Below are 72,089 nucleotides of genomic sequence, written 5' to 3' on the forward strand. Positions count from 1 at the left end.
GTCATTCCCTTCAGTAACTATGTGCATAGAAGTTTTAGGTCTCATGACTGCAGCATCGGACGCAATCCCCTTTGCTCGTTTTCATATGAGACCTCTCCAGATTTGTATGCTGAATCAATGGTGCAGGGATTATACAAGGATATCACAATTAATATCCTTAAATCCCAATGTTCGACTTTCTCTGACTTGGTGGTTAGATCACCATCGTATAATTCTAGGGGCCTCTTTTGTTCGTCCAACCTGGACTGTGATTACAACAGATGCGAGTATTTCAGGTTGGGGATCTCTGACAGCACAAGGGGTTTGGAAATCTCAAGAGGCAAGATTACCAATCAATATTTTGGAACTCTGTGCAATTCTCAGGGCTCTTCAGTTTTGGCCTCTGTTGAAGAGAGAACTGTTCATTTGTTTACAGACAGACAATATAACAACTGTGGCATATGTCAATCATCAGGGTGGGACTCACAGTCCTCAAGCTATGAAAGAAGTATCTCAGATACTTGTTTGGGCGGAATCCAGCTTGTGTCTAATTTCTGCGGTTCATATCCCAGGTATAGACAATTGGGAAGCGGATTATCTCAGTCGTCAAACTTTACCATCAGGATCTCAAATCATTAAATTTGAAGGTATGGATATTGAACGCTTAGTGCTTAGTCATAGAGGTTTCTCTGACTCAGTGATTAATACTATGTTGCAGGCTCATAAATCTGTCTCTAGAAAGATTTATTATCGAGTTTGGAAGACTTACATTTCATGGTGTTCTTCTCATAAATTCTCTTGGCATTCTTTTAGAATTCCTAGAATTTTACAGTTTCTTCAGGATGGTTTGGATAAAGGTTTGTCTGCATTCGGTAAGCTGGAAAGAATCTCATCTTAAATTAATGAATACATTTTATTTATCTCCATCCAGGTTAGCGAAATTTTATCCGCTTAAAAAGGCCGATTGCCTGCGGTGTTCATATGGCAAAGCAGACCTCATGCACATGTTATGGTACTGTCCTAAAATAAAACAACTTTGGCAGAAAGTCCAGTTCTGGTTTAATAGGCAATATAATGGGGCTTACTCGCTCTCTCTGGAAGATATAATATCCTTGATACTTAATCCCATGTCAGATTTAAAAATCCGGATTCTGAATACCATTATATTAATTGTTAGATATAATATTTTCAAATCCTGGATTGCTAAGACGCCTCCCAGCCTGGGGGTAATTCTTAAAGGGATACAATCCCAAATTATATACAAATCTTTTCATCTATCACAGGCTTCAGAGAAAAAAATCAAGACTTTTTTGTTAGAATGGGCACCCATTATTAAGACTTATTCATTACAACTCCAGCGACGGATCCTGTCTCCATTTGTCTCTTCTATCAGCTTTGCTGAGCTAGTCTTGCTACAAGTATTTCCCGACTCCTGGATAAGAAATTATAGAGATATTCCATAAAGTTATGAACTACCGCTCCTAAGGTCGAGCTTTACGGATCCGGAGGGCCCCCACACTTTTTTTTTTTTCTTTTTTTTTTTTTTCTTTTTTTTTCTCTTCTTTTCTCTTTCTCTCTCGCTGGCCCTTTTTTTTTCTTTTTCCCGCCCTCCCTTCTTTGGTTTTCTCCCCTCTTTTTTCTCCTTTTTAGGGTTAGAATGTCTGACTTTGTGATTTAGAAATGGCAATCCAAATTGGTTTGAAAATAATTTAGAGAGTTCTTTTTTCGCAACTAGACCATATGATTAGATAGGAGAGACACCTGCTAGCCGGGAACAAGAATCAATAGGTATCTGTGATGAAACATGGTATCAGAAATTATGTTGATTAAATACCGATGTCCATATATGAAGTAATATATAAGTTGTTGGAGATGCTTTTTTTTTTGGATGTCTTTTCTTTGATGGGTGTTAGTCCATATTATTTGATGATTTCTATAGATGATTTTAAACATATTGACTAACGAAAAGTATAATTTATGTGACATTTCGGCATGATTATGCTTTATTGAAAATTGAGTATGATTTTATATTATTCTGCTAATTATGTTATATTACAGTATGAATATCTTGTACTGATATGAGTCACAATGTTTATGTGGATTGTCATTTATTTTTATGCTGAATAATAAAAAACTATTTAAAAAAAAAAAAAAAAGGTTTGTCTGCAAGTTCCTTGAAAGGACAAATCTCTGCTCTTTCTGTTTTATTCCACAGGAAAATTGCAAAACTTCCTGATATTCATTGTTTTGTACAGGCTTTGGTTCATATCAAGCCTGTCATTAAATCAATCTCTCCTCCTTGGAGTCTTAATTTGGTTTTGAAGGCTTTGCAGGCTCCTCCATTTGAGCCTATGCATTCTTTGGACATTAAACTACTTTCTTGGAAAGTGTTGTTCCTTTTGGTCATCTCTTCTGCTAGAAGAGTTTCTGAATTATCCGCTCTTTCTTGTGAATCTCCTTTTCTGATTTTTCATCAGGATAAAGCAGTTTTGCGGACTTCATTTAAATTCTTACCTAAGGTTGTGAATTCTAACAACATTAATAGAGTAATTGTTGTCCCTTCTTTGTGTCCTAATCCTAAGAATTCTTTGGAGAGATCTTTACATTCTTTGGATGTGGTGAGAGCTCTGAAATATTATGTTGAAGCCACTAAAGATTTCAGGAAGACTTCTAGTCTATTTGTTATCTTTTCTGGTTCCAGGAAAGGTCAGAAGGCTTCTGCCGTTTCTTTGGCATCGTGGTTAAAGCTTTTGATTCATCAAGCTTATTTGGAGTTAGGTAAAGCCCCGCCTTAGAGAATTACAGCTCATTCTATTAGATCAGTTTTCACTTATTGGGCTTTTAAGAATGAAGCTTCAGTTGATCAGATTTGCAAAGCAGCAACTTGGTCTTCTTTGCATACATTTATACATTTTCTACGATTTTGATGTATTTTCTTCTTCGGAAGCAGTTTTTGGTAGAAAACTATAGTTTCACTGCATGAGGATGGGAAGTTACACCTAGGCTGATAGACACATTAAGAGTCACTGTGAAGAGAATAATTATGGTTGTGGCATGGTCGTGCGTATTGACGTCTAATGACTTAAAGGTATAGCTTATAGAATAAACAATTAAAGTGCAGTACAAACAAGACAAACCGCACGTTTAAGTCTCCTAGCCAAGGGGGATATTATGTGGGGGGGGAGGCTACCTAGATATGACAAGCTGAAATGTGCCGTCCCTCCAAAAAAAAGAAAGAAAAATACAGTGCCTTGATTGAGGAGCTGTGACTATATATGTTTAAACACTATTGTATGACATGACCATGCAGAGAGATTACTGACCAACTAAATTGTTAGTAGGTGTACAAAAAGTAGCATTGATTGCATAGTATGCTTATATTATATCTAGCAAAATAGAAGCTTAGTGTCTAGGCACGGAGATCTGAAGTAACGTACATATATCTCCGTAAGACATAGTAGGATAGGGAAGAATGCCTGGTATAAGTCTTGCAGGACCAGCCTGCGCTAAGAAACATTATGGAAACTTTAAAATACTTATGATAGGCTACAGGATTTACTACCGAGCAGAGTCCCTGTTGGGTAGAAGCTGGCAGGTGTTTATCTTATACAATATAGGTGTCGCCCCCGAAGTCTACTTAGTAAAATATTGAGACCTCGGGTGACTACGCATCAGTTTGTCCCAATACTTTGGGAAATAATTGCTATGGTTAAGGAGGGCACAACCAATATTAAAAGGAGTGACTGCTGTGAACTAGGAGCGGTGTATATCTAATAAAGGGAAGAATATCTCAGTACATTGGCAACGCTGGTAAAAGATCACAAGTAGAAATACCCTGCCACGGCCGCAGGCAGTGCACCCCCAATCAAGGAAGACAACAACGCGTCCAATAACCCTAGTATGACCTTATTCCCTCCTAGTATACTGGAGGTTAGCAACAGCTTTCCTATATATAGGTAATCCAAAGCAGTGTGTACATGGGGAACTAGTGGGCAGTGGCTCTAATATATCTCTATTGAAACATTAGTGCGAACATAAATTGGCTGTTATATAAATGTGCGAGATGGGGATTAGTCTAGCGCAAATCTGTAGCCCGGGGCTCAACATATATGTATTCCTACATGTCCAAGGGTTAAAAACTCAGGTGTATCTCATGTAAGAACTCTGCTCCGTGTATTGCTGGGAAATACTTATGTATTTATGTAAACAGTGGCAACCATCAGGTCTTTGTTTCCAGCCATAGTTTTAGGCAATAGAATGTAGCTAGGGAGATATAGATAATTACTTAGTAACTAGGTAAAGCAATGCAAAGCAAGCCAAACATTGAGCCAATAGTCTAAATAAAATAAATATTGTCAAGGACAGTAGGTCCTCAGCACAATGGTGAGCTTAAAACTTCAGCCTGTTAGGTCTTCAACAAGTAGTTCAAACAGTCAGTGTGAGGGCACCCTAGAAGGACTCAGCTTGTGAAAAGTTATGAAATATAAGAGTAACATCCGCTCATAGTAATAAACTAGCATTTTGTACTGTGCAAAACAGAGGTCTATCGATATGTATATTAAACATATTGCAGGCTTTTAATATGTAGTATTTAGGTATGTCTCAGAGCGGTCTTAGCCCGACAAGGTATGCATTGTCATAAGGAGATTGTCAAAAAAATTCCCAATGTCCACAGGCCACGGATGTTATGTCCATATTAACCAATGCCCGTTCGTTGGCCCCATGAAGCACGCTGACCTTGTTGCACTAGTTCCTGCGATAACCGCCACCTACCATCTGTACCCCATACCTGTAAGGTAATTAGCCGCCCATTAGACGGATTTTCACCCATCCTGATAAGTGCAGGTAGGTCAGAGGGTATCTCGTTGCTGCTGGTGGTATTAGGCATTGGCATGGGGACAGAGTCCAGGAGCTGGTGGCGCATGAGACCGGGGGCCTCCGTAAGAATGTATGGTAAGGCAACTAAGGACATGGGGTGATCTGTGGTATTGAGTTTCGGACCGTGTTCCCCACAGCTTCTATGTTGCTCATCCAATATGATGATCTTGGCGGCTCGCACACTGCTCCTCGGTACTGTTTCCAATCCCTCTAATTGCCACGTGGGTGATCCATATCTGGACGGAATGACTGGGGTTTCGTTCTGCAAGCTCACCTCCGGCTTCGCAACAGGATCTTCAATAGCTATATCTTCTGTCCATGTGGTCCCACATGAAGTGCCCAGACAATCACACGTTTTCCTCTCAAATTCCACCATTAGATCCACAACGGCTATATAGAATGCCTGTATATTCATGCTGGAAGACTAGTGGCGGTGCGACCATGCGGTCCAATATGGCGTTTCACGCTTTATGCTCTAGCCGTAGCACTTGTAGATATTCAGTGTCTGATGTCTGGGCTTCTCACGGTGGTACTCTGATTAATCTCTGGATCTCAGGAGTATAGCGGTGTTGTTGGGCTTGGTAGTATTAGTTCCTCAGTATTATCGCACGAGCAATCCAGACCAAGTAAATGCTCAAATAATACCGTGCTGATGTGAGCTCCCAGGTTCGGTCTAGGTGTAAAGTAGATAGCAGGATATCATTTCTTAAGGTTTTAGTTATAAATTATAAGTAGATAAACCCTTATTGTTGAAGTTTGAACCGGGAGCTCTATCAGTGTGTGACCCTTCTTTTTCTTTTTTGAGAATAAACTTATATTTGGGCGAAATGGCTGTTTTTATTTTGTCCCTCCCTCTCTAGTGACTCTTGCGTGGAAGTTCCACATCTTGGGTATTGCTATCACATACGTCACTAGCTCATGGACTCTTGCCAATTACATGAAAGAAAACATAATTTATGTAAGAACTTTCCTGATAAATTAATTTCTTTCATATTGGCAAGAGTCCATGAGGCCCAACCTTTTTATGGTGGTTATGATTTTTTTGTATAAAGCACAATTATTTCCAAATTCCTTTGTTGATGCTTTTTACTCCTTTCTTTATCACCCCACTTCTTGGATATTCGTTAAACTGAATTATGGGTGTGGTGAGGGCTGTATTTATAGGCATTTTGATGTTTGGGAAACTTTGCCCCTCCTGGTAGGATTGTATATCCCATACGTCACTAGCTCATGGACTCTTGCCAATGTGAAAGAAATTAATTTATCATGTAAGTTCTTACATACATTATGTTTTTTTGTGTTACTGCTGGCTTGCACAAATAGCACTAGTTACTACTTTCATGTTATTTGTTTATAGGGACAGTATACACCAATTTTAATATAACTGCATGTACTAGGCTCTACTATAAAAAAGAATATGCACAGATACTGATATAAAACTCCAGCATAAAACCTTTTAAAAACTTACTTAGAAGCTCCCTGTTTGGCACTGTTGATGAGGTTAGGCTGAGACACTCAGGGAAAGGCTCTAGGGAAACAGGAACAGCAGACCCCATCCCCCTTGCATATGAAAATACAGATTATACAAACAGAAGCCACAGCAAATTTGTAGACATCAGTATACAGCCAAAACTTTGTGGCTCGGTTAGGAGTCTGAAAATCAGCACAATGTTATTAAAAAATAAGCAAAACTATACATTTAAAAAAAAAAAACACCCAGATGGGCTGTATAAATGAATCATCCACAAAACATTTATGCAAAGAAAAATCTAGTGTACAATGTCCCTTTAAGCTGCTGTCCAGCACCACCTCTGTGGCCCTGAGGATAACCTCCATAGGATAGATCCAAATTAATGGATTATCCCTTAAAGGGACACTATACCCAAACATTTTCTTTCATGATTAAGGTAGAGAATACAATTTTAAACACCATTCCAATTTACTTTTATTACCTAATTTGCTTCATTCTTTAGATATACTTTAATGAAGAAATAGCAATGCACACGGTGAACCAATCACAGGAGGCATCTATGTGCAGCTACCAATCAGCAGCTACTAAGCATATCTAGATATGCTTTTCAGCAAAGAATATCAAGAGAATGAAGCAAATTAGATAATAGAAGTAAATTAGAAAGTTGTTTATAATTGTATGCTCTTTCTAAATCATGAAAGAAAAAAATTTGGGTTTCATGTCCCTTTAAGGGATATCAAAGCAAACATTTTTTTCCATGTCTATAATTTTAAACTGTCATTTTCTTAAGAAACTTGCAGTATTACTCAGTTCTGGAAATCAGATTTTGAGCTTAAAGTGAATGTAAACTTTGATGAAATAGTTCCCGGTTTTTAAAAAATACTATTAAAAACAGGGGCACTTTCATTCATCAAAGTTTACATTGCAGCGGATTTTACAAATACTTACCTTCTCCTGAAACGCCAGATCACCGACCCCCCCCCCCCCCCGTCTGCTTCTTCCTGCTGTACTTACACAGCAATGACGAAACCGGCTTCCTCCAATCACGGCGTGGCCTCACCAGATGGACGCTCCTGGGGGGGAAGCCGTGATTGGAGGAAGCCGGTTTCGTCATTGCTGACGAAGTACAGAGGACCTGCATGCGGGGGGAATCGGCAATCCGGTGTTTCAGGAGAAGCTATTTGTAAAATCCGCTGCAATGTAAACTTTGATGAATGAAAGTGCCCCTGTTTTTAATAGTATTTTTAAAAACCGGGCACTATTTCATCAAAGTTTACATTCACTTTAATGTTCCTTTAACTTCCTATGCATATAGCGCACATTACAAATGCAGTGAAAGACGTGGGTGTTTTATCCCTTATGTCTAAGTATACGCAGTCACGCTATTGATGCTAATAAGTCACCATTTTTAAATTGTTACACAGCTCATGTCTCAACAAGTAACTCCTGCTGCACATAATGCCACTGATTACTGTTTTTTTGAGCATTTGACTTTGTTTTTGTTCTCCCCGTGGTAATAATTTCCACAAACCCCCATGAGGAGGAGATGTGGTATATGCATAATATATTATGTGTATATTTAGTTATTAATGTGTGAATCACATATGTTGTTACAACATCTTCCTGCATCAGCTTCCCTGGTGCTGGGTAGGAATATGAACTAGGTTAACCCTTTCTAACCTAACACATTGACAGGAAGATTTCAAGGGGACACCCATGACATCCACTACATGTGACTTTAAATAATCAGAACTTGGCTATAAACCCTGTACTGTAATACATTGCATTGCTGGACAATAAAGTACAGATTATTGATTGTTTGAAGAGAAAACGTTTCCTCCTCTATTTCCAAGCAATTTAAATACATTTCTCTTGTAAGGTGTATCCAGTCCACGGATTCATCCATTACTTCTGGGATATTCTCCTTCCCAACAGGAAGCTGCAAGAGGATCACCCACAGCAGAGCTGTCTATATAGCTCCTCCCCTAACTGCCACCTCCCAGTCATTCTCTTGCAGCTCTCGACAAGGGAAGCAGCTAGAGAGATGTGGTGCATTAATGTAGTTTATCTTCAATCAAAAGTTTGCTATTTTCAAATGGTACCGGAGTTGTACTATTTTAGCCTCAGGCAGAAAGTTGAAGAAGAGTCTGCCTGTGGTCTTTGATGATCTTAGCAGGTTGTAACTAAGATCCATTGCTGTTCTCACACATAACTGAAGAGATGGGTAACTTCAGCTGGGGGAATAGCGTGCAGGGTCTCCTGGTCTGAGGTATGTGCAGTTTTATATTTTTCTAGAGAAATGATAAGCTAGAAAATGCTGACAATACCGGATTTATTTAAGGTAAGCCTGATTACAGTGATTTAATAACGACTGGTATCATGCTTGCTGTAAAGGGTAATATTTTTATTATTTACTCACATTACTGAATAAATATAACGTTTGCTTGAGGTGTATAAACGTTTATTTCATATTGGTGATAAAACTTTATTCTGGGGCCCAGTTTTTCCACATGGCTGACTAGATTTTGCCTAGGGATAGTTTTTTAAGGCCATCTCACTGTGAGTACAGGTTGGGAGGGGCCTATTTTCCATTAGTTTTTGCAGCTTGAGACATCCAGCTTCCCTGAAGGAGTCCCCTGAACATATATGACCTCTCTAAGGGGTTTTTGTGCCTTCCAAAGTCGTTGTATGGGCAGGTAGGGCCACAGTAGAGCTGTGGCAGTTTGTTGTGACTGTTTAAAAACGTTTATATCGTTTTTTTGATCCGGTTTTGAAACTAAGGGGTTAATCATCCATTTGCAAGTGGGTGCAATGCTCTTTCAGCCTATTATACACACTGTAAAAATTTCGTAAGATTTACTGCTTTTTTCACTGTTTTAGCAGTTTCTGTGATTGTTTTTTTCTCTTAAAGGCACAGTACCGTTTTTATTTTTTTCTTGTTCACAGTTATTAAAGTGTTTTCCAAGCTTGCTGGTCTCATTACTAGTCTGTTTAAACATGTCTGACATAGAGGAAACTCATTGTTCATTATGTTTAGAAGCCATTATGGAACCCCCTCTTAGAATGTGTACCAAATGCACTGATTTTACTATAGATTACAAAGACCATATTCTGGCTTTAAAAAATTTATCACCAGAAGAAATTGACAAGGAGAAAGTTATGCCGTCTAACTCTCCCCACGTGTCAGATCCTATAAATCCCGCTCAGGGGACGCCAAGTACATCTAGCGCGCCCATTGCGTATACCTTGCAAGACATGGCGGCAGTTATGAATCATACCCTTACAGAGGTATTATCTAAACTGCCAGGATTGCAAGGAAAGCGAGACAGCTCTGGGAATAGAATAAATACAGAGCTCTCTGACGCTTTAGTAGCTATCTCTGATACACCCTCACAATATAATGAAGCTGAAGCAGGGGAGCTTCAATCTGTGGGTGGTTTTTCTGATTCAGGGAAGATACTTCAATCTGATTCTGATATGTCTACATTTAAATTTAAGCTTGAACACCTCCGCGTATTGCTCAGGGAGGTTTTAGCAACTCTGGACGACTGTTAAACTATTGTAGTCCCAGAGAAATTATGTAGATTGGATAAATACTATGCAGTACCTACTTACACTGATGTTTTTCCAATCCCTAAAAGGTTTTCTGAAATTATTACTAAGGAATGGGATAGACCAGGTGTACCATTCTCTCCCCCTCCTGTTTTTAAAAAGATGTTTCCTATAGACGCCGCTACACGGGACTTATGGCAGACGGTTCCTAAGGTGGAGGGAGCAGTTTCTACTCTAGCTAAGCGTACCACTATCCCTGTCGAGGACAGTTGTGCTTTTCTAGATCCAATGGATAAAAAATTAGAGGGTTACCTTAAGAAAATTTTTATTCAACAAGTGTCAAGTATCACCTTCTCAATTCAGTAACAATTGCTTTACACTGTGCCTTTAAGACCTGCATGAATTCTAATCCTCTTCCTATATAAGGCTCCTCCTTATTATAGCACATTGCTTAGTATTGCAGTTACTTACCTGACTGATTCCTGAGCCTATACATCAGAGTGAACGCTGTTCATATCATACTGAAGACTTATCCTTTATTCCTGATTCAATATCCTTTTCAAGCATTCTCTACTGCTATAAAGTATTTTGAGTAACCTGACCTTATTTCCTCATCTGCAAGCTCTCCTACTAAGCGGTCTGGGACTATACTAATTCCTGTGAGCCTTCCGCTCTCCCTACCTTTCTCAACAGCTCACACTATCCGGAACGCAGTGACGTCATCGCCGGCTGCGACTCTGCTCCTCTGGCACCCGCTCCAAACACTTGCTTGTCCCTGAATTCAGCGTTTCCCATCTCACGCTCCTACAGGGTAAGCCTGGTTCCCTGCATCTACTTTGGACCAGTATTATTATACATACCATAATTACCTTGTCTCATTGTCTCAGTATTTTTTATGAGTTCTCATACTGCTTAAAGTTTTGCCTTATCAGTTGCCAACCTCTCAGCTCTCTCTAAGTTGCACCTCCTGTGTTATGTATATTTTACAGATATACTTTGTATATACAATATTTTTTCCTCACATTTCTTTTTATCTCTGGATGGTCAGCAGTTACCCCTGCTGCTATTTTAATCACAGTGTTTTCCCAAACACATGTGGCAGCCATAGGGTGTAACTGCTAACTGCACCTGTATATTAAACATTGCATGAAGTGATTATTGTAACACATTGTTGCGCAGGTAATCCATATGTTCTTTCACTATCACATATGCAAAACAACCAATACTTTTATAAGACATCCTAGCAGTTGTGATCCTTAATCCTTATATATATATTTAGATCTACTTTCCTAAAATCTTACATAATACTAAGCCCAATAAATGGATCCAGCTGGGATGAATACTCATCTGCAGAATCTTACACAGAGGGTTGATCTACTCACTGAAGCTCTAAACTCTCTAAAAATAGAAAATGACACTTTAAAAGCATATATCAGGGATGTAGTGGATAAGAGGGTGCCCATATGTGAACCTCAGGTCAGCACCCCAGAGAAATTTAGTGGTGACAGGTCTCAATATAGAGACTTTAAGAATGCCTGTCTCCTTCTATTCTCTATCAAACCTCACACCTACCCAAATGACAGAGCAAGAGTATTAACAGTTATATCCTATCTAAGGGGTGAGCCTCGTACCTGGGCTAACTCATATTTTGAAAATAATGATGAGATACTAAATTCATTGGAGAATTTCTTTACTGCTATGGGACACCTGTATGAGGACCCATATAAACAAATGACAGCTGAGAATGCAATGAGAAGCCTTAGACAAAAAAAGAGAGTAGTTGAAGACTATATTACCGAGTTTAAAAGATGGGCTAAGGATACACAGTGGAATAATTTATCTCTACGAAACCAGTTTAGATTGGGCCTCTCAGAAGGCATAAAAGATGAGCTCTCAAGATCTGAATTACCCCAGACTCTTGAGGAATTAATGACACTTAGCATTACCATTGATAGGCGTCTCAGGGAGAGACAACAGGAGCGCTCTTATCATGATAATTACCCCAAAAAACATCCTATTCCATCAATCAGCAAGTCTATACCCGAACCAATGGATATAGGTTTCATTAAAGGCCCACTCACACCTGAGGAAAAGAACAGGAGAAGGTCTAACAACTTATGCTTGTACTGCGCTTCTGAGTCTCATACCGTTAGAGATTGTCCTTCCCTCCAAAAACAAAATAAGGGTAAGACTTCTCTTCAACCTTTTTGTTGTACCACTCAACATCAGCGCACTCCTTACTTACACTTATCCTTTCTTTTGCAGTGGGATTCACACCGGGTCATGGCTTCCGCGATCATTGATTCTGGAGCCACAGCATCATATATTGATAGTGTATTTACCCATACAAATAAAATACCTATAGTAAAAAAGAAGTCTCCTGTTTTATTAAGGGGAATAGATGGTAATCCTATCCCAAATGGTCCTGTGGAATATCAGACTATTCCTCTACTTGTTTCCTCAAATGATCACCATAGGGAATATATAACTTTTGATATTATCCCTTCTCCTATCTCACCTATTGTTCTAGGTATAAACTGGCTCCAGTCTCATAATCCCCTAATAGACTGGTCCAGTTTGACTATTACATTCAACTCAAAGTTCTGTCTCTCTACCTGTTTTCCTGCTACTGTTTTACAGACATCTGAACTTCCTCACGTTCTGCATCTCCCCGAGGTATATCAGGACTTTTCTGATGTCTTTAGTAAAGCAGAATCAGAAAATTTACCGCCTCATAGAAAGTATGATTGTCCTATAGAAATCATACCAGGGTCTGAAATCCCTACAGGACATATCTACCCACTTTCCAATCCAGAACTCACACATTTAAAATCTTATTTAGATGAAAACCTCAAAAAAGGTTTCATCCGCCCTTCTACTTCACCTGCGAGTGCAGGGATTTTTTTTGTAAAAAATAAGGATGGCTCACTGAGACCCATTGTCGATTATCGACAATTAAACAAGATCACTATTAAAAACCGCTACCCTTTACCTCTTATACCCGAGTTGATAGAGAGGTTAGAGGGAGCACTCTATTTTACCAAATTGGATTTAAGAGGTGCCTATAACCTCATTTGAATTAGAGCTGGGGATGAGTGGTTGACGGCATTCCGAACACGCTATGGTTTGTTCGAGTATGTCGTCATGCCTTTTGGCCTATGTAATGCGCCTGCAACCTTCCAGCACCTCATTAATGACATCTTTAGAGATATATTAGATGTTTTCGTCGTCATCTATCTAGATGATATTTTAATTTACTCTAAGACATACGAACAACATATATTACATGTCAGACAAGTACTATCTAGACTCAGGGGAAACCACCTATATGCCAAGGCTGAAAAATGTCTCTTTAATACTCAGCGTATATCTTTCTTGGGTTACGATATATCCCCCAATGGTATTTCTATGGAGGACAAAAAGGTTGAAGCAGTCTTGAATTGGCCCGTACCCAAAACTGTACGCCAGGTTCAATCCTTTCTCGGATTTGCGAATTTTTACCGCAAATTTATTAAAAACTTCTCCAAAATAGCTCAACCCCTCACATCTCTCACTAAAGGTAACACGCCTTTTAAGTGGACTCATGATGCCCAATCTGCCTTCGACTTGTTCAAACAAAAATTCACATCTGCTCCAATTCTCCGTTTCCCTGACTCTGATTTGCAGTTTGTTTTGGAAGTAGATGCTTCAAATCATGCTATCGGTGCAGTCCTCTCACAAAGAGAGAATTTAACAAAACCACTTCATCCTGTAGCCTTTTATTCAAGGACTTTAAATTCTGCTGAACAAAATTACCCTATAGGCGACAAAGAACTTTTAGCCATTAAACTATCTTTGGAACATTGGCGACACCTCCTTGAAGGAGCTTCGATACCAACTCTGATATATACAGATCATAGGAATCTCCAGTATTTGAAATCTACTAGAACTTTGTCAGCAAGACAGGTTCGCTGGAATCTTTTTTTTTCTCGCTTTAATTTCTTGATCACTTATCGTTCTGCAGGTAAGAATCAAAAGGCTGACGCGCTCTCAAGAATCAGTAACCAATCCACATCTCCACAAACAGTTCGCTCAGTGATACCAGAAGAGAATTTCATTTCTTTTGCAGCTGACATTTCTCCCATTCTAATAAGGGAACAAACTAAAGACCTAACCAAACCAACAGATCAACTCCAAATCAATCCACGTGGGATATACACTCATTAAAATAAAGTATACGTTCCACCTACTCTCAGACCCTCATTTCTGTGTTCTATTCACGACTCTATTCTAGCTGGCCATGCAGGTCTTCATAAGACTCAAGAACTGGCAAATAGAAACCACTGGTGGCCAACTATTTCATCTGATGTTAAGAATTATGTCAATACCTGTTCTACCTGTTCCATATCTAAAAAAGATAAACAAGCCCCTTATGGTCTCCTACTACCTCTACCGACACCAAAGAAACCTTGGTCTGAGATTGCTCTAGATTTCATTGTAGATCTTCCTTTATCATCTAAAAACAATACTATTTTGGTTGTGGTTGACCTCTTCACAAAGATGTGTCATCTCATCCCCTACAACAAACTCCCTACTGCATTGGAAACTGTACAGCTACTTATCAAAAATGTTATCAAATTACATGGTCTACCTATTTCCATATTGAGTGATAGAGGGACTCAATTCTCTAGTAAACTTTGGTACCAATTTTGCAAAACTTTTTCTGTTGAAAGGAAATTGACGACTGCCTACCATCCCCAATGTAACGGCCAGACCGAGAGATGTAATCAATGGCTAGAGCAATTTCTAAGACTGTACTGCTCCACTGATCAACATTCTTGGTCTACTTACCTTCCCTATGCTGAATTCTGCTACAACAACACCATACATGCCACTACTGGAATTACTCCATTTTTTGCCAATTATGGATTCCATCCAGTTTTTCATCTCTTCGAAACCGCCAATATTTCTTCACCCAGTATTTCTGAGTTATCTAATAACATCTCTTCTAATTTCAGGAGCATTGAATCCGCTATTAAGACCGCAAAGGATGTACAAAAACGCTACTACGACCGGCATAGACGACCTCCTCCCAATTATAATGTTGGGGATCTTGTTTGGCTCTCCACAAAACATTTACGACTCAATACTCCGTCTAAGAAACTGTCTCCTCTTTTTGTTGGTCCATACCCAGTTTCTCGTATCATCAATGCAAACGCCGTCCGTCTGAAACTACCCGACTCTCTCAGAATACACCCTACATTTCACGTTTCACTCCTTAAACCATACCGGCTTCTTAGAGATTCCGCAACATCCATAATTACTACTCCTGTCTCCATTGATCCTGCCTTGGAGTATGAGGTACGTGCTATACTGGATTCACGTTTTCGCAGAGGTAAATTGGAGTATCTAGTTCACTGGAAGGGTTACTCTCACGATGAAGACTCTTGGGAGCCTGCAACCAACATTTCTGCTCCACGTTTACTTTCTATATTCCACCAGCGTCATCCGGATCGTCCAAAGCCCTGAGCCCCGGAGTGGCTCCTTGAAGGGGGGATTCTGTCAAGTATCACCTTCTCAATTCAGTAACAATTGCTTTACACTGTGCCTTTAAGACCTGCATGAATTCTAATCCTCTTCCTATATAAGGCTCCTCCTTATTATAGCACATTGCTTAGTATTGCAGTTACTTACCTGACTGATTCCTGAGCCTATACATCAGAGTGAACGCTGTTCATATCATACTGAAGACTTATCCTTTATTCCTGATTCAATATTCTTTTCAAGCATTCTCTACTGCTATAAAGTATTTTGAGTAACCTGACCTTATTTCCTCATCTGCAAGCTCTCCTACTAAGCGGTCTGGGACTATACTAATTCCTGTGAGCCTTCCGCTCTCCCTACCTTTCTCAACAGCTCACACTATCCGGAACGCGGTGACGTCATCGCCGGCTGCGACTCTGCTCCTCTGGCACCCGCTCCAAACACTTGCTTGTCCCTGAATTCAGCGTTTCCCATCTCACGCTCCTACAGGGTAGCCTGGTTCCCTGCATCTACTTTGGACCAGTATTATTATACATACCATAATTACCTTGTCTCATTGTCTCAGTATTTTTTATGAGTTCTCATACTGCTTAAAGTTTTGCCTTATCAGTTGCCAACCTCTCAGCTCTCTCTAAGTTGCACCTCCTGTGTTATGTATATTTTACAGATATACTTTGTATATACAATATTTTTTCCTCACATTTCTTTTTATCTCTGGATGGTCAGCAGTTACCCCTGCTGCTATTTTAATCACAGTGTTTTCCCAAACACATGTGGCAGCCATAGGGTGTAACTGCTAACTGCACCTGTATATTAAACATTGCATGAAGTGATTATTGTAACACATTGTTGCGCAGGTAATCCATATGTTCTTTCACTATCACATATGCAAAACAACCAATACTTTTATAAGACATCCTAGCAGTTGTGATCCTTAATCCTTATATATATATTTAGATCTACTTTCCTAAAATCTTACAACAAGGTTTTATTCTCCAGCCTCTTGCATGCATTGCCCCAGTCACTGCTGCCGCGGCTTTCTGGTTTGAGCCCCTAGAGGAGGCTCTACAGGTTGAAACCCGTTGGAAGATATTATTGACAAGCTTAGGGTCCTTAAGCTAGCCAATTCATTTGTTTCTGACGCCATTGTTCATTTAACCAAGCTAACGGCTAAAAATTCAGGTTATGCTATTCAGGCGCGTAGTGCGCTTTGGCTTAAATCCTGGTCAGCTGATGTGACTTCAAAGTCTAAACTTCTCAACATTCCCTTCAAAGGACAGATCCTATTCGGGCCTGGACTGAAGGAGATCATTTCTGACATCACTGGAGGAAAAGGTCACACCCTTCCTCAAGACAGGTCCAACAAATTAAGGACCACAGTCTAGTTTTCGGCCCTTTCGAAACTTCAAGAGTGGCGCAGCTTCAACTTCCTCTAACACAAAACAAGAGGGAACTTTTGCCCAGTCTAAGCCGGTCTGGAGACCTAACCAGGCTTGGAACAAGGGGAAACAGGCCAAGAAGCCTGCTGCTGCCTCTAAGACAGCATGAAGGAGCAGCCCCCGATCCGGAAACAGATCTAGTAGGGGGCAGACTCTCTCTCTTCACCCAGGCTTGGGCAAGAGATGTCCAGGATCCCTGGGCATTGGAAATTGTGTCCAAGGGTTATCTTCTGGAATTCAAAACCGCTCCCCCAAAAGGGAGATTTCATCTCTCACTTTTATCTGCAAACCAGATAAAGAGAGAAGCATACTTACATTGTGTTCAAGACCTCCTAGTTATGGGAGTTATCCACCCAGTTCCGCAGGAGGAACAGGGACAGGGCTTTTATTCAAATCTGTTTGTTGTTCCCAAGAAAGAGGGAACATTCAGACCAATCTTAGATCTCAAGATCTTAAACAAATTTCTTCAAGATGGAGACTATTCGAACCATCCTTCCTATGATCCAGGAGGGTCAATACAGGCACTACCAGTTTGTGGCTCTTCCCTTCAGGTTGGCCACGGCACCAAGAATCTTTACAAAGGTTCTAGGGTCCCTTCTAGCGGTCCTAAGGCCGCGGGCTATAGCAGTAGCCCCTTACTCAGACGACATTCTGATACAGGCGTCGACTTTTCAAGTTGCCAGGTCTCACACGGACATTGTTCTGGCATTTCTGAGGTTGCATGGGTGGAAAGTGAATGAAGAAAAAAGTTCTCTATCCCCTCTCACAAGAGTTTCCTTCCTAGGAACTCTGATAGATTCTGTAGAAATGAAGATTTACCTGACAGAGGCCAGGTTGTCAAAACTTCTAAATTCCTGCCGTGTTCTTTATTCTACTTCTCGCCCTTCAGTGGCTCAGTGTATGGAAGTAATCAGCTTAATGGTAGCGGCAATGGACATAGTGCCATTTGCCCGCCTACATCTCAGACCGCTGCAACTCTGCATGCTCAGTGGAATGGGGATTACACAGATTTGTCCCCTCTACTAAATCTGGATCAAGAGACCAGGGATTCTCTTCTCTGGTGGTTATCTCTGGTCCATCTGTCCAAGGGTATGACCTTCCGCAGGCCAGATTGGACAATAATAATGACAGATGCCAGCCTTCTGGGCTGGGGTGCAGTCTGGAACTCCCTGAAGGCTCAGGGCTTATGGACTCAGGAGGAGACACTCCTTCCGATAAACATTCTGGAACTAAGAGCGATATTCAATGCTCTTCAGGCTTGGCCTCAGCTAGCTGCGGTCAGGTTCATCAGATTTCAGTCGGACAACATCACGACTGTAGCTTACATCAACCATCAAGGGGGAACAAAGGAGTTCCCTAGCAATGTTGGAGGTTTCAAAAATAATTCTATGGGCAGAGGTTCACTCTTGCCATCTATCAGCTATCCATATCCCAGGAGTAGAGAACTGGGAGGTGGATTTTCTAAGTCGACAGACTTTTCATCCGGGGGAGTGGGAACTCCATCCGGAGGTGTTTGCACAGTTGATTCAACTTTGGGGCAAACCAGAACTGGATCTCATGGCACCTCGTCAGAACGCCAAGCTTCCTCGTTACGGGTTCAGGTCCAGGGATCCCAAGGCAGCGCTAATAGATGCTCTAGCAGCGCCTTGGTCTTTCAACCTGGCTTATGTGTTTCCACCGTTTCCTCTGCTCCCTCGTCTGATTGCCAAGATCAAGCAGGAGAGAGCTTCAGTGATTTTGATAACTCCTGCGTAGCCACGCAGGACTTGGTACGCAGATCTGGTGGACATGTCATCCTTTCCACCTTGGACTCTGCCGCAGAGGCAGGACCTTCTACTTCAAGGTCCCTTCAAACATCCAAATCTAATTTCTCTGCGTCTGACTGCTTGGAGATTGAACGCTTGATTTTGTCAAAACGTGGTTTTTCCGAGTCGGTCATTGATACCTTAATTCAGGCTCGAAGGCCTGTCACCAGGAAAATCTATCATAAGATATGGTGTAAATATCTTCATTGGTGTGAATCCAAGGGTTACTCATGGAGTAAAGTCAGGATTCCCAGGATATTGTCTTTTCTCCAAGAAGGATTCGAGAAGGGATTGTCAGCTAGTTCCTTAAAGGGACAGATTTCTGCTCTGTCTATTCTTTTGCACAAGCGTCTGGCGGATGTTCCAGACGTTCAGGCGTTTTGTCAGGCTTTAGTTAGAATCAAGCCTGTGTTTAAACCTGTTGCTCCGCCATGGAGTTTAAATTTAGTTCTTAAAGTTCTTCAAGGGGTTCCGTTTGAACCTCTGCATTCCATAGATATCAAGCTTTTATCTTGAAAAGTTCTGTTCTTGGTAGCTATCTCTTCGGCTCGAAGAGTTTCAGAGTTATCTGCCTTGCAGTGTGATAACCCTTATCTGATCTTCCATGCAGATAAGGTAGTTTTGCGTACCAAACCTGGGTTTCTTCCTAAGGTTGTATCCAATAAGAATATCAATCAAGAGATTGTTGTTCCGTCACTGTGTCCTAATCCTTCTTCAAAGAAGGAATGTCTATTACACAATCTTGACGTGGTTTGTGCTTTAAAGTTTTATTTACAAGCTACTAAAGATTTGCATTGTTTGTTGTCTACTCTGGACAGAGGAAAGGCCAAAAGGCTTCAGCAACTTCTCTTTCTTTTTGGTTAAGAAGTATAATCCGCTTAGCTTATAAAACTGCTGGCCAGCAGCCTCCTGTAAGAATTACAGCTCATTCCACTAGAGCGGTGGCTTCCACATGGGCCTTTAAAAATGAGGCTTCTGTTGAACAGATTTGTAAGGCGGCGACTTGGTCTTCGCTTCATACTTTTTCTAAATTCTACAAATTTGATACTTTTGCTTCTTCGGAGGCTATTTTTGGGAGAAAGGTCTTACAGGCAGTGGTGCCTTCCGTTTAAGCGCCTGCCTTGTCCCTCCCTTCATCCGTGTCCTATAGCTTTGGTATTGGTATCCCACAAGTAATGGATGAATCCGTGGACTGGATACACCTTACAAGAGAAAACAAAATTTATGCTTACCTGATAAATTTATTTCTCTTGTGGTGTATCCAGTCCACGGCCCGCCCTGTCATTTTAAGGCAGGTGTTTTTTAATTTTTAAACTACAGTCACCACTGCAACCTATAGTTTCTCCTTTCTCTTGCTTGTCTTCGGTCGAATGACTGGGAGGTGGCAGTTAGGGGAGGAGCTATATAGACAACTCTGCTGTGGGTGATCCTCTTGCAGCTTCCTGTTGGGAAGGAGAATATCCCACAAGTAATGGATGAATCCGTGGACTGGATACACCACAAGAGAAATAAATTTATCAGGTAAGCATAAATTTTGTTTTTTCTATTACAAACATCCTTGGAGGGACATAAAGGCAGAATATGAAATAAGCTGCTGTTCATTTGAACTCTTGCACATGCTCAATAGGATCTGGTGCCTCAGAAAGTGTGCATATAAGAAGATAATAGAAGTAAATGGGAAAGTCTCATAAAACTTCATGCTCTGTCTGTACCATGAATGTTTAGTTATGACTTTAGTGTCCCTGTAGGTGCTGTCCCTGCTTTATTAGGTTGTTGCTATTTTTCGGTGATCACACCTGCATTTTACATGCACAATAGACCCCCTGCTTGAAAAAAAGGAAGTCTGCCCTTTCAAATGAGGTTGCACGCCCCTGTAAGTTGCAGGTGATCGCTGCAGCACTTAGGGCTCGATTTATCAAGCTGTCCGCTGCCCTACAAATGAAGGTTCTCACAAGAGAACCTGCAGTCAGTATTTATCAAGCAGGGGTCATGAGACCGCTGCTTCCCTAACTTTTAGGGCTAGATTTATCAAGCCCCTGCGGCAGCAAGTTCTCACAAGAACTTGCTTGCCGCGATTTATCAAGCAGCGGTCACCAGACCGCTGCTTCCCTAACATCTTCGCCACCTCTATTGTGGCAAAATTCAATCTACTCGGTCGAGTACGACCGAGGAGATTGACAGCTCCTGCCCGCGTGTGATTGGCTGTGCGCGGGCAGGGGGCGGGATTGCACATGAGCGCATAATTTGCGTTTGTGTGCAATGTTAATTAACTGCGGGTAATTTCGCCCTGCCACAGGCGAGCTGAGGCGTACAGGGGCGTGTATACGTGTCCCTGTACGCCTCAGCGTTGATAAATCTAGCCCTTAGTTGGAGAATTTCAATCTCCCTGGCCTTATTCGACCGGGGAGATTGACAGCTCCTATCTGCTCGTGATTGGCTGTGCACTGGCAGGGAGCGTTGTTGCACAAGAGCGCAAAATAGCGCTCTTGTGTAATGCTGAATTCCTGCAACGGATTGCTGCCCGCCACAGGCAAGCTGGGGAGGTCAGGGGCGAATATGTACGCCCTTCTCCATCCTAGCTTGATAAATCAAGCCCTTAAAGTGCACTTCACCATTCCCCCATTAAACACACAATAGGCGTGCCCTAGTAACCCTAGTCACATGACTCAGATGCACAACTAGTGGTGCCAATGATCAGCTGATGTTTCTACTCTGTGTTTAACCCCTTTGTGAGGGTTAAACAAACGGTAATGTAGGGTCTATAGTCTTAAATTTACATGTTCCCTAGAATTAAAACAAATCATTTTTCAACTATTAAAGGGCCATAATAGTTGAAAAATGATTTGTTTTAATTCTAGGGAACATGTAAATTTAAGACTATAGACCCTACATTACCTTTGTGTTTTATTTGTGTGTTTTAGTTCTGAGGACCAGAGGGATTTGTCCCTAACAAAAAAAGGGATTGTCCCTTCAAAAGAATGACAGGTTGCTCACGTCTACATTTTATATTCTTCTTATCTCATTCAAAGGGAACTACGGACCCACTGACAAGGCAACGAACACCGCGTGTGCTTAGGGCTAGGACATCTGAGCCTTTATTTTCCCGTGACTACCGGTAGAGGGCGCAATAAGGTATTCTGATGCAAGCGCTTGCTGATTGTAAATACAAATATATAATGGTGCTTATGACTTAAGTGTCACACATGTCGTTTCTTCTCTGAGGTTTTCTAAAATAACATCGCTATATGTTTTGTTTTGTTTAAAAGCGATTTTTTTGTGACCTGCCTGTATTTCGGACATCGCTTTTGCCCTCAAAAAACATGGCCGCCACGCGTTTTTCCTGGAACCACACGTGATCAAAACAACTTCAAATTAACGGCTCTGATCACTCAATGCTGATTGGCTTGATCTTTAAATGTCCAGATGATGATTGGTTAGATGTCTACCCCCGGCAAATTTAAAAAAATGATTTGCAGGATGCAACCCCAAGTACTGCGATTCATTTCATCCTGCGGGTGGTGGTGATCTAGGCTTGATCCATCAGAGGTAAATAATCATATGTAGGAAAATCATTCTTATAAATTGCTAGTTTCATTATTGCCTGCATGTTTTATAGGAGATTTATATCAATAGGTATCACAGCAGACTAATTACTCCTCAAGCTGTTTCATTTGCTACAATGTTCAATTTATATCAATGGCATTTTCATGATTTTACTTTGGACTAAATTAATTCCTTGTTTTGTCACTAGATTAGATTAAACTAAAACCAAATAAAAGCTAAAAGGGTAAAATGTGTTGTGTGTTTTTACAGTCTAACTTGTTTGGGTGCACTGTTATTTTACTAATAAGTGGGTTGTGAGTTTGAAACAATGTTTTTCATGCTTTTGTAGTCAGACTGATTTGATGCATAAATGGATAGTGATGTAACAATGTATCTACAAGAGCTTACTGAATTCCTGTATGGCAGAACATAAAGATGACAATATTTGTTTCCTATTTCTGACTGAGAAAACAATTGTAAAACGTTTGTGTGTGTGTCCTGTCTCATTTCCCAGTTATAGTAAAGTATTTAAAATTTTAATTTAAAAATCAGGGCTTACTACAAATTTTAAAGGGACAGTAAACACCTTGTTGGTTTTTATATAAAATGTTTCATTATGTGAATTGAAACAGCTTTGAAATATTTTATTTATTTTGTACCCTTTTCATGTAATTTAGTTCTGAAAATGTAAGCAATGTCTAATACTCAGAACTTGACATGCACCTACTGGGCTCTAGTCACAAACAGGTGAATTGTAGGTGATTTGAAATCTTTCATTAAAGGTACATGAGATTAAAAAAAAAAAAAAAAAAAAAAAAATGGATTTCATGATTCATATAGGGCATGCAATTTTAGACAACTTTTCAATTTACTTCTTTTATCTAGGCTCGGGAGCTAGCTGCTGATTGCTGGCTGCACATATATGCTTCTTTTTCATTGGCTATCCAATGTGTTCAGCTAGCTCTCAGTATTGTATTGCTGCTCCTTGAATAAAGGATACCAAGAGAAAGAAGCACAATTGCTATTGGAAAGTTGTTTAACAATGCATGCTCCTTCTGAATCATAAGAGGGGAAAAAAACACTGGGTTTCATGTCCTATTAACTATGCATTATCAAGGGCCAAACCCAGTGAGTATCTCCTGCAAGAAGAGCTGAGTTAGCCCTGCACGATGCATAGTTAATGCTGCATACAATTCTCCTGAACTTCTCCTATTTAAGATGAATTGTACAGATCTAACTCGGCTCTTCTGGTGCTTCATAATGCTTCGTTAAAGTGATGGTAAACCCAAGCATATAACAAACTCTAGGATTTACCATCACTAAAAATAAATGAGTTTCTCTCATCTTTTTGTAAAATACAGCGTTACTCACCCTATCGCTTACACAGCACTTTCTTCAATGAGGTGACGTTTCTACCTCTAGACCAATAGCCGTGCGTGTCAGCTGACATCTTAGCATGGCTAGCGGTCTAAACGTCCCCTCATTGGAGAAGAGTGCTGTGCCGTGGGTGGCCAGAGGCGCTGTGTTTGCAATATGGTTTCATTCATTAAAATTTACATTGAAGCGTGTGGTTTTGTTGTGTTTTTTGTTTTGTTTGCTTTTTTAGGAAAACCAGATCGGCGATCCTCTGTACTTAGCACCGCAATGACGAAACCGGCTTCCCCAATCTTAGCGAGCACCTCAAGGCGCCCAGCTTGTGAGGCCACACAACGATTGGAGGAAGCCAGTTTTGTCATTGATATGCTAAGTACAGCAGAATAAGCTGGCGGAAGATCGCTGGTCTGGTTTTCCTAAAGAAAAAGGTGTCTGTCGCAAATTTTAATGAATGAAAGTGTCCCTGTTTTTAATAATACATTTAAAAACCGGGCACTTATTCATTCAACTTTTACATTCACTTCTGAAGGCTAACTCTGTTACATACCTAACTGGCTTCAACTGATAACTGCAAAGAAATGCCAGTTTGTCTACAAACTATAGCACATAGGGTCTCCTTCAAATAAGGAAATAGGGGGGAATCATACCCAGTTGAAATCACTCCCAAAGGTAAACTAAAATTACCTTTCTTATCCATAGTGTCAAGTTGAGGGGAAAACACTGTTCCCTTTCAGGGCTTCTTTTCTTCATTGTATAGATTACAATATAACTGGCCAGGGATTTCTGTGACTTTTGCAGGAAGAGGGGGCGGTGACCTGTTGGAAGATAATGCTGGCCAACCATTTATCTACCGAGATCCAGAGCAGCATCACCATAGAATATCTGAACTCTTCTGGTCACACCACAAAGCGAAAAGTTATCCGCAATGCTTTTATCACCCTTGGACGAAATGAATTCCGTGAGCTGGTTTTAAAGGTGAGTGATGGGAAGCTTCCACAGAACTTTGTCCTCAAGCAGATCCAACTGTTCACCCGCTTCATCAAAGATGGGAAAAGCTCCATCGTTCTGGCTCCAGAAAATGTCCAGTTGTTGATCTCTAACTGCCCCTCCGATAAGCTGAAGCACTTTATGAAAACTCTCCTTATAAAACATGAAGCTGGAAAAATTGAGAAGCCAGTAAATGACCGCACCAGACTCCTCTCAGGACTTCCACGTGTGTTTGAGACCATCAGCCCAGTGCAGAAAAAAGATGTTCAACAAGCCAACGAGCTGCGTGCCAAGGCCAACACTGAGACTCCGGTCAAGGCAAAGGGACTGAGCCACAGGGGTGTCAATCACTGCCAACAGAAGCGAGCAAGGACCACCTCTTCAGACAGTTGCTCTGTAAGTAGCAAAGTAAATGTTACACATATGTATTACATGTGTGTTTTTTTTTTTTTTTTGTTTTTTTTTAAACCGTTGAGTGCAAACATTTTGTACAGTATGTATATATTAGGGATGGGTGAATGTGTTTTAATTTGAGTGTTGTTGTTGGCGGTGTTTAAAATTTGATTAAAAACAGGGGCACTTTAATTCATAAAAATTTACATTTCAGTCCTGTTGTGAAAAAAAATACCTTTTTTAATCTTCACAGCAGCTCAAGCTTCCTCCACCCGTCACAAAGCCTCTTCCTGGGTCTAAAATGATGAATCCAGATTCCTCCAATCACGGCATTGAATCAGACACTAATTCCTCCTTGGGGGAAGCCATGATTGGAGGATGACCTATCCGTAATGTCTGGCTTGCGACGACCGGAGGAAGCTGGAGCTGCTGTCAAGTTTAAAAGGTAAGTGTTTATTTTGTTTTTTTTCACAACACAAGTGAAATGTAAATTTTGATTAAAGTGCCCCTGGTTTTTAATCAGATTTAAAAAAAACAAAAAAAAAAACAAAAAAAAAACGGGCACTTTAGCATCAAAATTTACATTCACTTTAACAAATACTATTCAGAAATTCAATAGTTCATGTGGTAGGAATTTAGTAAATTGATACATAACAGATACAAATATATCAATTTGTTTCTGTTTGGAATATTACATAATTTGAATATTACTTTTAAAGAAAGTATTAGAAATACTATTACAGATATATGAATTCGAATATTGGATAATTTGAATCTAATGATTTAGAAAAAATTATAAATGAATATTATATTTAAACAAAGCATTAGAAATACTATGACATTAAACGAATGTTTTACAAACATTCGCAACCAATGTTTTAAAATTAGTTTAATCCCTGTAACTTTTATTTAAAAAAACAATTGGTTGCATATTCTTTACATTTCATATTTAGTTTAATAAGAAATATACAAACATGACTATCTAATGTCAATTCTTAGATTGCAGCGCTCCGGCCCAGCAAGAAGCCAACCCTGTCTATGCCCACGCAAATGCGACTTTCTACAGAACAAACCCTGGTCCTGAATACTGTACTCAGCGGAAAGAATGTGTTCTTTACGGGCAGTGCCGGTTAGTAATGTGTAACTTTTATCTAGATCTCCTACATATATATCTGGTTTTACAATAATCCATCATCTATATACATTTATAAGCTGTGTTTTTAAAATAAACTTTCAATAGGTTTTAGCCAAATTTGAATACTGTAGCCTTTATGATAAATTTGCTTTGTATATTGCAGTAGACCCTTGACAATGTTTAAATGTCACCCTAAAGTTTGTGGTTTTCTTTTATTTAAAAATTGTGTTCGGATCATTCAAGTTTCCAATGTACTTGGTTCTCATTGTATTCTTTGTTAAAGAGAATACCTAGGTAGCATCCATGTCTGGAGCACTATATGGCAGCGGTTTGCAATAATGCTTTTGAGAACTAGATGGCAGACACTGCTAGTATCTAGTAAAGCTAATGAGCTGCAAATAACCTAGGTTCTACCTGCTGATTGGTGTGTATGTATGTGTGTATCTATCTAATCATTGGCTCACTCGCTCGCTCACGTCATTGGCTCACCCATATGTTCATTTAGAAACCAGTAGTGTATTGCTGCTCCTTCAACAAAGCATACCAAGAGAATGAAACCAATTACATAATGAAAGTTGTTTCAAATTGTATTCTCTAGCTGAATCATGAGAGAGGTGTGTGTTTTTTTTTTTTTTTTTTTTTTTTTTTTTTTTTTTTTTTTGGGGTTTCATGTCCCTTTTTTAATAGAAGTAAATTGGACAATTTCTACTGATGCGTTTCCTGCCATCTATGGTGCTATCTCAAAGAACAGTCATTGGTGCCTGGTACTTAAAAGTAGGTGGGACAAGGTTTTAAGCATCTATTACCACCTTTAATTTTTTGAGACCATCAGACAGTGTGAAATGAGTTGCGATTTTGTCATTAGAACAAATGTTTGTACTCTCGTTCTTTTGTGTGTGGTTTTTGTGTTTTTTTAATTTCTTTTTCTTTTGCAAGATGTACAGAGTCCACAGATTCATCCTTACTTGTGGGATATTATCCTTCCTAACAGGAAGTGGCAAAGAGCACCACAGCAGAGCTGTCTATATAGCTCCCCCCCCTTAACTCCACCCCCCAGTCATTCTCTTAGCCGACTCTAAGCAGGAAGGGTAAAGTGAAAGAGGTGTTAAACTGTTAGTTTTATTTTATCTTCAATCAAGAGTTTGTTATTTTTAAATGGTACCGGTGTTGTACTATTTACTCTCAGGCAGAACATAGATGAAGATTTCTGCCTGGAGGAGGATGATCTTAGCATTTGTAACTAAGGTCCACTGCTGTTCCCACAGAAGCTGAGGAGTACAGGAAAACTTCAGTGTGAGGAACGGTTTCTTGCTATACAGCAATGAGGTATGTTCAGTCACTTTTTTTTTTTTTTTCTGCAGAGACTGTGTTAACTCAGAAAGGCTGACAGTATCCCCATTAGGGGAAGGGTAAGCAGTAATCCTAGTTCATAAGGGGCATTACTAGCTTGCATAAAGGGCTAATCTTATTGGCACTCAGTTTGTATATGATATAGTAGGCAAACGTTTGTGTGTTCTGGGAGTACTGTGTGTGTTTTTTTTTTTTTTTTTTTTTATTCGGATGGGACATCTTTTTGAGGGTACACTTGGCTTATTTAGGGGTATTATAACCCACATGGCTTACAAAAAAGTTTTGGTAGATTTTGTGTAGGCCTCAGCAACATCGAGTGAGATGGGCGGGGCCTATTCACGCCTCAGTTGCGCATTTAGTTTATGCAGACAAGAAGCAAGCAACATCTCCAGAGGTCCTGGTATACTTCTGGGGCATAATCGAAGCTTCATCCCCACATTATCGTTCCCTAAGGGCAGGTAGGGCCACAGCAGAGGCAAGGTGCTGACAGGTTTTTTTTTTTTTTTTTACCAGTTTTGGACATTTGTCAATCCGGTTTTCTCATTTGGGGGTTTATTGCTTAATTACTTGTGGTGCAATCTTACTAAAGCTTAGTGGGTATACTGTAAAAATTTCGGAAAATTTTAAGCAGTTTTGCAGTTTGTGTATGTTTTTCTTAAAGGCACAGTACCGTTATTGAAAATTGTGCTTTTTTTATTAAATAAAGTGTTTTCCAAGCTTGCTTGTCTCATTTACTAGCCTGTTCAACATGTCTGACATTGAGGAAACTCATTGCTCAATTTGTTAAAAAGCCATTGTGGAACCCCCTCTTAGAATGTGTCCCACTTGTACTGATATGTCTATAAATTGCAAACAGCATATTTTAACTTAAAAAAGTTTGGCATTAGATGATTCTCAGACCGAAGGAAATCGGGTTTTGCCATCTAGTTCTCCCCAAGTGTCACAACCAACTCCTGCACAAGCGACGCCAAGTACTTCTAGTGCGTCTAATTCTTTCACCTTGCAAGATATGGCCTCCGTTATGAATACTACCCTCACAGAGGTTTTATCTAAACTGCCAGGGTTGCAAGGGAAGCGCAGTAGCTCTGGGTTAAGAACAAATGCTGAGACTTCTGACGCTTTAGTAGCCATATCCGATATTCCCTCACAATGTTCTGAGGTAGGGATGAGGGATTTGCTATCTGAGGGAGAGATTTCTGATTCAGGAAGGATGTTCCCTCAGACAGATTCAGATATGATGGCGTTTAAATTTAAGCTAGAACACCTCAGTTTATTGCTCAGGGAGGTTTTAGCGACTCTGGATGATTGTGACCCTATTGTAGTTCTAGAGAAATTGTGTAAAATGGACAAATATTTAGAGGTTCCTGTTTACACTGATGGTTTTTCTGGTCCCTAAGAGGATTTCGGACATTGTTACTAAGGAGTGGGATAGACCAGGTATTCCGTTCGCTCCCCCTCCTGTTTTTAAGAAAATATTTCCCGTATCTGACACCATGAGGGACTCATGGCAGACTGTCCCTAAGGTGGAGGGAGCTATTTCTACTCTTGCTAAGCGTACAACTATACCTATTGAAGACCGTTGTGCTTTCATTGATCCTATGGATAAAAAATTAGAGGGTCTCCTAAAGAAAATTTTTGTTCATCAAGGTTTTCTTCAACCTATAGCGTGCATTGTTCCTGTAACCACTGCAGCTTCCTTCTGGTTTGAGGCTCTTCAGGTGGAGACCCCACTAGATGATATTCTGGACAGAATTAAGGCTCTTAACCTAGCTAATTCTTTTATTACAGACACTGCTTTTCATCTTGCTAAGTTAGCGGCAAAAAATTCAGGTTTTGCCATTTTAGCGTGTTATGGCTTAAGTCCTGGTCGGCTGATGTGTCATCAAAATCTAAGCTTTTGACTATCCCTTTCAAAGGTAGGACCCTATTCGGGCCTGCACTGAAAGAGATCATTTCAGACATTACTGGAGGGAAGGGTCATACCCTCCCTCAGTATAAGACAAGGACCAAACAAAATAATAATTTTCGTTCCTTTCGAAACTTCAAGGGTGGTCCCACTTCCTCTTCCCCTGCTGCAAAGCAAGAGGGGAACTTTGCTCAATCCAAGCCAACCTGGAGACCTAACCAGGCTTGGAACAAGGGTAAACAGGCCAAAAAGCCTGCTGCTGCCACTAAGACAGCATGAAGGGGTAGCCCCCGATCCGAGACCGGATCTAGTAGGGGGCAGACTCTCTCTTTGCTCAGGCCTGGGCAAGAGACGTTCAGGACTCCTGGGCCGTAGAAATTGTAACCCAGGGGTATCTTCTAGATTTCAAAGATTCTCCAAGGGGGAGATTCCATCTTTCTCAATTGTCTGTAAACCAGACAAAAAGGGGCTTTCTTATGCTGTATAGAAGACCTTTTTACCATGGGAGTGATCTGCCCAGTTCTGAAAGCAGAACAAGGACAAGGTTTTTACTCCAATCTGTTTGTGGGTCCCAAAAAAGAGGGAACCTTCAGACCAATCCTAGATCTCAAGATCCTAAACCAATTCCTAAGACTTCCATACTTCAAGATGGAGACCATTCGGACTATTTTACCAATGATCCAGGAAGGTCAATATATGATCACCGTGTATTTAAAGGATGCATATCTACACATTCTTATCCAGAGATCATCACCAGTTCCTCAGGTTTGCCTTTCTGGACAGGCATTACCAATTTGTGGCTCTTCCCTTCGGGTTGGCCAAGAATCTTCACAAAGGTGCTGGGTCCCTTCTGGCGGTCCTAAGGCCACGGGGCATAGCAGTGGCGCCTTATATAGACAACATCCTAATTCAAGCGTCGACTTTCCAACTAGCCAAGTCTCACACGGACTTAGTGTTGGCCTTTTCTAAGATCTCATGGGTGGAAGGTGAACGTGAAAAAGTTCTCTTCCTCTCACAAGAGTTCCATTCCTGGGAACTCTGATAGATTCGGTGGACATGAGAATTTTTCTGACGGAGGTCAGGAAATCAAAGATTTTAACCACCTGCCGAGCTCTTCATTCCATTCCTCGGCCGTCAGTGGCTCAGTGTATGGAGGTAATGTGACTTATGGTAGCGGCAATGGACATAGTTCCGTTTGCTCGCTTGCATCTCAGACCACTGCAACTATGCATGCTCAAACAGTGGAATGGGGATTACACAGATTTATCTCCTCAGATAATTCTGGATCAAGAGACCAGAGACTCTCTTCTTTGGTGGTTGTCACAGGATCACCTGTCCAGGGGAATGTGTTTCCGCAGGCCAGCGTGGGTTATAGTGACGGACGCCAGCCTACTGGGCTGGGGTGCAGTCTGGAATTCCCTGAAAGTTAAGGGTTTGTGGACTCAGGAGGAGGCCCTCCTACCGATAAATATTCTGGAATTAAGAGCGATATTCAATGCTCTTCAGGCGTGGCCTCAGCTGGCTTCGGCCAGATTAATCAGATTTCAGTCGGACAACATCACGACTGTAGTTTATATCAATCAGGGGGGAACGAGGAGTTCCTTGGCGATGATAGAAGTTTCCAGGATAATCCGATGGGCAGAGACTCACTCTTGCCATCTATTAGAAAATCTGCCTCCCAGTTCTCTACCTCTGGGATATAGATCGCTAAGTCGTCAGACTTTTCATCCGGGGGAGTGGGAGCTCCATCCGGAGGTGTTTGCTCAACTGGTTCAGCTATGGGGCACACCAGAATTGGATCTGATGGCGTCTCGTCAGAACGCCAAACTTCCTTGTTATGGATCCAGGTCCAGGGATCCTCAGGCAGTACTGATAGATGCTCTAGCAGTACCCTGGTCGTTCAACCTGGCTTATGTGTTTCCACCTTTCCCTCTCGTTCCGTGTCTGATTGCCAGAATCAAACAGGAGAGAGCTTCGGTGATTTTGATAGCACCTGCGTGGCCACGCAGGGTTTGGTATGCAGACCTGGTGGACATGTCATCTCTGCCACCATGGACTCTGCCACTGCGACAGGACCTTCTGATTCAAGCATCCAAATCTAATTCCTCTGCAACTGACTGCTTGGAGATTGAACGCTTGATTTTATCAAAGCAAGGTTTCTCTGAGTCGGTCATAGATACCTTGATTCAGGCTCGAAAGCCTGTCACCAGGAAGATCTATCATAAGATATGGCGTAAATATCTTTTTTGGTGCAAATCCAAAGGCTACTCATGGAGTAAGATCAGGATTCCTAGGATTTTATCCTTTCTTCAAGAAGGATTGGAGAAAGGATTGTCAGTTCCTTAAAAGGACAGATATCTGCTTTGTCTATTCTATTGCACAAGCGTCTGGCAGATGTCCCAGACGTTCTGGCTTTTTATCAGGCTTTAGTTAGAATCAAGCCTGTGTTTAAACCTGTTGCTCTGCCATGGAGTCTAAATTTAGTTCTTCAGGGGGTTCCGTTTGAACCCATGCATTCCATAGCTATTAAGCTTTTATCTTGGAAAGTTCTGTTTCTAGTTGCTATGTCTTCAGCTCGAAGGGTTTCTGAATTATCTGCATTACAATGTGACACGCCTTATCTTGTTTTCCATGCTGATAAGGTAGTTTTGCGTACCAAACCTGGGTTCCTCCCTAAGGTTGTTACTAACAGGAATATCAATCAGGAGATTGTTGTTCCTTCTGTGTCCTAATCCTTCTAAGAAGGAACGTTTATTGCACAACTTGGACGTGGTTTGTGCTTTGAAGTTCTATTTGCAGGCAACCAAAGATTTTCGTCAAACATCTTCTTTGTTTGTTGTCTATTCTGGAAAACGTAGGGGTCAAAAGGCTATGGCTACCTCTTTCCTTTTGGCTGAAAAGCATCATCCGTTTGGCTTATGAGACTGCTGGACAGCAGCCTCCTGAAAGAATTACTGCTCACTCTACTAGAGCGGTGGCTTCCACATGGGCTTTTAAAAATTATGCTTCTGTTTAACAGATTTGTAAGGCCGTGACTTGGTCTTCGCTTCACACCTTTTCCAAATTTTACAAATTTGATACTTTTGCTTCTTCGGAGGCTATTTTTGGGAGAAGGGTTTTGCAAGCAGTGGTGCCTTCCATTTAGGCTCCTGTCTTGTCCCTCCCTTCATCCGTGTCCTAAAGCTTTGGTATTGGTATCCCACAAGTAAGGATGAATCCGTGGACTCGCTACATCTTGCAAAAGAAAACAAAATTTATGCTTACCTGATAAATTTCTTTCTTTTGCGACGTACCGAGTCCATGTCTATTCAAGACGGATAGTATTCTATATATATTTTTTTTTTTTTTTTTTTTTTATATATTTATGTAAACTTCAGTCACCTCTGCACCTTTATAGTTTCTCCTTTTTCTTCCTTGGCCTTCGGTCGAATGACTGGGGGTGGAGCTATATAGACAGGACTGCTGTGGTGCTCTTTGCCACTTCCTGTCAGGAAGGATAATATCCCACAAATAAGGATGAATCCGTGGACTCGGTACATCCCAAAAGAGAGGAATTTATCAGGTAAGCATAAATTTATTATTTTATTTTTTTTTTTTAATGTGAATAAATGCATTGATCTAGTGGTCAATTGTGACTGATTTCATTTTAAACCACATTAATAAGGTTAAATACTAACCTTTCATATGCATGATAGAAAACTGAGCTTGATTTAGAGCATTTTAGTATTGCACTATTGCTTGCTTATAACTGACCCCTTTTGAAAGTTAAAGGACCATTAAACACAGCATAATAAAATAGACAATGCAAAACACTTAGTTTGAATTTCATGTGAGTAGTAGTTTATTTTGCTTCCCACTGCATCATGTGACCGCCATCAGCGAATCACAAAATGCATATCTATATCCTATGAATCTTGCACGTGCTAAGTAGAAGCTAACTCAGTGTGCATATTTAGATAATGGAAGTGAATTGGAAATTTGTTTAATATTGTGTGCTGTATCTGAATCGTGAAACTTTAATTTTACTTGTGGTCCTTTAAACACACACATAGTTATTAATTAACTGTTCCAGATCAGCAATGCGCTACTGGGAGCAAGCAGAACACATCTGGTAAGCCAATCACATGAGATGTGTGTAGCCACCAATCAGCATATAGCTCCAGTAATGCATTACTACTCCTGAGCCTGCCTAGGTATGATATTTCCCCCCCCCCCCCCCCAACAAATACTAAAAGAACAAAGTCTAACAAATAACTAAAGACTCTTAAAATGACGTTCATGGCCTTCCTACTGAAAGCAGGGATAAGACGTGCACAGCTTTTTGCTCTGGCTTTTTTTTTTTTTTTAACTATCCTAAAGCGGACGTCCCCTTATTTAATAACTGCAATTCCTAAAAGAATAGAAAAAAAAAAGTTTGTAGTGGTTTTTTTTTTTTTTAAAGGGACGGTCTAGTCCAAATTAAACTTTCATGATTCAGGGCAATTTTAAACCACTTTCCAATTTACTTTTATTATCAAACTTGCTTTGCTCTCTTGGTATTCTTTGTGTAAAGCTAAACCTAGGTAGGCTCATATGCTAATTTCTAAACTGTTGAACTGCCTCTTATATCAGTGCATTTTGACTTCTTTTTATTTTTTTATTTGGCACACTGCCGCTAGTTCATGTGTCATATAGATAACATTATACTGACTCCAATGGAATTATTTGAGTCATCACTGATTTGGCTAAAATGCAAGTCTGTAAAAAGAACTGAGATAAGGGGGCATTCTGCAGAGGTAATCACAACGGTTAAGTATTAATGTAACTTATGTAAAACTGGGGAATGGGTAATAAAGGAATTATCTATCTTTTTAAATTTTTATTTTTTGGAGTAGTCTGTCCCTTTTTAAATAGTATCCATCTTTTCTAAAGGAGGCAGAGCTTAGACCACTGTGTGAATTTTAATTTTTTTAATTTTTTTTTTCTTCTTCAGGAACTGGGAAGTCTTTTCTGTTAAAAAGAATTGTTGGTGCCTTACCTCCCAAGAGCACGTACGCTACAGCAAGTACAGGGGTGGCAGCTTGTCATATCGGAGGAACAACTCTGCATGCGTTTGCTGGTAAAACTCATTCTATTGCAGGACATATCTCCTAATAGACAAAAAATTGATCACATGTCGGTTATTAAACAATATATTAGCAGGTGCAGATCTGTCCCTTTCATTATCTATTAGCCACACTTTAACAATACTGCTTTGTACAATGGCCGCATATAAAATGTGCCGCCCTGTTACTGATCACGATCTAGATTATCAATACTTAGATTTTTTTTTTTTTTTTCAGGGCCATTTTTCACTTTCATATTCCACAGACTGGATAAACCCCAGACAACACCCTGACATTGTTGTTTTTTTTTCTTTTCCCATGTACAAACTGCACTGACATTATCCCCGTTGGCCATATTGAATGATTTTACAAAGCATCACCAAACAGATTAAAAACTCTACCTGCTCAGTCAGTTAACGGGCCCTAGCAGGTGACACATGATATTCTCTAATATATTAGAACATATGAATTTACTACCAACGGATTAGAGGGTGTCCTTGTACGACTCTTCTGTCTTATTAATAATTGGCACTTTTTACACTACTAAAAATATCCAAACATGTCCACTAAACTAATGCCTCTGTTCAAATCCTATTGACCTTTAATGTGACCTATAAACTGTACAACTCAATTGAAAAAACTGAAATCTTTAAGGTAAAGGAAAATAATAGTAAGTGTGAACACCCTTAAACTAATACTTTATTGAAGCACCTTTTGATTTTATTACAGCACTCAGACTTTTTGGGTATGAGTTTTTCAGCATGGCACATCTTGACTTGGCAAGATTTGCCTACTCTTCTTTGCAAAAACACTCCAAATCTGTCAGAATGCGAGGGCATCTCCTGTGCACAGCCCTCTTCAAATCACCCCACAGATTTTGAATTGGATTCAGGTCTGGGCTCTGGCTGGGCCATCCCAAAACTTTAATCTTCTGGTGAAGCCATTCCTTTGTTGATTTGGATGTATGCTTTGGGTCGTTGTCATGCTGAAAGATGAAGTTCCTCTTCATGTTCAGCTTTCTAGCAGAAGCCTGAAGGTTTTGTGCCAATATTGTCTGGTATTTGGAACTGTTCATAATTCCCTCTAGCTTAACTAAGGCCCCAGTTCCAACTGAAGAAAAACAGCCCCAAAGCATGATGCTGCCACCACCATGCTTCACTGTGGGTATGGTGTTCTTTTGGTGATATGCAGTGTTGTTTTTGCACCAAACATATCTTTTGGAATTATGGCCAAAAAGTTAAACTTTTGGTTTCATCAGACCAGAACACCTTTTGCGACATGCTTTTGGGAAACTTCAGATGTGTTTTTGCAAAATTTAGCCGGGCTTGGATTTTTTTATTTAATTTTTTTTTGTAAGAAAAGGCTTCCGTCTTGCCACTCTACCCCATAGCCCAGACATATGAAGAATACGTGAGATTGTTGTCACATGCACCACACAGCCAGTACTTGCCAGATATTGCTGTATGCCTCTTGGCAGCCTCCCAGACTTTTTTTTTTTTTTCTTCTTCTTCTCGTCTTTTCATCAATTTTGGAGGGACATCCAGTTCTTCGTAATGTCACTGTTGCACCATATTTTCTTCACTTGATGACTGTGTTCCATGGTATATCTAATGCCTTGCAAATTCTTTTTGTACCCTTATCCTGACTGATACCTTTTTAACAATGAGATCCCTCTGATGCTTTAGAAGCTCTCTGCGGACCATGGCTTTTGCTGTAGGATGCGACTAAGAAAATGTCAGGAAAGACCTACTAGAACAGCTGAACTTTATTTGGGGTTAATCAGAGGCACTTTAAATGATGACAGGTGTGTACTGACTCCTATTTAACATGCTTTTAAATGTGATTACTTAATTCTGAACACGGCTACATCCCCAGTTATAAAAGGGTGTTCACACTTATGCAACCATATTATTTTAGTTTTTTATTTCCCTTTACCTAAAAGATTTCAGTTTGTTTTTCAATTGAGTTGTACAGTTTATAGGTCACATTAAAGGTGGAAAAAGTTCTGAAATTATTTCTTTGTCTCCATTTTTTATTTTACATCGCAGAAACCTGACATTTTAACAGGGGTGTGTAGACTTTTTTTATCCACTGTACATGTAGCCACCAATCAGCAAGCGCTACCCAGGTACTGAACAAAAAATGGGCCAGCTCCTAAGCTTTTCTTGCCATTTTTATTTGAAAAGCAGGAATGCAAAGAGAAAAATTGATAATAGTAAATTAGAAAGTTGCTTAAAATTTCTGCTCTATCTGAATTATGAAAGAGAAAATATCCGGGTTCCGTGCTTTTTTTTTTTTTTTTTTTTTTTTTTTTTTTTTTTTTACCCTCCCACCCTAAGGTTTTGAGTGTTTGGGTGACACTGACAATATTAACCATTCAGAAATAGTTATCTACATAAAACATGCGTTAGATTTTGATCCACCCCCATATTGGTTGTGGTTTTTATGAAAAATGCCTGTTCCTTCCCTGAGTAAACCAGGCTTTCAGAGGTATGCCCCCTCCACCAACAGACCTGTGAGTGGTCTAAATAAGCCAGTGATGTACACAAGTTAAATGGCTGTACAAGGGCAACGTTTAGTAGATTTTATTAAAGGGATATGAAACCCAACTTTTCTTTCATTTATTAAGGTAGGAACATAGTTTTAAAGCACTTTCCAATTTGCTTAAACATACATTAAAGCTAGATAGAATAAAGCATTAAAAGATTAGTCTGAGAATAGGTAGTTGTGTTTTTTGTTTTTAATTTGTTTCAATATTGACAAAATATGTGAACTTTAGAGTTAAAGCAATAGGAGCTGCGATGTTGTAACTTTTCTCTACTGTGGCCAATCAGGGACACTTATAAATAGGTCACTAGAGTGTGCAGCCAATGGCTGTGTGGAATAGAACAGCGTTCTGCACTTCCATTCTGAAATTGAGAATTTTAGTTTATTAGAAATGGATTTATATTAAAAGGGGACATAAATATGGAAAGTAGGTTTTTATTTATAATCTATAGTATTGTGCAAAAGTCTTAGGCCATCTCCAGCTTTGTTTTAGTGACCATCCATATTTATTTATTCTGTGGTTTTTTTTTTTTGTTTTTTTGTTTTTTTATTATTATTATTAGAGGGACAGTTCACACAAAGATCCTCAATTATCCCTTTTACCAGCTGGAGTGTATTAAATTGTTTACAAGTAGCTCCTTTACCCCTATTTTGGCCTTTGAAATAGCTGATTTAGCCTGTGGTTTCCCAACCTATACTGAAAGTTTTGATACTAGAGTATATTCTATTGAATATCCTTGGTAAACACAGCCAGCAGAAGAGATTACACACAGTGGGGTGCAGGATAGTTAGAGAGAACAATGAAAAATTATTATTGTATTACTTAAGTATCAAGCTTTGATTTTCTAAACCAATATAAGATAAGGAAGCAAGTGTGTGTACACAAAGTGATAACATAATGAGATCTGATATTTACCTGAAGCTCAACCCATTGTAATAGGCCGTGGTTTAAAAGCACAAAACCAGCTACTTCATATACACAAATAAACCACAATTTCTCATACATTTTATACTCTGCAGCTGGTATAGCAAGTCATTGAAAATACAATTAAGATAAAAACATAAAATACAGGAAATATGTACACAAAATATAAAAAAACACAAGTTTCAGAACAAAAATGGCTTCTTCAGGTACAAGTCAGTGTTTGTCAACTCCCTTGGCACTAAGCACATCTTGAACTCTTATGTTTACTTAGAATCTACAATTACTTATCTATTATCTACATCCTATTTAATTAAAGGCCAGGTATGTTTGTCCGAAGCTGTCATGCACAGTAGAGACTGCAGTGTGAGACAAACCTAACGTGCCTGGCCATAAGGAAGCGTGAGGATCAGACAGCCGAGAGGATGAGCGGGGGCGTTGCCGGATGGGTGTGATGGGGGCGTAGTCGGGCGAGTGGGACCGCTGCACTGCAGAAAATGTCCCGTGTACACAGGCTTTAGAACTAGTTTACTTATCTATAAACAGTTTATGTAGATTCTAAGTAGACAAAGATTATAGATTCACTTACATTCTATCTCCATATTAATCTACTACATATACTTATAATCTAATGCAACTCAGAATCTATATCTATTTAGAATCTACATCTAATATGCTGAATCCCAAAACAAATTTTGGTTCATTCAGGAATCCTTTGAAATTATATAAAATATTATACTGTGGGGGGGCGTGTCCATGCAGCGATCCGGTGCGGTCGCATTTCCAGGAGCTCTGGTCGAGTAGCCCTAAATCCGCCGATTATAGGCACCACTGTACAGCTGACCAACTATATCTATATAGCCGATAATAACTAAACCTAAAGAGAGCTCTCTTTCAACTTGGCAGCAGTATACATGACACCTGAGCTTAGGATTGGACGTTAAGGGCCTGGAGCGGCGGCTCACAACAGGCGGCGCTTTCCCCCTCGGTGAATACCGAGGTTATTGGTCTTGACTGGACTGTGCATTCAACTATTGTATTACATCTATCTTCATAAAGGAGACTCCCTGCAAACACCTTTTCGGCTTACCGCAACTAGAGGACACCCAATATGGCGGACATGGCGGGAGAGTACCGAGAACAACTGATCACGCTTCCCAGTAAGCTTGATAGCCTTCTGCAAAAGATGATCGATGGGGCACCTTACGATTACCTAATACAATTCGTGCCTACCAGCTTGACAGAACCTTCAGAAGCAGAATCCTTTAGGGACATGATACCTCTACAGCATCTAACCACTTTACAAATACAGCGCAGCTCCCAATCAACACAAAGTACCCCCACGGTCATGGAGCAACTCATCAAGACAACCACTGAACAGCCAACAGGGTACTTCACCAGCCTACCGGACCGGCATAATGTCAACAAGCAGCGCGGGAGCTGCGCTGTATCACCTATCCCCCAGTTTGCGCCTCCATTGAAGGGTCTTGGGCCCGGGCCCTCAAGGGAGAGTGTAACGTTATATAAGGCAGAGAGAGGCTCACAGCATGGCGGGGAAGTGCTGTTCCTGCACAGGGTTGGTGACCGGCCTGTCCAGATGCAAGTGATTCCCATCGAGTGTTTCTCACAGCACTTACCAAGAAACCTGGGGTGGCGACATCACTTTAATACCTTGGATGGGTCTGTGCTTTGCTCGCACAGTGCTGGACTCACTTGGAGGAGAGGGGTCGGGTAGCCTGCAGATGCCTCCCCCACTGGATTACTTATGTTTCCTATGGACAGCTTAATGTTCCCACTGGACAAAGTTGCTACGAGTTGATTTATCAAACTTGCTTCTAGTATGGTTTGTTCCTCATTTTTCTTTGATGTTCGTTTTATAAGATTTTCATACAGTTTGAATTGTTCATTATGCTGGCTGGTGGACACGGACATAACATGGCTAATTATTATTTATTACATCAATGCTGGAAGCATGTTTCACATCATATGTATTTCCCCTCAGTGGCTAGCGGCCGTGGCCACGAGGGAGCTAACTCTAAGAGAAACTTAACTTAATGCACAGCACATTAACAATGCCCATAACACTCTGGCATATACCGGTATACAGTTAGTTATCTGCTTATGGAATCGGAATTAATGTTTAAGCTAATCTAACATAGCAGTTATACGGACTCAATAGCAACTTACTTGATCTATAAATGTATACAGCAGGATTGCAGCATCACCGCCATGTTTTTTTAAGTGACAACGATACAACAATTGATGCTGATAGTGTCATATCCTCTACATTGCTATACACCCTGGCATACCATGAATATCTTTATGTTTTAACCTTATTCCTCCCTAAGTTACAATCACTATACATAGTCAGTGACGTGCCCTCCTTAAGCCACGTTGCAATTAATTCAAAATGTTGGATCAGTCAAATTGAGTTCCTTACTATCTTTATAACAAGATGTATTGCCTTTTATAATTGCAGTCAACGTGTTTTGTGGATGTATGGTCTGGTCAGAGACTTTCTCAACATCTTTATTTTACATTGTTTGGATTATTATAATTTTTTGCTTCCCTTACCCCCAGTTTTCCCTTTATCTACATAAGTGCCTAATACTGTTCATATAAGATCTTGTCAAGGACCCAAGAGAGGTCTACAATGTTAGAAATTGGGTTCTAATAAGATATAAATTGAGCTAAAAAATTGTGACCTTACTAATGAATAGCTCTGAAGATGCATTTCAAATGTACCATTCTTGATGTATGTTTTGTGCATTTAATTTATGACGTGTATACTCATTTGAATTAAATAAAGCTCTTTAAAAAAAAATATTATACTGTATGTAGTTGGTTGCACACTCTCTTAACTGCTCCTAAGTGGGACTCATCAAAGGATACCTACAGCAGGTTATATAAAAAAAAAAATGCATATTGTCAGACTGATTTATCTTTTTGATCACAACATTTCACTTATAAACGACATTTAATATTGCTCATTCATATATGTATTACAAATTTGTACAATAAGCCTGTGTGTGTGTCTGACATTTTAGCTCTGCCTTTTGGGTATAAAGTGGTATCTTTCTTTTTGTCCGGTTTTTAGGCATTGGCTCAGGGAAAGCCCCGCTGGAGCAATGTATTGAACTGGCAAAAAGGCCTGGGGTGCGTCAGCACTGGATAAGTTGTCGTCATCTTATAATTGATGAGATCTCTATGGTAGAAGGAGAATTCTTTGACAAACTAGAGGCGGTTGCTAGGTAACTATCCAAAATTCTGTGATATACCCAACAATATACATGTGTAACAAGATTGGATATACATTTTCCATGCTTACACTTAAAGGGTTTTGATCTTTCATGTTTCAGTGGAAAGCTGGTCTTGATGTAGACTTTAAACCTACCAGTATCTTGTATTAAGTTTAAATACGAATAGGACATTTTAGAGTTATTTTAAGATCTATTTGCTGATGACCGGATATCTTTACATAGAGCTGTGCGAGGCCGTGATGAACCATTTGGTGGGATACAACTTATTGTCTGTGGGGATTTCCTTCAGCTACCCCCAGTCACACAGGCCTCAAGTCAAACAAAATTCTGCTTCCAGGTATGTATTACAAAACCCAACCTATAAGCAGCATATGACAAACTGATATTGCAAATTAAGCCTTTCAAACGTTGTTGTCATACAATTTATAATCTAATACTGGAGCATGGATCCTTCTGTGATACAAACAGCTGTCCCAGGATATCTTTATTTCAGAGTGGTGTCTTCCTCGTTTATGATTTCCATCCATGTCCCTTAATGAAATTCATGATTCTGATAAAGTGTAGAATTGTCAGATATTTTAGTGAAAAATGTAGATCCTGTATTTGTTTAAAACTCAATAGTGCTACAATTACAGGCTATCTCTATGGGCTACATTACAAGCAGAACATAACTGATAGCACAGGGCGCATTCTCTTTTGCATAACCTGGTATTACGCATGTTAACGAAAGCGTCTTAACGCAGCAATATACTCCACTCCTTGAGCATTATTCACAGAATAGACTTTGAGTGCGCACAGTAAGATTCATGTTTAAGGATTTAGGACACGTGCAGTATCCAACATGCAGATGTTATCCTGCACTAAAAAATAACTTTGTACTTGTAATATTAGTGCTGAAATAGAAGCAGTATTGATTGTGCTTGAGGATGTTGGCACTTATCTAGGCCTATCTATTTTAACTGTGCTCAATCCCTTTTGCAGGGATTCAAGTCCTACTAGGAGTCACAAACACTGCTGCTGCCAAGATGAATACAGCCAGGAAGTGGAGGGTCTTGCTGCTAATTGATTTACAAGCAGTTCTTTATGACCCTTGAGTAGGACTTTACTATGTGCTTAACCACTGCAAAGGAGTTAAAGCGTCAATACTGCAAAAATGATAAATTTTTAACTTATTAAAGCATGCCCTTTTTCTACAAGAATGTGACTTTTAAAAGGAGGAAGATGAGGAGTGGGCATATGTCTTTAGTACTTGCAACATTATTTGTAGTGGTGTTAAACATTGTTGCAGACACTGCTGCCAGGGAGTACTAAAGACACTATATATGTGTATAATCTCATACTATATATTCTTTACAGGCAAGAAGCTGGAGGAAATGCCTTCATCTGAACATGGAGCTAACGGAAGTGAGGAGACAAACTGATAAAGCATTCATTGCCCTCTTGCAGGCTGTCAGACTTGGCAGGTGAGCTTCTCATCTGATGTCGCCTAGTTAGTGAGCTTCTCATCTGCTGTCGCCTAGTTAGTGAGCTTCTCATCTGCTGTCGCCTAGTTAGTGAGCTTCTCATCTGCTGTCGCCTAGTTAGTGAGCTTCTCATCTGCTGTCGCCTAGTTAGTGAGCTTCTCATCTGCTGTCGCCTAGTTAGTGAGCTTCTCATCTGCTGTCGCCTAGTTAGTGAGCTTCTCATCTGCTGTCACCTAGTTAGACCTCTGTATTACGTGTGTAGGATGGGAGCCAGTGGAAAGATTTGAAGCTACGTTTACTATTCAAATGGTACAAGAAGTGAAAATGAATAAATTGAAAATGTTTTTTATTTAACTACAGTATTTGTCTTGTTTGTAAACGGGATAAAACGATTCACTCCCTCTCTATGGAGGAAATCTCAATTCCATTTTTAAATGCTGCTATCTTAGAAATGTATGCTCCATTAATAAAAACAAAAATAAAAATGTCCCCACTCCCAGATGTACAGAAGAAGTGACCAGACAACTGATTCTCACGAGTAAACATACAATTGAGCGAGATGGTATTCTGGCAACACGGCTCTGTACCCACAAGGATGACGTAGAATTTACCAACGAGAGGCGACTACAGCAGTTGCCAGGTAAAGACCTGAGGCCCTTGAATATAAATTACATCAAACTATATATACATGTATTTTGTTTCCTTATGTGTAGAAACTATTTTATTGTGGTGTGTGTTTGGTTTTTTTTTTTTTTGTGTTTTTTTTTTTTTTTGTGATTTTAATACAGATTAAAAAAAAGTGTATTTTAAGAGGGGAAAAGTGAATTAAAGGGACACTGAACCCAATTTTTTTTTTCCTTTTGTGGTTCAGATAGAGCATGACATTTTAAGCAAATTTCTAATTTACTCCTATTTACTTTTCTTCATTCTCTTTGAATCTTTATTTGAAATGCAAGAATCTAAGTTTAGATGCCGGCCCATTTTTGGTGAACAACCTAGGTTGTCCTTGCTGATTGGTGGCTAAATTCATCCACCAATCAAAAACTGCTGTCCAGAGTTCTGAACCAAGAAAAAAGCTTGGATGCCTTTTTTTTTATATAAAGATAGCAAGAGAACAAAGAAACATTGATAATAGGAGTAAATTAGAAAGTAGCTTAAAATTGCATGCTCTATCTGAATCACGAATGAGAATTTTTGGGTTCAGTGTCCCTTTAAATTTGGGGTGTTAGGTAACATTATCTCTGCTAAATGATTTAAATTTTCTTGTCAATGTGTTTTTTTTTGTTTTGTTTTTTTGTCATTTCTAAACTTATTTAGATTTATAGTGTAACAGAGTGTAAACAAATCTATATGTAGTTTTAAACAAATTGTGGTGTGTGGTTTTTTTTTTTTTTTTTTTTTCCCCCCCCCTCCAGGAGAATGTCATACTTATGACTCATTAGACAGCGACCCAATGCTAGTGAAGACGGTCAATGCTCAATGTCCTGTAAGCCAGCAAATTCAGCTGAAAGAAGGTGCTCAGGTGAGATCTTAAAGGGACAGTCTAGTCAAAATTAAACTTTCAGGATTCAGATAGGGCATGCAATTTTATCATCAAATTTGTTCTCTTGGTATTCTTTGTTTTGAAGCTAAACCTAGGTAGTCTCATGCTAATTTCTAAGCCTTTGAAGGCCACCTCTTATCTCAGTGCATTTTGAGTTTTTAAGAGACGATAGTTTGTGTTCTATAGATAACATTGTGCTTACTCCCGTGTAGTTACCTATGAGTCAGCACTGATTGGCTAAAATGCAAGTCAGTCAAAAGAACTGAGATAAGGGCACAGTCTGCAGACTCTCTGATACAAGGTAATCAGAGGTAAAAAGTATAGTAATATAACTGTTGGTTATGCAAAACTGGGAAATGGGTAGTAAAGGGATTGACTATTTTATATATAATATATATATACACATATATATTCTGGAGTTGACTGTCCCTTTTTAAAGGAACACCGTTTGAATTTGTACTTTCAAGATTCAGATCTTGCAATTCTAAACAACTTTCCAAATGTGCACAGAGGCATTTGTGATTGGTTGCTGGCTGTCATGGGGGGGGATTTGAACTAACTTTTATTCATGTGAAATTCAGACTGATTTAGGGCTAGATTTATTAAAGCTGAGGAGTACAGGGGCGCGTATATGCTCCCCTGTACGCCTCAGCTCGCCTGTGGCGGGGCGAAAATACCCGCAGGTATTCGGCATTGCGCACAGCCAATCTCCTCCGGTCTGACTAGACCGAGGAGATTGAATTTCGTCAGATTAGAGGTGGCGAAGAGGCTCGGGTCTGGTGACCGCTGCTTGATAAATGACGGTGAGCAAATTCTTGAGAGAACTTGCTGCCGTATGGTCTTAAATCTAGCCCTTAGGGTTTTTTTTTTTTTTTTTTTTATTATGCATTTGTTGATTCGCCTATCTCAAGGTAGCGCTTTACATGTCCCACATAGTTACTTATTGAGTTTCAATGACCGTGTGGGTTTATAAAAATAAGGTAATTTACTTGATCCTCTTGGTAGTATTTGTTAAAGAGGGATACCTGTGTAGGCTGTTGTGTGCACTTGTCTTAAACTATATGGCAGCAACACGTGAGATTGATAAATATGAGCAAACTGAGAACCACAAATCTGGGATTCCATCACTCATCTGTTTTTAAAATTGTTTGCAGGTCATGCTGGCCAAAAATCTAGATGTGTCACGTGGCTTGGTCAATGGAGCACGAGGAGTTGTGGTTGGCTTTGAAGCGGGCAGTAAAGGTGTGTTTAAATTTTTTTTTTTTATTTTTCATATATAAAAGTGGTTAATGATAACAATCTATGGCACCTCTGATGTGTAGCTTAATTTACCATGTAAGCTGCAACATTGAAGAGACTCACTGCTCAGCCATTGTAAAGATGGAGCCCATCAAAATACTAAATACAATTTATTTTTAAATATAATATAACCATTTTTTATAAGCTAAATATTTTTAATTTTTTCCCTCCATTAATTTGCAGCTTTGCCTAGAGTACGCTTCCTATGTGGTGTTACTGAGGTTGTAAAGCCGGAACGATGGGTGATCAAAGGTAATGGTGGAATATTCATGACCCGTCAGCAGTTGCCTCTGAAGTTGGCATGGGCTATTTCTATACATAAAAGCCAGGTAATAATATAAGGGTGGGTGGTTTTTTTGTCAATTGTTTACTGTCCCTTTAACAAACATGTTGACATTTTATTATATAAAATGTGCAGTTACAGGCAATGAACCAACATACTTTAATTATTTTGCCCCCTCTTTTGTGTGGTTAAGTTCTACAAATTGTGTATTTTCTAATTCTAAAAACTCGAAATAAACCCGGTTACGTATCTGTCCCTAATTGGCTTTAGCAGATAACTGCTAGTCCGCACATTTTATACTAACATAAAGACCATGGCTAGTCTTGTCTGCTGAAGATTGGCTCCTCTAAATAAGGCAAGTGGTAGGTAGAATGTGGCTATTTGAATAATAATTATAGCAAACGAGATGCTTTTAATGTTAAGAATTGGGTGATTACAAGACTTACTGTTTTCTTGTTAGAACACAAAGTTTACTGTTCCTTTTGATGTTTAAAATACTTTAATTAAATGTAAATTATGTAGCTCTTCATCAATAGACTCAAAGTCCATAAACTCATTTAGTTTGATCGTTGGGGCTTATTTAGAGCCAGTAAATCTACGAAATATCCATATATGTAATCTTTAAAATCTTTTGCCTCTTTAGGGAATGTCTTTAGATTGTGTGGAAATCTCATTGGTTCGTGTCTTTGAATGTGGCCAGGCGTATGTAGCCCTTTCTAGAGCGCGCAGCCTCGAGGGTCTAAGAGTTATGGATTTTGATCCTAAAGTAGTAAAAGCCAACCCATATGTCCTCCAGTTCTACGCCAGGATGCAGAAGGAGAGAGCACTGTGCCAGGTAAGATTTTAAACTGCTACCATCAATTGGAAACTTATTAAAGTATAGTAAAATTGTTTGTTTTTAGCTTTTAAAAGTCCATAAAGTTCAACCTATACAAATATAATATACTTACAAAAAAGCTCCAGTTGAGGTTAAATTAATCCCATTAAAAGGTGACCCTTTTAACATAAGCAATTGTATCCCTGAATTCTGTTTCTAGCCAGTAAGGTATCTATATCATCTATTTTTTTTTATTTTTTTTTTTTTTTTAATATATCTAAGGTATTGGAATTCACTACCTCCTTTGGTAATGAGTTCCAAAGGTTAAGTAGTTGGTGTTGTAGCAGAAACTGCAAGTGGTTGTATGAGTGTGAACAATTATATATCTGATAGGAAACACTGAATTGTACATTTTTAAAGGGCACTAAAGTGAATTTAATAAATCATAGCATGAACTTTGTGTGTGGATAGATGGACAGATACTTTCTAAGGCACCTGTTCCTACTGCGCATGCTGAACATTGGGCTGGCTAGGTAATAAGCTTATATAGTCTATGTATCAAGTAAGTAAATATATATGCTTCTGTTATTTGCTGATGCCTGTCACATGATACAAAGAAATGGAAGTACATTTTAAATTTGTCAAAAATCTATCTGCTAATTTTAGAATCGGATGTAATGCTTTTGTGTATTTGTATCTAACTCAAAGTTTTCCCCCTTCTGTGTTCTCTCCAGACTTCTCTTGAAGACTTCCTGGAAGATAAAGAGAATTGACATCATGATTATATGTCCTCTTCTGTGTAGGAATATGTAAATATTAGTGTACAGATCAAATTTGCTACTATTTTTTTTTACTTTTTATAACAATCTTTTTATTAAAAACCATTGGCACTTAATATATATTGTCCTTGTTGTGTCTTTACTATTTATTAGTATTCAAATGTTACATTTTGGCAACCTGAACTATGATTTGATTTACAAATTTTTATTGGCAAAAGCTCAAAAAACCCTTTGCTTAGAACAATCCAGGGGCCTCTTCACACCCAAAACACCCCCCGCCCTCCTCCCTAAAGCATCTGCATGCTTCACTATATACACAATTCTTAGTGCCTGGCTGTAACTATTATGTCATTTGTACTATGGCAAGATTAGACGGGGCCAATGGACACCCAAATGGGTTGGACCCCCTGTACATTATTACAGGGTCCTACGATAAAAAGAATAAGACTATAAACAAAAAAAAGGTCTAGGATAATTTTTTTTTTCTTCCCCCAACTCTTATTCATCCTTGAAAAGTAAATGTCCTTAAAGACCAACGACTTACAGGGTACGTCCCACAAAAAGTTAACGACCAAAGGGGGGCGGAGCCTACACTCTCTGCGGCAGGACGCATCTCAGGGAAGCTCTCTGAATCTGTAGCTATTTTTTACAAGTTTAATATAGCTAACCTTCACATCTACTGCTTTGAAGCAGATATTTACCAGCTATTTATCAAGGTGGATAGAGATATTCTTGGAATTGATACTTGGCTTGAGCTCCTGCCTATGTTCTCTGAGGCAGCTACGGGTCGGGCCTATTATCAGGACTGAAGCCATTCTTGCAACTATGCAGCAACAAAAGGATCCTGTATAGGCTTTGAAACGTAGGTCTGGGGCTGCCGTGTTATTACCCCCCCCCCCCTGAACTCCGGGGTTACGATATCCTTTATTATAGGATAACAACTAAGGGAAGTCTCCAACCAAGCTACTGAGACAGGTACAACCTGTAAGTTACAAACTGGACGCTTACTCTAACGTAATAGATATTTCCCTGACACTGTTGCATCATGGAATTAGCCGTGGCTGCTATTGATCGGTGGGAATGGGAGATAAAGTCTCTCCTCAAGACGCACTTTGACACGTTGGCACAGGAGCTGAGCAAGGTTCTGAGACCATTGAGCTCCCCACGGGCCCTACAGAAAGCAGATGCGTCAGGCGCAACTGACTCCGGAGGGGGATTGGTATCGGAAGCAGTTCTAGGTGCTTTTGTACAACCGATGCCCGCTACGACTCCCATACAAATGGTTCGTACCTCTGCTTACCAACACGCTCCTCTGAAAGTAACTCTGCTCCCAAAGGCACCCCGGATGGGAAGATCAGCTTACGGGCGGGCCAGCGAGAGTTGGCTGCTGTGAACGGAAGGCACTCTCGTCTTGGGACTTAGATCTAAGGAGAACCTTATACGGCAAGAGATTTCTATTCCATATTGCCGAGGTAGGGATGCAAACCCTAAGATTTGTTCAGACCCCAAACACTCTGTACATGGCACCTGAGGTGAAAGAGCCCCGGGCTTTGTGGAACCCCTACCTCGGGAGGTTTGTTAGTGCTGCCTGGTCTTTCCAGAGAAAGGGAGTAGGCTAAAGCAATGTTAACATTATTGTTTCTATCATAAAGAAAATCATGGGACTCTGTGGTGATTTCACAATGACACTGCTGCTACTACTAATCTCAGAAGTTGCTATTATGACTACATCGTTATAACCTTTTACTGTGCATAATTCTCACTGTTAGTTGTTATAACAATTAATTTCTCACGTTGCAACCAGCAGTAGTAATAACTGCTTTTCACATAACATTTTAATGTTGTACACTAAGTTTTTTTTTTTTTTTTTTTTTTTTTTTTTTTTTTTTCTGATTCCAGTTTGTTTGTGCTGTCCTCAACTGTTAGCTAGTGCCAGGCTCAACCTCTATATACTCTAACCCAATGCAAATCTGACCTTTTGTCAACTTGAGGCAGTCAGCTCTATTGATCTCTGAGCATATAGATCCCTTCTTAATACACGGCAAAGTACATTCAGTTTATGTCCCTCCTTAGAGCTCTAAATGCAATTTACTGGATGGGTGTGTGAACTGGAGTAATCCCTCTTTCCCAGATGATAGTTAAGATTACACTATTCCGCTTTCCTCCACCCTGCCTTATCCCTCGCCTGGCTTCCCACTATGCTATTACCCTCTGCTACTGTCTCATTAATAAACAAATCATACTACTAAATATAGGGTGAACATGAGGCCGTATATACTACACTTTATATTTGCAGAGTAGTCCCAGACCTAGTTTTAGAAAAAGTGGCAGCACACTTGTATTTGACCATAATGTCTGTGGAAAACAGATAGCAAAGACTTATTGTTAGACATGATTCCCTCACTGCAACGAGGCAACTTCCCTTCCTTCCTTTCCCTTTTTCCCCGTTTATTCCTAGTTTGAGATGTCCTTAAAGGTTCCCGTTAATTCTTATGTCTCCTAGGTGGTCCAAGAGAGACCACAATTCATCACTAAGGGAAATTGCTTGCTTATTATTTAGTTGTGCTACTATGGGACTCTAACTATATAATATATAGAAAAAGTGAGGTTCTGGAAATATTATCTGTGATTATTGTACATTAAGATGCATTTGTATAACTTCTTCAACGTCAGCCTTTCCAAGCAGTGGAAGCGATCACTACCAGCCCCTTTCATGACATTGAGGCAGCCTGCAATAACATTTGTTAGCATTCCGATGCGGAGAGACACTCTGTGGCCCTCTCTGCATCGGCCATCGATGGCCGTGATCTTTGGTGGGTGGGGGGCAATCGATGGAAGGAAGTGCGTCTAGGGGGGGGGGGCGGGATCGCGTGCAGGAGTGGGTGGGAATGCTACACTATGGAACAAACATTTTTGATAAGGTGGGAATTTTCAGCTAAGGGATCTGGGAGGGGCTGGGGGGTTAGATATTGAGTGGGGGCAGCTACACTACAGAAAATATTGAATAATTTCTTTTTTTTGTTTTGTTTTTATACCATATTTTATGGCAAACTGGGTACTGGCAGACTGCTGCCAGTACCCAAGATGGGTCACAATAAGGTACAGGGGGAGGATTAGAGAGCTGTTTTTTTTTTTTTTTTTTTTTTTTTTTTAGAGGGGGGGAGATCAGGGAGGCCATATATCTGCTATTTCTGAACAAAGGGCATCCCAGAGAAGCATTTACAACCATTTGTGCCAAAATTGCACAAGCTGTTTGTAAATAATTTCAGTGAGAAACCTAAAGTTTGTGAAAAAGTGAACAATTTTTTTTTTTTTTTATTTGATCGCGTTTTGGCGGTGAAATGGTGGCATGAATTATGCCAAAATGGGCGTAGACCAATACTTTGGGTTGTCTTTATAAAAAAAAAAAAAAAAAAAATTGTTTTTATAGTAAATTATAAGATATGATGCAAATAATTATATCTTTAGAAAGTCCATTCAATGGCGAGAAACTGTGTGGGTACAGTAAATGAGTAAGAGGAAAATTACAGCTGAACACAAACACTGCAGAAATTTAAAAATAGCCTTGGTCAGAAAATGGGAAAAGTGCTGTGGTCCTTAAGGGGTTAAAATAAATAAGTTGACACCCAATTACTTTTTTTACAGTTCTCGCAATTCAGTGTAGTTTCTCCTTTAATGATGTAGCAGAGCTATACCAGGTTAAAATAGAGTGATAAAACTGATTGAATTATGGCTAATTAAAATCAATTTCTCAGTTTTTGAGAGAGGGTAATTTTTTTCTTTTCTTAAGATGCCTTAGAGTAGTGTTGTCTGTACTTTACGTTATTGAAATTTGCAATTGTTCCTATATAAGGAATAGAGCAAGGGAGACCAAACGCAATCCTGTGTGGGACACCAGTATTGAGGAAGTCCGGGTCAGAAATACGCCCAATCACGAACACATTGTTAGTTAGAAAGCTATAAAGAAATTGGCACATTTAAGAATTAACTTTGACAAAAAGTAAATCGGGAACATTAGAATTAAAAGCAGAACTGAAATCCACAAATAAAACTGACAGAGGTGCTAGGATTTTCCAAATTATGTAAAATATAATTGATAATAGATTAATGGCATCCATAGATCTATTAGATCTCTATGCAAACTGTAGTGGATCTTGAAGGGTGTCCGTCAAGGCTTTTAGATGGCACAGCACTATTCTTTCAAAGCATTTATTACAGATGTAAGAGTAACAGGCCTATAATCATTCATGCTCAAAACCTTGTTTTTTTAGAATCAAAATAATTGAAGATTTAAAACAGGGCTGGTACGATACGTATTAAGAACTGGTAAAAAAAGGCATAAGTTTGTCAGCACAATGTTTCAGTGTAGCATGAAACATATCATCAGGGCCTGGTGCTTTCTTAGGCTTCAGTCTTTTAAAAATAGTTTACATGTTTGACAGAAAAATATTGACTCAAACTTTTATTCTTACTATAGTAAGAGCTAAAATAGTGTGCTTTTGTCTTTTAATACTGGAGTATCTATCTAGATTCTTTAATCATGTCCTTTCAGAAACCAGGCTGCCAACATCGGCTTCTGAAGATTGGGGTGACAAATTGGATTTTCATGTAAAATTACCAGAAAAACCTGAATCATCCAAGGTGTTTCTATTACCAGTTTAGGTAATGGGTACCATAGCCAATAAGGAAAAAAAGATATTTGATTCTTCCTTCCTGCTCATCAGCTTTAGTATTGGTGACATTGGCAGAAAGACGGACATAGATTTAAATCCCACATATGAAATTGTCTGAAAAAAAACAATGCACTAGTGGATTAGATGGTGTCCAACAACAATCCTCATCTGGATACCCCCAATGTTATCTCTACTTGGAAATGAATGTATACAATGCAGTCTTATCTGAGTATCTTTAATAATTCTCCTTGTGAAGAATTCCGACAATGTCACAGTGCCAGTTATTTTATCTCACAAGATAGTTACATGTGGCTTCCAGATAAAAATGTAATGCTCTCACAACATCCAGGTTGTGAAGAAGTCATGCGTAAAGGTGTGTTGTGTGGTGGGTTTTTTTTTTTTTTAGCTGGGCATAATGAGGGAACCACAATTTCCAGATTAGTATTCTCTAAAGATACTACTTCAGGAAGAAATGAATAGCTGATTCAAAGAACAGCCTTATCTTGATTAAAAAATCGGACCTGAAAGCCAAGAGATTCTCTTGACTGAAGAAATGGCCAAGAGAAGCGGAGCCTTCCAAGATAACAGCTGGAGATCTACACCATGCATTGTATGAAATGGAGAAGCCTGAATGACTCTTAAAACCAGCTTCTCATCTCTAGAATCTTAATATAAGTTAATAATTGATCGGATATAGATCAATGACTTAAAAATCTGAATATCAGGAAGCATGTCTTGTGATAGAAATAACAAGGCTGATAGTTGGTTCTTAAAGGGACAGTCTACACCAGAATTTTTGTTTTAAAAGATAGATAATCCCTTTATAACCCATTACCTAGTTTTGCATAACCAACAGTTATATAAATACACTCTTTACCTCTGTGATTATCTTGTATCTAAGCCTCTGCAAACTGCCCCCTTATTTCAGTTCTTTTGAGACATGCATTTTAGCCAATCAGTGCTATCTCATAGGAACTCCATGTGCGTGAGCACAGTGTTATCTATGACACGCATGAACTACCACCCTCTAGTGGTGAAAAATGTCAAAAGGAGAATTGACTCAGATCTGCATACCAAGCCCTGTGAGGTCATGCTGGAGCAAGCAGAATGATTTAAGCTTGTTTGATCCTGGCTATCCCTGGATACAGAAACAAATATAGAAGAAAAAAAGATCAAATTGAACAACCAAGGAACCACTAAGACATCAGTTTAAGCCACCAGAAAAATCCAAGACCTGGCACACTACTGTAGTGGTTCAAGTAGGAGGCCATGAGATCAATATCGTGCATACCCCAAATGTCTCCCTATCTGATCAAATACCTCCTGGTTCAGAGTGAGTCAAGACACTGGCAGCTGAGATAATGTGAGCCACTTCCTTCAACAGGGAACTAAAAGTTCTGCCTCTGACTGATGCATGCAACTGCTGTTACATTCAAAGTGCCCCTAAACCCAAGGGTCTTAAACTGACTTCTCCCAGGCTTCCTGATAAAGGTTGTCTGCCTCCTATCAGAAGAATTGGGCTTCCAAGAGACTTTGGCGGAATCTATTCTCTGGGTCGATGTGGATGAAGTCTTTGGCTTTTTAGACTGACTAAAGTGCCCTACGGTCCTAATCCTGCCTTTAGCCTTAACTTGTGGCAGAAAAGACCTCCAGTGACAATTAAGCCACAATGCTCGTCTAGCCAAAACAGCCATTGCAGCATTTTTTGCATTAATGAATGTCATTTCCACACATAAAAAGCTGTTTGAAGTCCTGACCATTTTCTAAGCAATCCTGGATCTTTCGGAGAGACATTTTCATCAATAAGATCCAAGAGACTCACACCAGACTGTGGCAGCTGCTGCCACGCATGCTACACTAACAGCTGGACTAAACATAAAGTCTACTAGCTGAAAGGATAGAACGCTTGATGGTTTTCAGTCTGTCCATGGGATTCTTGAACAAGGTGCTATCCTCAAGGTTTTGTAGGCCATCTGGCTAGTGTAGATATGGGCTGCATCCATATTGGTGATTGATTTGCATAATCCAAATTTGCAGTGAGAACATGCTCCTTATAATGGGTAGAGAGAACAAAGGAAACTCCTGGTTTGTCTCATTCCTTGGTAATCAAATCAGAAAGTGTCAAGTACTCAGAAGGTAGACGGCTATTTTGGAGCTGTCCTAAAGAAATTGTCAATCCTTATTTTTTTTTTTTTTTTTTATTGATTGAATGGTCTTCTGCTTCCGAAGACAGTAAAACCTCCCGCAATAGAGTGTGTATATGCTCAAGACTAAAATTAAAGTATACCATTCTCTGCCACTTCAGCATTGGGGTCCAGAAGTTCTGAGAATTCTTCCTCAGAGCAGGAAAGTTCAAATTCCAGTTTACTCTCCTTCTCTGCAGGGTTTTTAGATTCATCACTCCTGAGGGATGTCCTTCATGAGCTAAAGACCTGTGAAAGAATAACTTCCACCCCTTGCATGTGTGTGTGTTTAACTGCTGGAGGCATGACGGCAAACTACTCAGCAACAGGGAACAGTGTTGAAGAACTTCTGTAACAATATGCACCTAACCCTTCACCACTATGCTAGACAGACTTTGTGATTGGCAGCCACAGCTGAACAGGAGAAAACTTCAAAACATCATTACATAGCAAGCACAACTGAGAAGGGTTAAGCTATCTTTGGATCATGCTTGCAGGGGGTTGGCACATTGTCCAAAGACCTGAGCTGTACCAGTTTGTTCCATAATTAGTGTAGGAGAGTAAGGATAGATGCCAGTATCTTTGAAGGTACATGAAAGTTTAACCCAAGGTGTGGAATACAGAATTGACTGCACAATTTAAAACAGAAATCCCTGTGTGGGTTACAGCAAAGGTATGTGATCACATTAGGTGTAAATTAAAATTTTTAATCATGATCTCAACAGTTAGATCCCTGCTTCTACCTATACCTCAGAATATCTAGAAAATAGATTCCAAGGTGCAGTAGGGTGGGGTTATACTACCCCCCTAGTGAGTATGCTAGATAATAGAATTCTAATGCATAGGGATAAGTAAAGAAACTCTTGGATGCCATTGTGTTTCGTGGCTGAAATATGCTAAGCTTCAACACCTAACTCATCACCCCACAAAAAAAGATCTGTTAAGACCTCTAACTTTATTTGAATCTATGTGTCTAGGAGGAAAACCTATTCATAGACCTCTCATGCTAGCGGACTACTTGGGGGGGGGGGTTGGTCACTCTGGTATCCCTGCATATACTCACAAATGTCACGCTGACCTTAGTGTGCAACTCAAACTGGGGAAAAATCTTTGCATCAACAGGATTGTCATCAGTTTCCCCACGGATGTTTTAAATCAAGTCCAGCTAGACTGACTACTATTTACTGAGGGGCTTCTGGCAGGTATTGGAGAGGATGTGGGGACATGGCACTCTCATAAGTGGTGGGATAGCTAGGTAATACGCCCACTGTGGAATTCAGTTGAGGAGCAATTTTGATTGATCTTTAATAATCCCTTTACTTTGACCCCCCCTGGATGGCCTTAATGATTTACCAACATCCACTTGTAAAATTAGAACACTTCTTGCAAATTGGAGTAAATAGTGCTAAGTAATTAATAGCTAAACAATGGAAAACACAAGTCTCTCCAACCAAACAGATGTTGGTAGATAAAACTACCGCATTGTCGTCTTTGGAAGAATATGGGTTCTTAAATGCAACTGCTCCTCTTATTTCCTAGATGTGAGACGAGCATTATACAACTCTTAAAGGCATTGATAACCCCCCCCCTAGATAATGGTATAAATCGATATGGGCTCACCTTTCTTGACCTACCTCTTCCCCCCCCCCCCCCTTTCTTTATACGTTCAGGTTGTACTGGAATCTCTATTTCTAAGACACTGCATCTCCTTAGGACTAACAACCAGAGGCTATAAGAAATATAGACTATAAGCTAGATTTAACATGGTGGAATGGGTTCCACTGGAAGCTTCCTTTCTATAGCTTACAGATGAACCAGACTGGTTTTTACAGTCCTTTCTAACAACTTATTTGCTTATGTCGTATACACAAACTTACTTTGTTTGATTTCATACTGTCAGCAGCTCTTCTCAGGACAAGACAGAGAATTATTCACAACATTGTAAAATTGAAAGTATGTTTTCTAAGCTGACATTTTCTCAATAAAATTAATTTAAAAACAAACAAAAATCTTTACTAATACTTGTTTAAATTATTTTAATATACTGCAACACATGCAGGGTTAAATTAAATTATTTTTTGGTAAGCTCTGATATGTATAAGGTGATTATCCATCCAGCAAGTCCTGGAGACTTTCAGTGAGCAGAAAATGGCTTCCACAATCTAGTTGGAAAAAGAAGATGCAGGACCAGAAGGCACTGTGTTCTGGTGCCAAAAGATTAACCCCTGATTTTCCCTGCAGTCTGTAGGTAAGTACAAACTGTATTTAAGCAACAACAAAAAAATCATGTGTGCGCTAAAGCTGGTTTTTAATACATTTATAGAAACTATGACCCTTCTACAAAAGTACCCAAAACTGTTGTAGAAGTTGTTTGGTGTGTTTGTGACGTTCCCAAGGCTATGTGAAACATCTGTACAGGTTCATACCAATAGTCAGTGGGCTTTGAAGGTGCAATGAACTTGTCAGCACCTTTGTCCACTGTGCTTATGTCAGCTGCAAACAACTTCCAGTAGATGGGTCCATCCTAAGTAGTGCAAGTACAGTGCCAAGAATCTCTTAAGGAACAACATTCTCCAACCCAGGGGATTGGCAGATAAATCCACGTTTCACCTGGAAGGGCTGAGGATCACACAAAGAGCAGCAAACGGGTTTCAGATTGGTTAGAAAACTAAGATGAGCACTTTAGAATTCCCCTCACTCTACCTTGGAGGTAAAAATAAAATAAAAAATGACTGAGGATCCAGGGTAATCGGGAGGGATTTAAAGCTCACGTATGTTTGTTTTTCTTCTTAAACGGGGAGAGTCCAAAGCTGCATTCATTACTTTTAGGAATTCAGAACCTAGCCACCAGGAGGAGGCAAAGGCTTAAATACTTCCCTCATCCCCCCAGTAATTTTTTGCCTTTCGTTACAGGAGGTTGGCAGAAAAGTGTCGGAAGATTTAAGTTAGTCTCTTATGGAGGGTAGTACTCTTCGGAATGGAACTGGAGTTTTAAGTAGTCCTGTCAGCCTCTCAGTGAGAGCTTGGATGAAAATTAGAGTCCGGAGATGCAGGAAGAGTCTTTCTGCGAAACCATCCTAACTCATTAACAGCTCCTTAGCAATCAGCGTTGACGAATTTCGCTGTCTGCTTTGATCACTTAAGTCCATGCCCGAAGCTAGGCTACTATCTGTCACACCTTGAAGGGCCGTGTTCCACAGTGTAGATTATGGTAAGATTGTTTAATTTTACTTAAAATGTGTGAAATGTAAAGTAAACAAAGAAGTCAGGGTCTCAGTGGGACTCCTTTATCTTATGGAATCGATGGTTAATATCCCCTGAGGGGGGTTATTGAACAGGGGGGACTTTAATAATGTTTATGTGATTCTGCCTGCTAATGTGTTGTAATTTGTGAGCTTGTGGCTATATTGGAACATAACTGCCATTTTTGTCAGGCTGCACAACCCTGGTGGTTTTAGCGTGTTTTTTTGTTGGCCTGCACGGTGTACCTTGTGACCGAGAGTGGTCATCTTTCTAGTCACCATTTCTGTATTCCTGACCGCGTGGCTATGGAGAGAGTCTGTTTCGCTGGTTGTCTGGGTCATAGGAGGTGGCGAGTGCCTCAGCCATTGGTGCTGTAAGGTGCCGTTTTATTTTGTTTTTCCTATTCATATTTTTCATCCTAGTTATGGAGGACTCTGATTTTTTTTTTTTTTTGGAGACGGATGTCTCTGATTCAGATTCTACATCTTGTGAAGAGTAAGAAATGGCCGGGTAATACATGTCCATCAGTTATGTTCCACATGCTGCTTTTAGAGTGCTCTTTTCTCCCGATCCAGGGAACTTAGAGTCTGCCGAGCCATATGCCCCTGGGGACCCCATATCCCGTGTGGCGAGCACCCTAGAACCTTCTTTGGCTATGCAAGCAGGTGTCCCTAATACCGTTACCCCTTCTCCGGAAGGTTGCTTGTTTCCTCCAGAGGTTACAGCATGGTTCTGCATGGCCATTTCTTTGGCACCGGCGCATTTACATCTTCCAGGGAGGGAGATTCTGTCCATGTTCGGTGAACCTGGGCTCGTCAGGCGAGGGATAGTCTGGGTCAGATCAGCCCTCTGTGGAAGCGGTTGCCTCTGAGGCTTAAGGGGCCCAATCCTCGGGGTCGTCAATGTCCCCGACGGAGGTAAGTTTTGCTTTTCGGTATAGACTGGCATGCCTTCGTGTTCTGCTGTGGCACGTTCTGGCAGTGCTGGAGGATCCCAGCTCGGAGGGGTTGAGGGGCCCTCGATCTTCCACTCCGGACGGCAAACTGGATTAGACGTGGGGGGATGAAGTTAATCTCCTTATTGTCTCTGAGTTATCTTTTTCTTTTGGGTATCTTATTCCAGTTCTGAGCTTCGGGAACATGGGATCTCTGATGGGCTGGCCCTGTCAGTGTGACCATTTTTCTTGGGCGTTCAGCTGTGAGTGCTGCCCTCTTTTTCGTTGATCTAGTTAAGATGTATTTGTTTGTCTTTTGGAAGCTCATGTTTGTTATATTTTCTCCTGTTGTGGAACATTTCTTCTTTGGAATTCGAAACTAGCGTTTTTTTGGTCACTGGAACACTTCAGACGAGAGGTTTATTATGCTTATGTCCCTGTGAATAGGGATTGCCAGGAACTCCATGTGAGTTTAATTCTTTCCTTCAGGATTTTACCCTTAAGGGGCTCAGAGAGGAGGCCTTTTTATTTATGATGTCAGGCTGGTTCTCGTTTCCTTTCAGGTGGGGCTTCAAGGGGTTTGTCAGTCCTCTTGGTCCTGTCTTCGTTTGTACGGTCTGGAAGGATCCTGCTAAGCCGCAGTCCCAAGGTCTTCAACCTCTGAGTTATTTCTATTTTTCATGTGGTCTGGAGGTCTAGTTGTCTCCTTACCGTGGAGTCCCAGGTTAGGGGGGGGTTTATCCCCTGTAGGGTATTCCTTTTCGATCTTCTCATTTTGAGAATCTGGACCTCAGTACCTCTTCTATAGGGACGAGGTGTTTTAGACTTTTTTTTTTCCCCTCTTGTCTGGGGATAGTTGGTTGGTCTTTGGGGTGGGAAGATCGGTCTCTTGTGGCCACCCCTTTCCTCATACTGCTCCTCATCTGCTCCCATGTTTTGGGGACTGTAGAGAATGCATTGATATCTTGGTGGGGTTCCACCTTTGCTTTCATCATATCACACTTGATATGTGGCTGTTTGGGATTTCGATGTTCATCATCCTGTTGTCCCTTGGTCCTAGGGGTTACCGGGAGGTGGACCTAGATGGATTTTCTGAGTTGCAGCCTTTGTTGCAGGGGTGCTTGTTATTGGCAGCAGCTTGGCTGTTGATCTGGAGGGTATTGTCCCTCGTTCAAGGGAAAGGTATATTTTCTGTTTCTGGGATGCTTTGTGAATGTCCAGGGCCCTGGGGTCTTTGGATGTGCTGTGTTGCATCTTCTCGAATTCTCTGCACAAGGTAGTCCTATGGTTCCTCAAGGGTTCCTAGCCTGTGGCTAGTTCCGGTGTCCAAGTTGTTTCTTCTTGGTCTAGGATATCTGGCTGGATCTCCTAGTTGGATCCCGGGGATTCAGCCCTTCAGATTTTGTCATCTGCATGCTCCTTCGGGCGGTGATTGGAGTAGGGCTTGTTAGCTTACTAGCAAGTGGGAGTTTAATCTCTTCTTACAACCGTTTTACTTTATAGGTGGGTTCACTGGGCCGGCTGTTGCAGCCGGAGGGTGCCTTTTTGGTCGGCTCTGTTTTTTTTGTCATCTGTCAATGACATATGCTCCGTACCTGCAGGAGGCTGGACAGGAGTCTCTTCATTTCCCTCCTTCTAGGACCCTTTGTTACTGTTGAGTCCTCTTGAATTCTGGGTGGTACAGGGAGTTATTTTCTTACTTCCTTTTCCTCAGACAGGCGCTTTGGTGCTGGTCTATAAAACATAAGTGAGACAGATGCGCCACATGGCCCAATATTGTTTGTTCAGCAGAGTGGATGTGATTTAATGATGCCAATGCAAACTCACAATTTTGGAAGCACTCCAGTTAGTGCAACAGAAGCAGTCTGGGATCAATCACAGTCACCCAGCAGACCGACCTCTTGGACAGAGTGGTGTGTTTCTATGATAATGAGATAAGCAGACACAGAGGTTCCTATATGGCCTAGTACAGTTTTGAACCAAAAGATGATGTTGTATATACTTGAAAATATACTCACATTTGGTGAAGCATCTCCATTGATGCTAATCAGGCAGGAAGGGATCAATACAGTCACCCAACAGACTATGGCCAGGTTCTCACAGGAGGCAGTCAGCAAAAATCCAGGGGACCAGAGTAGGTCCAAATAATACACAATAGCAAGTGTTTATAAAAAAGATTAATACTTTACTTTGTAAAACAATAAAAACAAGCGACGCGTTTCTCAGCAACAAGCTGTTTCATCAGGCTTATAAAATGTAACTAAAACACTTGCTATTTAAACCCACATTTGTATCAACTTAATTGGACACACATGTTAAGGGAGTGGCAGAGAGCAAATCCCTATGGTTACATCCTATCAGCATTCACTGTGTTGAATGACATATACAATACAACAAGACAACAAAGCATAACATTCTAATGTATAATTATTCTCAATGATCGTACATATTTTTATCTCCTGTGGGTATATCATGCATACACAGAGAAAAAAATCCTGTTGGACACCATCAAACACAGTAGCAGTTTTGTAATTAGCTGTGTAAAGTATATAGTATTACTTATATAAGTTCTCTTTACTGAGCTGTATAAGCTGAGATTGTTTGTATTCACAGATAAGACATATTTGATTGGACTTACAGGGGGTACATACTTTATATCAAAACACGGATCTGTCTGTATTCTTGTATCCTTCGGCGTTCTCTAGTTGTGAATGCGCATGCGTGTAGCTCATCTGTCAGTCATTACATGACAAATGCGCATGCGTGTAATATAATCGGTAAACATTCACAATGCGTATATCTAGTTTAGCGGACACCAGCCGCAATCCAATCTAGTGATAGATATCCCATCATGTGAAGTGCCCAACTTTACCTAAAAGTCATCTAAAAGTTGTAATATAGCGCGGATTAGAAGGTCCGCTTATATGCGATAAAAGTGTAACACCTATTCACTGCCTATTAGAAACTATTTTCCACTGTAGTCGGTGTAATGCTCAATGTCAAACTGTTCAGCTCAATGTGGCAGATCACTATTCATAGGAGGTGTGACAGTCAGTTACTACTATGCTTCTAAAAATACGGATCACATGACTAGCTCCTGACACCAGCCAATCAATCGAGGTTATTACAGCCTATCATCTTGGTACAATAACAGAGGTGTGTCAGTGAGGAATCGTAACCTATATGAATTTATAAAGTATTTCATATATATGAATATTATAGGATGATATAAACAATTTTGGGCAGTCCCAGATTGCTTAAATGGATATAGTAAAAAGTTATATAGTATATATTGATGACCATTAAACCAACAACCACAATAATCGTAGATAACGATTCTTGATGTCAGATTTCAATATCCACTTTAGTGTAGTTAGATAAATATGATTCAACTGTCTGGTGAACATTGATATAAACATGGAAATAATGTGATATATCATATTTATCTAACTACACTAAAGTGGATATTGAAATCTGACATCAAGAATCATTATCTACGATTATTGTGGTTGTTGGTTTGATGGTTATCAATATATACTATATAACTTTTTACTATATCCATTTAAGCAATCTGGGACTACCCAAAATTGTTTATATCATCCTATAATATTCATATATATGAAATACTTTAAAAATTCATATAGGTTACGATTCCTCACTGACACACCTCTGTTATTGTACCAAGATGATAGGCTGTAATAACCTTGATTGATTGGCTGGTGTCAGGAGCTAGTCATGTGATCCGTATTTTTAGAAGCATAGTAGTAACTGACTGTCACACCTCCTATGAATAGTTATCTGCCACATTGAGCTGAACAGTTTGACATTGAGCATTACACCGACTGCAGTGGAAAATAGTTTCTAATAGGCAGTGAATAGGTGTTACACTTTTATCGCATATAAGCGGACCTGCTAATCCGCGCTATATTACAACTTTTAGATTACTTTTAGGTAAAGTTGGGCACTTCACATGATGGGATATCTATCACTAGATTGGATTGTGGCTGGTGTCCGCTAAACTAGATATACGCATTGTGAATGTTTACCGATTATATTACACGCATGCGCATTTGTCATGTAATGACTGACAGATGAGCTACACGCATGCGCATTCACAACTAGAGAACGCCGAAGGATACAAGAATACAGACAGATCCGTGTTTTGATATAAAGTATGTACCCCCTGTAAGTCCAATCAAATATGTCTTATCTGTGAATACAAACAATCTCAGCTTATACAGCTCAGTAAAGAGAACTTATATAAGTAATACTATATACTTTACACAGCTAATTACAAAACTGCTACTGTGTTTGGTGGTGTCCAACAGGATTTTTTTCTCTGTGTATGCATGATATACCCACAGGAGATAAAAATATGTACGATCATTGAGAATAATTATACATTAGAATGTTATGCTTTGTTGTCTTGTTGTATTGTATATGTCATTCAACACAGTGAATGCTGATATAACCATAGGGATTTGCTCTCTGCCACTCCCTTAACATGTGTGTCCAATTAAGTTGATACAAATGTGGGTTTAAATAGCAAGTGTTTTAGTTACATTTTATAAGCCTGATGAAACAGCTTGTTGCTGAGAAACGCGTCGCTTGTTTTTATTGTTTTACAAAGTAAAGTATTAATCTTTTTTATAAACACTTGCTATTGTGTATTATTTGGACCTACTCTGGTCCCCTGGATTTTTGCTGACTGCCTCCTGTGAGAACCTGGCCATAGTCTGTTGGGTGACTGTATTGATCCCTTCCTGCCTGATTAGCATCAATGGAGATGCTTCACCAAATGTGAGTATATTTTCAAGTATATACAACATCATCTTTTGGTTCAAAACTGTACTAGGCCATATAGGAACCTCTGTGTCTGCTTATCTCATTATCATAGAAACACACCACTCTGTCCAAGAGGTCGGTCTGCTGGGTGACTGTGATTGATCCCAGACTGCTTCTGTTGCACTAACTGGAGTGCTTCCAAAATTGTGAGTTTGCATTGGCATCATTAAATCACATCCACTCTGCTGAACAAACAATATTGGGCCATGTGGCGCATCTGTCTCTCTTATGTTTTATAGATCATCTTCTTAGGATCCTGGCCGGATTCTCTACAGATTGCTGCCTTGATATCTTCTATCTACTTCTCAGAGACTTTTTTGAAGTGTTTTTACGACTTTTATAAATTGTTTATATTTGCTGCACCAATTGTTTTATTTTATATTACTTAATTTATATCACTTAATGATCTGATCGTTTGTATTTTGTATAATATAATTATTTCACCTTATAGTCACACTTATTTAATTTAGGGCGCCCCCTATCTTATAAGATTAAGGGCTTTGGTGCTGGGCCATTGTCTTGTTGATCTAGCTCATGTAACCTAATGGTCGAATCCAGCTGTTAGGGCTGGTTTTACATTTTTGGCCTGAAGTTTATGAATGGTGTCCCACTATAGCTTAGTGGTAACCTTTGCTGCCTTAAAAGCTGAAGGTCGAGAGTGCAAGTCCTGCTGTGGCTATGTGTTCGCACAGCGAGTCCCCTGTCATTGATGGGTTACAAATAGCCTTGTCTAACTCATGATTTGCAGGCTACCAAATTACAGTTGAATTTTGACTGTTCTTTTCCAGATCATGTGATCTCTACAGAGGTGGAGATTTGAGGAGTTTTTACTCGACTTGTTCCCACTTACCTATTGTTGTAGGGGAATGGGTTCTTGCACTTTGGGAGGGTTCCCTCTGTGGGAGTCTCCTGGTGCAGTTTCTATGTTGATAGGCTACTGCTCATGACTGATGTCTACTAGCCTTGTGGAGCAGAGTGGGAGCTCCATCTGGAGCAAGATCAGTGCTTTTGCTGCTAATTGTTGGCAGTTCTGAGGAATAACAAAATTTATGCTTACCTGATAAATTTATTTATTTATTTCTTGACACAAGTTCACGGATCATAATTAATTACTGTTGGGAATATCACTCCTGGCCAGCAGGAGGCGGCAAAGAGCACCACAGCAAAGCTATTCAATATCACTTCCCTTCCCACAACCCCCAGTCATTCGACCGAAGGAAAAAGAGAGGAAGTAACACAAGGTGCAAAGGTGCCTGAAGTTTATAAAACAAAAAGACTGTCTGAATAAACAGGGCAGGCCTGTTTAAATATATCAGGTAAGCATACTTTTTTTTTCTTTCTAATGACACGATGAGTCCACAGATCATCATTAATTACTGTTGGGAATCAATACGGAAGCTAGAGTACACAAATGATAAGGGAGGGACAAGACAGGTAACCTAAACAGAAGGCACCACAGCTTGAAGACCCCTTTCTTCTAAAAGAACCTCAGCCGAGGTAAAAGAACCAACTTTATAGAAAAAATGAGCAAGGAAGGCCAAGTTGTCGCCTTACAGATCTGTTCTGCATAAACCTATTTCTTGAAGGCCCAAGGTGAAAACACCGCCCTAGTGGAGAGAACAATAATTCGATCAGGAGGCTGCTCTCCAGCAGGCTCCTGCGTCCTATGACTAACACTCCTCAACTGGAGAGAAAGAGAAGTGGCAGAAACTTTCTAGCCTTTATGATTATCCAGAAAACCACAAACAATCCAGAGGACTGACCAAAGACCTTTGTAGCCTGAAACTAATTCTAAGAGCCCGCACAACATCTAAGTTGCGCAACAGACGTTCCTTATGAGAAAAAAATCTTAGGACAGGAAGAAGGAACAACCAGTTCTTGATTAAAATCTCTGTACGACACAACCTTAGGAAGAAAAACTGCCTTATCTGCCAGAGATACGAGATAAGGAAAACCAAACTGCAAGCTGAGAGTACTGAAACCCTCCGAGCAGAATAAACAAACTTTCCAAGATAACTTAATATCTATGGAAAACCTAGACTCAAACAAACAGAACCTGAAGAAAAGCTTTAAGAACAAAGTTAAGTCTCCAAGGGAACAACTAACTCAGACACAGTCCTGATTCGAACCAGGAACTGATAAAAGGATTGGACATCCGGTATATCCCCCAGACGCTTGAGTAGCCAAATAGAAAAAGACGAAAATGACTCTTGAGGATACTGACAGATAACCCCTACTCAAGACCCACCTGGAGAAAAGATAAGAGGTCCTGCCACATCTTATAGAATCTTTATAGTAATAGGCTTACGAATCTGAATCGGTCTCAATAACCGATTCCATATTTAGCTAAAACCAATCGATCAATCTCTAAGCAGTCAGCCTCAGAACGATATTTGGATTAAGGAAGGACCCCTGAAATAGAAGATGCTTCCTCAGTGGAAATTTTTCACAGAAGTAGAAACAGCATCTCTACTAGATCCACCTACCATATCATGCAAGGCCACGCAGAAGCTTAGTAGAAAAGCAATGCTCTCTCTTACTTGATCCGAACAATGACTCTTGAAAGAAGAGCAAACAGAAAGGGAGGATACGCTAACCTGAAGTTTCAAGGAACTGCCAGAGCTTCTAATAGAGAGGCTAGAGGATCTTTGACCTCAAACCGAACTTGGAAACTTGATGTTCTGATGCAACCCCATCAGAACCCAATCTGGTACCCCCATTTGGTAGATAAGTTGGAGAACACTTCCAGATGGAGTTCTCACTCCCCGAAACGGTTAGTCTGTCTGCTCAGAATCCGCTTCCCAGTTATCCACTCCAGAAATGTGGATGGCCGAAAGACAGTAACTGTTAGCATCCGCCCACAGAAAATAGCTTAACACATACTTCATTACTAAGGAACTCAGAGTTCCTCCCTGGAGGTTGACAAAACCACAGGGGCTATGGTGTCTGACTGGAACTTGAAAACTGGGCTAAAGTCAACTAAGGCCAAACATCAGCGCATTGTAAATCACTCTCAACTCCACATGTGAAGGGGAGAACAGACATCTCCCAGGACCATAATCACTGTGCCTTCAAAACCAGGCCCTTCCCCAGCCCAGTCAGCTGGTGGCCACAGAAAAGTCTCTGGAGTATGTGACCCGAGACCGATCCCAGATAGAATTATCACGGGAAGAGACCCTTGTCGACTGAACTAGCTTCAGAGAATGCAAAACTGCAGAGCTCTCAAACTGTATCGCGCAAGGGAATGATGTCCATAGAAGACACCATCAGACCAATCACCTCCCTACACAGGGCCACTGATTGTCAAACAGTAGACTGAAGGGAGAGGCAAAAAGAGGGAACTTGGCTCTTCTGACCTCTGTCAGACAAGGTTTCTCAATGAGGAAAAATTATAGTCCCTAACACCCTACCCCTGTAGCTGGAACAAGGGAACTTCTTTTCCAACTCCACTGCTATTCGTGGAACTAAGAAGACAATAAAACCCTCCAAATTAGATATTGTTTGTAGAAAGATACCAATAGGACGTCCAGGAGAGACACCCCTGCAATCTCAGAATCTAATTGCAGCCCAGAATGAGAAAACACTGGGATCTGTGGCAAAACCATTGTTGGCCCATGACTGAAAAAGCTTCCAGAAGGCAAAACTCAAATTATTAGAGAATTAAATGGGAACCTAAGGATACACTTTCTTAAAGTCTATGGTCAATATAGACTGACCCTCTTGCACCAAGGAAGAAGGAGCGAATAGTCTCCATCTGTACAAAAACGGCACTCTGAGAAACTTGGTTAGACATTTACTGTCCAAATAGGACTAAAATTTCCCTCCTTTTTACATGAAAAAGGAACTAAGCCCTGTTCCAGAACTAGAACAGGAACAATTACTCCCATGGTGGAAGATCCTGAAAACATATCAAGAACGCCTTCTTATCTGGTCCACAGATAATCTTAAGTGGAACCTGCTCCTGGGAGGAAGAAGTTGAATTCCAATTCTTAACCCTGGAATACTATTATCTACAGTCCTTTAGAGATCCAGGGCATCCTGTTATCCAGGCATATGAACTGACAGAACCTGCCCCCCACAGGACCCAATCCTGGCTCGGGGGCAAACCCTACATGCTGCATGAAAGATAGCTGCAGATTTCCATAATTACTTCCCCCTGATCCAAGACTGACTGGGTATCCAAGAGGACTTGAACTGCCCCAGCTTGGAAGACCAAGGGGAAAAATTTCCTGAAGTTACGAAGGAAGCAACATAAATAAAAGATTGGCCTAACGGCCCTTCTGATCTGGATCTTCTCATGGAGTCTTTGAAATGGAGTCAGACAAGGCGTTGTAACAAAGAGATGATGCAATTGTCCATAAAGACTTCCATCCTTAAAAGAGCATCTACCCTCTATACGGGTTGAAGAACTCTAACCAGAATCTTTAGTAATGACCCTACTACTTTAAACCCCTTGAGTGCTAATGACGGCTCAGAGCTGTCATTAGCACTCAACTACCATTTTTGCTATCTGGGGGCCCCACCCGGTCCTACTCCGGCGATCGGACCTGCATAGTAACCGGCATTCCATTACATGCGGTGACATCACGCGGAATGACGTGATGATATCACTGCACAACTTTATTTAAAATTGTCAATACAAAGTATAGGGAAAGGGGGCATGCTGCTTAGAAACCTGTATCTCAGGGATCTAAGCAGCTACAGATCCTCGAGACCTACCATTGGAAAGGTAATTGTCTAACCTTTCCAATGGTATAAGTCTTGGGGATCTGGGGGGAAAAATAAAAAGTAAAAAAAATGTTTTTTGAAAATAGTAAAAAACTGAAAAATATCAAATTCAGCTTAGCACTCAAAGGCTTAAGCATCATGGGTCATGAAATTTAAAGGAGACAGCTTATTACTGGCAGAAGAAGGGGAGAAAATTCTCCTAGCACAGTCGTGCACAGGAAAAATCTTTACAGCTGAATCCCAGAATATATTAAAACAGGGAAGCCAAGGTCTAACTAGAAGCCAACTTCATAATTAATACACAAAGGAGTCCAGGCTGGATTCTGAAGAAAACTACTTCAGCGCCAAATGAAGGAATTATACTGACTAAATCTGAACTTTAACCCTCAGATGCTACCGACTATCCTCCTCAAACACTATAAGAGGGGCAATATGTGTAGCAGTAAGCGGCGCAGAAACCTTACTATCTGACTTGTTAATGTTCCTCTTGCGATTTCCCCTTAAAATAGGAAAAGCAGAAAATGCCAAAGATACACGAAGATACCTGGGGCAGACAATTCTGCAAGCAAATAACTCCTCCAAGAGATTGAGAGGAACTGCAGGGCACTGCATGTGACGCTATACAAAGGCTTGGGACGTTTAAGGGAAAAAAACTGTGGCACAGACTAAACAGTATCATCCAGAGAGACATAAGGTTAAAATTTAACTCTTGGAAAATAATTATTAAAAATGACACTGTCACTTTAAGATTGTAGAGACATATACCTCAGAAAGGGTATATACTTGCTGCATAAAAGTTGAAACAACTTACAACTGAGTAGCCTCACTAATATTAGTGGGCAAGAACTCTACTTGCGATACAATACTAAGTCTGCAGAAAAACAAACTTATAAACTGCAGGATGTTTATTGCAACATTAAAGGATTGAAAAACATTAGATAAAATGTAAAACCTGTAGCACCTTCTAAAGATCACCAGATTATTGAAAGCTAGTGCTGATTGGTGGCTGCACATAAATGCCTCTTAATTGGCTCATCTGATGTATTCTGCTAGCTCCCTGTAGTGTGTTGCTGTTTGTTCAACAAAGGATACAAAGAGAATTAAGCAAATTTGATCATTAAAATCACATGCTCTATCTGAATCATAAAATAAAAAGTTTTGGTTTTCATGTCCCTTTAAATATGGTTCTGCGCTCAAGTTAATTTCCGCTCATATTACAAGGTAAAACTCAATGCAAACGCGTCATCGCAAAATATGTATGTGTGTGTATGTATATATATATATATATATATATATATATATATATATATATATATATATATATATATATATATATATATATTGTATTTACAAACTTATATACACATATAAAAATATGTATACATATATAGACAAATATATGTGCATTGGAGCCCTTTGCAATCAAGTAGATGAAAACATGTAAAAACATTCATGCAATATTCAAATTTAATAAAGGTTTTAATTTTTACTGTAAATATTAGACATTCCAATGTTCTGCACAAAGAATATGTTCTGTGTATTTCTAAATAGATATTCCTATATATAAACGTGTGTGTGTGTATATATATATATATATATATATGTGTAACACATAATTTATGTAAAAACTGATAAATTAAATTTCTTTCATAGTGACAAGAGTCCATGAGCTAGTGACGTATGGGATATACATTCCTACCAGGAGGGGGCAAAGTTTCCCAAACCTCAAAATGCCTATAAATACACCTCCCATCACACACATACTTCAGTTTAACGTATAGCCAAGTAGTGAGGTGTAAAAAGGAGTAAAAAAAAGCATACATAAAGAGGAACTGGAAAAAAATGATGTGCTTTTATACAAAAAAAAAATATCATAACCACCAAAAAAAATATGGGTCTCATGGACTCTTGCCACTATGAAAGAAATTAATCAGGTAATTTCTTACATAAATGATGTTTTCTTTCATGTAAGTGGCAAGAGTCCATGAGCTAGTGACGTATGCAATACAATACCCAAGATGTGGAAATCCACAGAGTCACTAGAGAGGGAGGGATAGAATAAAAACAGCTACTTCCCCTGAAAAAATTAAATTCAAATAATAATTGTTTTCTTAAATTTCAAAAAACTTAAATCATAGGCAAAAAGAATCAGACAGCTGCCTGAAGAACTTTTCCACCAAAGACTGCTTCTGAAGAAGCAAATACATCAAAATGGTAAAATTTTGTAAATGTATGCAAAGAAGACCAAGTTGCTGCTTTGCAAATCTGATCAACTGAAGCTCCATTCTCGAAAGCCCAAGAAGTGGCAGCTGATCTAGTAGAATGAGATGTAATTCTCTGAGACGGAGACTGCCCCGCCTCCAAATAAGCCTTGTGAATCAAAAGTTTCAACTAAGATGCCAAAGAAATGGCAGAGTCTTTCTGACCTTTCCTGGAACCAGAGAAAATAACAAATAGACTAGAAGTTTCTCTGAAATCCTTATTAGCTTCAACATAGTATTTCAAAGCTCTTACCACATCCAAAAAATGTAAAGATCTTTCAAGAGAATTCTTAGGATTAGGACACAAGGAAGGAACAACAATTTCCCTACTAATGTTGTTAGAATTCACAACCTTAGGCAAAAATGTAAACAAAGTCCGTAAGACCGATTTATCTTGATGGAAAATCAGATAAGGAAACTCACAAGAGAGCCGACAACTCAGAAACTCTTCTAGCAAAAAAGATAGCCAAAAGAAATAACACTGTCCAAGAAAGTAGTTTAATCCAAAGAATGCATAGTCTTAAAAGGAAGAGCCTGCAAAATCCTTAAAACCAAATTAAGACTCCAAGGAGGAGAAATAGATTTAACAGGTTTGATACGAACCAAAGCCTGAACAAAACAGTAAATATCAGGAAGTTTAGCAATCTTTCTATGAAATAAGACAGAAAGAGCAGAAATTTGTCCCTTCAAAGTATTTGCAGACAACCCTTATCCAAACCATCCTGAAGAAACTGTAAAATCCGAGGAATTCTAAAAGAATGCCAAGAAAAATCATGAGAGGAGCACCATAAAATATAGGTTTTCCAAACCCGATAATAAATCTTCCTTGAAACAGACTTACGAGCCTGTAACAGTGTCAATTACTGAATCAGAGAAACCTCTATGACTAAGAACTAAGTGTTCAATTTCCATACCTTCAAATTTAGAGATCCTGATGGAAAAACGACCCTTGAGACAGAAGGTCTGGCCTTAAAGGAAGTGGCCAAGGCTGGCAACTGGACATCCAGACAAGATCTGCATACCAGGCCATGCAGGTGCAATCAGAAACACATGAGATTGTTCCATTATGATCTTAGAAATCACCCTTGGGAGAAGAACTAGAGGTGGAAAAACCAAGAAACTGCTAAAGCATCCACCATCTCTGCCTGAGGATACTTGGATCTGGAAAGATATCTGGGAAGTTTCTTGTTTAAACGAGATACCATCAGATCTATTTGTGGAAGATCCCACATCTGTACAAGCTGATGAAACACATCTGGATGGAGAGACCACTCCCCTGGATGCAAAGTCTGACGACGGAGATAATTTGCTTCCTAATTGTCTACACCTGGAATATGAATTGCAGAAATTAGACAAAAGTTGGCTTCCGCCCAAGAAAGTATCCGCGATACTTCCTTCATTACTAAAGAACTGTGAGTCCCTCCCTGATGATTGACATATGCCACTGTTGTGATATTGTCTGTCTGAAAACAAATGAAAAGTTCTTTCTTTAATAGAGGCCAAGCCTGAAGAGCTCTGAAGATAGCACAGAGTTCTAAAATGTTGATTGGTAACCTCGCCTCTTGAGGCTTCCAAACCCCTTCTGCTGTCAGAGACCCCCAGACAGCTCCCCAACCTGTAAGACTTGCATCTGTTGGGATTACAGTCCAGGAAGGACAAACAAAAGATGCCCCTTGAATAATCCAATGATGGTCCAACCACCAAGACATAGAGAGTTGAATGTTGAGATTTAAGTACATCAATTATGATATGCAAGTATAATCCCTGCACCATTAATTCAGCATGCAAAGCAGCAGAGGTCTCATATAAAAATGAGCAAAGGGGATCTCGTCCGATGCTGCAGTCATAAGACCTAAAACTTCCATGCACATAGCCACTGAAGGGAATGAT

At 39.9% G+C, this 72,089-nt stretch overlaps 1 protein-coding gene across 1 annotated transcript; it reads left to right on the forward strand.

Annotated features, from left to right (window-relative positions):
* The first annotated feature begins 22,131 nt into the window (after positions 1 to 22,131).
* On the forward strand, positions 22,132 to 47,448 carry PIF1 (PIF1 5'-to-3' DNA helicase). Its single transcript, XM_053694073.1, has 13 exons — positions 22,132 to 22,193; positions 24,363 to 24,947; positions 25,944 to 26,073; positions 34,308 to 34,433; positions 40,986 to 41,139; positions 41,371 to 41,485; positions 42,505 to 42,611; positions 43,112 to 43,251; positions 44,027 to 44,133; positions 45,309 to 45,396; positions 45,637 to 45,782; positions 46,380 to 46,571; positions 47,288 to 47,448. The coding sequence occupies exons 2-13, from the start codon at positions 24,393 to 24,395 to the stop codon at positions 47,324 to 47,326; spliced, it is 1,899 nt and encodes a 632-aa protein (XP_053550048.1). The 5' UTR covers positions 22,132 to 22,193; positions 24,363 to 24,392; the 3' UTR covers positions 47,327 to 47,448.
* The last annotated feature ends 24,641 nt before the right edge of the window (positions 47,449 to 72,089 follow it).

Source organism: Bombina bombina, chromosome 10 (genome assembly GCF_027579735.1).
Source record: "Bombina bombina isolate aBomBom1 chromosome 10, aBomBom1.pri, whole genome shotgun sequence".
NCBI lineage: Eukaryota > Metazoa > Chordata > Amphibia > Anura > Bombinatoridae > Bombina > Bombina bombina.

Coding starts and splice junctions, on each gene's coding strand:
- PIF1 (XM_053694073.1), top strand. CDS start 24,393: ATGCTGGCCAACCATTTATCTACCGAGATCCAGAGCAGCATCACCATA. Junction 45,397..45,636: donor CTTTGAAGCGGGCAGTAAAG/GTGTGTTTAAAT, acceptor ATTAATTTGCAG/CTTTGCCTAGAGTACGCTTC. Junction 46,572..47,287: donor AGGAGAGAGCACTGTGCCAG/GTAAGATTTTAA, acceptor TGTTCTCTCCAG/ACTTCTCTTGAAGACTTCCT.